This window comes from Microcebus murinus, chromosome 11, assembly GCF_040939455.1.
Source record: "Microcebus murinus isolate Inina chromosome 11, M.murinus_Inina_mat1.0, whole genome shotgun sequence".
In the NCBI taxonomy this organism is placed as follows: Eukaryota; Metazoa; Chordata; class Mammalia; order Primates; family Cheirogaleidae; genus Microcebus; species Microcebus murinus.
This window is the reverse complement of record NC_134114.1, coordinates 97,694,810-97,766,898: the sequence shown is the minus strand read 5'-3', so window position 1 is coordinate 97,766,898 and position 72,089 is coordinate 97,694,810. Positions and strand designations below refer to the sequence as shown.

General features: G+C 44.5%; 1 protein-coding gene across 2 annotated transcripts; it reads right to left on the bottom strand.

Moving 5' to 3' along the window:
- Positions 1–41,309: 41,309 nt before the first annotated feature.
- On the bottom strand, positions 41,310–71,687 carry PRRC1 (proline rich coiled-coil 1). Of its 2 annotated transcripts, XM_076008343.1 has the most exons (10): positions 71,543–71,687; positions 69,602–71,259; positions 66,624–66,746; positions 65,330–65,719; positions 62,742–62,902; positions 60,360–60,462; positions 56,529–56,692; positions 49,459–49,562; positions 46,956–47,058; positions 41,310–44,888 (listed from the first exon to the last, which is right to left on the bottom strand). In XM_076008343.1, the coding sequence occupies exons 3-10, from the start codon at positions 66,724–66,726 to the stop codon at positions 44,679–44,681; spliced, it is 1,338 nt and encodes a 445-aa protein (XP_075864458.1). In that variant the 5' UTR covers positions 66,727–66,746; positions 69,602–71,259; positions 71,543–71,687; the 3' UTR covers positions 41,310–44,678. The 2 variants fall into 2 exon arrangements, with proteins under 2 accessions (XP_075864458.1, XP_012595824.2); XM_012740370.2 differs by lacking the exon at positions 69,602–71,259.
- Positions 71,688–72,089: the final 402 nt, after the last annotated feature.

Sequence of the window (72,089 nt, the reverse complement as noted above, 5' to 3'; positions counted from 1 at the left end):
AAGCCGGGAGTAAGGACAAATTCTCTTTGTTGTTTTAAGCCACTGAGCTTTGGGGTACCACGTTACACAGTATTAGGTGACAGTAATAAGCTGCTACCTTCAACCTTAATTGAGGGGCCCCCTCGGCAAGGGGCCTTTCCGCGTTTTGCAGCATATCACCGAGTTCTCCTCCCGGCTCTCTCCACGCCCTCAGGACCGAGGGACTCGCTCAGGGGGCAGAGGGGCCCGGTGAGGGTCACAGCGCGTCCCTGGGCAGAGGGGCCCGGTGAGGGTCACAGCGCGTCCCTGGGCAGAGGGGCCCGGTGAGGGCTCACAGTGTGTCCGGGGCAGAGGGGCCAGGTGAGGGTCACAGCACGTCCCCGGGGCAGAGGGGCCAGGTGAGGGTCACAGCGCATCCCGGGGCAGAGGGGCCAGGTGAGGGTCACAGCGCGTCCCTGGGCAGAGGGGCCCGGTGAGGGTCACAGCGTGTCCCGGGGCAGAGTGGCCCGGTGAGGGCTCACAGTGTGTCCGGGGCAGAGGGGCCAGGTGAGGGTCACAGCACGTCCCTGGGCAGAGGGGCCCGGTGAGGGTCACAGCGTGTCCCGGGGCAGAGTGGCCCGGTGAGGGCTCACAGTGTGTCCGGGGCAGAGGGGCCAGGTGAGGGTCACAGCACGTCCCTGGGCAGAGGGGCCCGGTGAGGGTCACAGCGTGTCCCGGGGCAGAGTGGCCCGGTGAGGGCTCACAGTGTGTCCGGGGCAGAGGGGCCAGGTGAGGGTCACAGCGCGTCCCTGGGCAGAGGGGCCCGGTGAGGGCTCACAGTGTGTCCGGGGCAGAAGGGCCAGGTGAGGGTCACAGCACGTCCCCGGGGCAGAGGGGCCAGGTGAGGGTCACAGCGCATCCCGGGGCAGAGGGGCCCGGTGAGGGTCACAGTGCGTCCCTGGGCAGAGGGGCCTGGTGAGGGCTCACAGCGCATCCCGGGGCAGAGGGTCACAGCGCGTCCCTGGGCAGAGGGGCCCGGTGAGGGTCACAGCACATCCCGGGGCAGAGGGTCACAGCGTGTCCCTGGGCAGAGGGGCCTGGTGAGGGTCACAGCGCGTCCCTGGGCAGAGGGGCCCAGCGAGGGTCACAGTGCGTCCCTGGGCAGAGGGGCCAGGTGAGGGTCACAGTGCGTCCCGGGGCAGAGGGGCCAGGTGAGGGTCACAGTGCGTCCCTGGGCAGAGGGGCCAGGTGAGGGTCACAGTGCGTCCCTGGGCAGAGGGGCCTGGTGAGGGCTCACAGTGTGTCCGGGGGCAGAGGGGCCCGGTGACGGTCACAGTGCGTCCCGGGGCAGAGGGGCCAGGTGAGGGTCACAGTGTGTCCCGGGGCAGAGGGGCCTGGTGAGGGTGTCCCGGGGCAGAGGGGCCAGGTGAGGGTCACAGTGTGTCCCGGGGCAGAGGGGCCTGGTGAGGGCTCACAGTGTGTCCCGGGGCAGAGGGGCCCGGTGAGGGTCACAGTGTGTCCCGGGGGCAGAGGGGCCTGGTGAGGGCTCACAGTGTGTCCCAGGGCAGAGGGGCCTGGTGAGGGTGTCCCGGGGCAGAGGGGCCAGGTGAGGGTCACAGTGTATCCCGGGGCAGAGGGGCCTGGTGAGGGCTCACAGTGTGTCCCGGGGCAGAGGGGCCCGGTGAGGGTCACAGTGTGTCCCGGGGGCAGAGGGGCCCGGTGAGGGCTCACAGTGTGTCCCGGGGCAGAGGGGCCCGGTGAGGGTCACAGCGTGTCCCGGGGGCAGAGGGGCCAGGTGAGGGTCACAGCGCGTCCCGGGGCAGAGGGGCCAGGTGAGGGTCACAGCGCGTCCCGGGGCAGAGGGGCCCGGTGAGGGTCACAGCGCGTCCCGGGGCAGAAGGGACCGGTGAGGGCTCACTGCGTGTCTCTTTCCAGGCTTTGCCCTCAGCCTCAGAGAGCTCTGCCCAAGGCACACCCCTCCCGAGCAGAGCCCACATCCAATGACGGGTTGATGCAGGATACAAGGACACTTGTATCCTCCTTGTCTTAATTCAGGCCACACAGACAGACCATAGCTCCAGAGCCCTTGAGGAATGGGCTAAACCCTCAGTTGCACCTGGATCACCTCAGCTTCCTCCTGTGCTCAGCCTGGCTTCCCTTCCTCCCTGCAGGCGCCATTTCTCAGTGCTCGCCTCAATAACCTTCGCCTGCATACAAATCTCCATTTCAAAAAAAATTTACAGATAACCCGAACCAAGACCTCAATCAAAGGTTAATTGCCAATGGAAAAAAGTGGTAAATCCAGGCTCAGAGATACTGTAAGTCCCTGGTTTTCCCAGTAGACAACAATAATAATTAAAGATACATTGATGCTTGTAATGACATGGACAAAATTTCTAATCAACTGATTATCATCTGTAAACTGAGATGCTTTCCCTAGCAATCTTTATGGCATCTTTTACTTGTTCTGACATTTGCTGGATATGATCTCATTTGCCTAACCAAAACCTATTTTGGCATTGGGAAAGTGTGACTATATGATGTCTTGAAAGAGAGTATGTTAAAAATAAAGTCATTCTTAATGGATCTGCATCAGCAATCAAACACCTAAAACAAGATCCATTTCTAAATCATGGTCCTGGATTTGTGGCAGAATTTAAGGGGATAGCTGCTGTAACTATTAAAGAGAGAAAATTGTACAACAAAGCATATGATACTTGAAAGTGCCTAGTTCCATTTTTTCTGGAAGTGAATGGTTCTTCTCTTCTGTCATTCACTCGTCATCTTCCAGAGGATTCATTACTTCACAAGGTGTGAAAAGAAAGACAGAGTTCAGAGATCATTGCTAGAGGCTGATGATGTGCAGACAGCTCAGTGATTTAAACCACAGGGCAGTCTTACTTTTCTAACCAGGCGCTATCTTCTACTTCAGGCACTGTATAATTAACTGACGAAGACAAGCTTCAAGCCTTATCCCCTCACTTGTTTCTCCTGTGTCTGCAGGCTCTTCCGCATCTTAACATGAGCACAGATACCAGAGAAACTACTGATTTATCAACATTTTCAAAGTTCTGTTGAGGTCATCACATCCACATTAAAGACGATGGGAAAGTGAATAGGAACACGCATTTATTGGCTTCCCAGTAATCTGCAGAGTGTCATATGGAATTATTCTGTCCTACTTTATCAGATTGGGAAGCAAAATCAGGTATCATTCTTTTTAATACTCTAATTACGTTACTCCAAACCATCAATCCACTTGTCAAGGAAAGTATTTCTTTCATCCCTGGGGCCTACCTTCCCAAAAGAAGTTCCAAACTCAGAGGTATTTACTCAGACAAAGGGGTCGGTTTTGATGACCAGTCCTTGCAGGAGAGAAAATGGAACGTCCTCGTCCTCCTTGGTCAGCCGAGCAGCTGATGCTCTGCGCAGGAGTGGTTGCCACTGTCACTGTGCCGGTGCAGCCTGCACCTGCTGCGTGGGCGCAGCCATGCTGACCTGGCGGAGAGTCTCCCGGCTCGGGCGAGAGCAGCGCTGCTGTTAGATTGCTCGCTAAGATCGCTCGCAGCACCACAGCTCTCTAGAGACACCGCTGTCTACCCTACACGCAAACCCTGCCACCATCCCGCCTTGGCTCGTGATGCTGCGCTGGCTGGGTCACAGGTGTCCAGTCATGCAACACATGTTCTGCCCGAGCTGCGCCTCTGCTCACACGCCACTTTCTGCTGGGGCTGGCATTCTCCTTAGAAAATGAGTCCCCAAACTGCTCCACTAGTAGCATAGGCATAGGCCAACATCGGTGGCACTATTGACAGTCTGGCCTTCTCCAAGCCAAGGGAGAATCAACAACCCCCTGGATCTCTCTAACCCCCAGCCTCAGGGCCCTCTGATTTCCCGACCTAGCCCGGTTCTCAGCACCCTGTCCCATCCCACAGCCGCCATCCACAATCCAAGTACGGACCCGTTCTCCCAATACACATAGGCTTGATTGCTCACGACATGTCTACCACAGGCAGCAAGAGCCTTCAAATAATGTTGTTCCACAGGATTTCTCTGATTCAGCCTCCACCAGGTCAGCGGGAACTCTAGCACCTTTCCACTGGAAACACAGCTTGTCAACACAGCATTCTGGGAATGCTCGGACGCACCCTGCACGGGCCAGCCCTTCTCTCGGCATACACAGCCATCGCTGCTGCTCACCGCGACGCTGTTTCCTGGCCATCCCCAAAGCCCTGGCTCCAGCTGTAACCCACTGCCAGCCATCATTGACAATGGCCACTGGTGTCACCAAAAGTTCGCTACTTGTCCACAAGGCCGAATCAGTGAGAACAAAGAACGAGGACAAAAGGTATGAAGAAAAGGAAAGAGAAGTTTATTAAATTTGCTGCATCTCAAAGACTGCCATCCTGACTTAAGCAATAAAACCAGACTTTTCAAAAGGGGGTTTTCGGTGGCTGTGCTCGGATCCGTGTTCTGGCTTTGGGCTGTTGTTGTTTTACTATGATTAATGGTTTTGGTGTATCTCCGGTGACGAGGATCTCCAGGACCCTTGTGGACAGTTCTGCTGAGCCATCTCCTGTGGTTTAAGATACTAGAAAACAAACCACAAAGAACATGTTCTGCCCCTTTGACTACTGGCCTCAGGCAGGAGTGCAGGTTCTAATCCCCATAAAGGGTGGGGAGTTTAGAGAGACGACTTGGGAAACGCTCCGTTGCCCTCTTTCAGACCTGTTACACTGGAGGCACAGCACCTGGCCAGGGCACTGACACGTGACAAGGCCACAGGCCGTCCCAGCAAAATGCCTTCAAGGCGGGTGTGTCCACACTGGGGGAGCGGTCTTCCATCAAGGCCAATCTGAAGCCTGGGCTGCTGGCACTTCATTTTCAGGGGCTTGTAAGCTTTAGGCCCATCTCACTTCAGCCCCTCCCCTGGACCACCCTGCTGCCTCCTCAGAGCCCCTTTGTGTGTTTCATGCAGATGACTCACTCTGCTTTTAGGGCGCCTTTCTGCCTAGCAGGAGCCCTGGTCATTTGTGGAAACTGTCTGGCAGGCCCACCTGGCCCTCCAGGCATGCTCCTACACGCCTGAGTCCTGGGCAAGCACAGCTCAGCCTCCGCTGCGACCTCTGCTGTCAGCACGAGGCCCCATTTGCTTTGTCGATTCAGGGCCGGCGATGGCTGCGGGCACAGAACCCCGGAGAGGCGGAGATTACGCAGGTGCTGCCCGTGGGTGCTGAGCTGTCACCAGCAGGGCTGACCCATGCACTGAGGTTCAGTGGGGTCAATGAGAGTCACCAGGAGTGTCCCAGGGAACAGCAGGAGGGCTGTTTAGGGAATACAGCTCAGTTACAACGTTTTTATTTCTCTCCAGCTTCGTCACCAAATGTCCTTGCTTAGCCTTTAGGACCCACGCTTTCCTGCAGGCTGAATAGCACTGCGTTTGCTGTGTGAAGAGAGAGACCTCCAGGAGGGCAGGGCATGGATCTTACGACAGCCTCCTCTGAGGCCAAGGCATTTAGAGAATTGCAAGGTTCTTGGAGGAAAAAATTTCAACTCTCTAAATTCCATGAAAGGGAAACTGTCAGCTCTATTCCTAAGGAGTCAATTAATTAAAGTTAAGTCCCCACAAACTCTGCCAAATGCCAGCTCCAGATTAAAGGGCGTGAATGCGCATTTCTCTCTGACCCCTTGTCACCGGCTGAGCACCTGGCAGATTTGTGGAAAGCAGCCTGTGTGCTGATCTGACAGAAATGCGTATTAACTAGCAAGGAAGGAGATGGAGAGTTCAAGGACAATCTCAAGGCTTCAAGCTTGTGACTTCTTTTTTCATCTTGTACCACCAGGCTCCTCTTTTCAAAGTGTTCATCTTTTACCTTTTCATCTTCTTTTCATCTTTTACTTTTCGCCCACACATGTACTTCTTGAATGACTTCAATACTCTCTTCTCATGGGGTGCGTCTGGGACGAACAACTACTTTGAAGTCTGTCTGGTCTGGGTCTGTCAGTTAACAAAACCTTCCCCTCGAGAGGCGACAGAGCCGTGGCTGACCCTGGTGGAGAGCTCCCAGCGTAGGGCCGGCTCAGCGGGGGTCAGGGCAGACGGCCAGTCAAGGTGTCAGCTGTCTGCCCCTCGTGGGCTGAGGCGGGTGCCCGCCGTCTCTGTGTGCTTCCCGTGCTGCACAGCAATACCCGAGGCTCAGTTACTCATAAGGAAAAGAGGCTTATTCGGCCCACGATTCTGCGGACTGGAAAGTTCAAGACGGGGCTTCTGCATCTGGTGAGGGCCTCCGCTGCTTCCACACCAGCCGAGCGCGTGCGAGAGGGCATGGGGAGAGAGGAAGCAGGCGGGGTGCAGGGAGGGTTCAGGCTCGTTCCCAAACCAGCTCTCCTGGGAACTAACAAGGAAGAACTCCACCCTGCCCCAGCCAGGGAGGGCATTGATCTATTCATGAGGGATCCACCCCCAGGACCCAAAAACCTCACATTAGGTCCTACGTCCAACATCGGGGCTCAAAGTTCAACTGAGGTTTCAGGGGACAATATCCAAACCACAACACCCACTTGGATGAAAGACAGTTTGTCTTGAGTGGAGCGCCGGCCTGGTGGAGGCGCTCATACTATTATTTATCTGGGCATCCACTGTGCCAGACACTATGCTAAGCACTTTACAGACTTCTCAGAATCATTAAACAGAAGCAATCACTAGTCATCAGCATTCAGCCTCTTCCTTGGGCCCCAAAAGCCACACAATCTTAATGTGTGTTCAGGTCATAGAACCAGCTTATTAATTAACCAAGAAACCAGTTTTATTTTTTCTTTCTCTGCCTATAAACTCCCTTGCCCCATCTTAAAGAGTTCTATGGTTTCTAATGATGCTTAGGGAGTTCTATGGTTTCTAATGATGCTTAGGGAGTTCTATGGTTTCTAATAATGCTTAGGTGATAAAAGTTCTTTGGTCACCTTCAAACATTATTGAATCCAGTCTATCTGAAAAATTGTAGTCTATTCTAATAGTAGAGTAACAGAACTTCCAATTCATTGAAAGTTAAAGCAAGCACTTTTGCCCTACTATCTTGTTGGCTTCCAAGGAGAGTTCTCCCCCTTTGCTCTTTCAATTTTAGGCTGATCTGGCCACAGATTCCACCCTGGGGTAGGGCGTGCAGGGCACAAGGTCAAACTGTCTGAGCAATCACCGAAGCTCTTTTCCCTTGGCTTAAGGGATAACACTCTCCCCCCCTCCAGCAGCGAGACTTAGAGATAGAAAGAGAGGAGAAGAGAAATGCCACAGCACTCCAACCAGCCTCCAAAGAACATGTCTGTGAACCCTTGACTAGTTTCACGGAGCGTCTGCCATCTCCTTAGCATGCGCAGGGGTCTGACATCTTTGGCACCTTGTCTTTCATTCTCAGGCTGAGGGGTCCAGTGAGATGGCAGAGAATCTTCCGGACATTGAACCACACTCCAGTGAGGGTGCACATTCCCACTCACACCCTCTTCTTCCGCCATTCGCACCCTGTGAAAAGTTCTGCACTTTTCGAGAATCGAAGTTCCTGTGTTGCTGGGCTCTCGAGCAGCAAGAGCAAATCAGCACTCCCCTCCGGCTGTCTCGCACCATGCCTGGGTGCAAACCCCCACCTCGCGGGACAGGATTAGGTTGCATAGATTTTCACATTTTCAAGGCAATGAAACTTTTCTAGATTTTTTAATAGTCATCTCATCCTCCTCCCACCTCAACAATTTCTGGACTGTTATTGCAGAGAGACTGGAAATAATTTTATATTCATTTTAAAGAGTTTTGCAAATATTTGAAAGAATCTAGCATCTTCATTAAACCTGCTTTAAAAAAATCTCCTGTCCTCATCTAGCCACCTTGTCCAAACTTTAATTATGAATACGTAAGGCTTTTATTTTTCTCCCTTCAAAGTAAACATGAAACCCATATAATCAGGGAGAGATTTTCTCTGAGAATAGACATGGAAGTAATGTTTTCAACAAAATGTATTTTTTCCATTATTATCAATAATAAATATGTATTAATCCATCTTACAGTGGTTCCTTAAATGACCATGAGTTAAAGAATAATGATCAAGTTGTAGTTTGAATTCTTGGCACTTAATCCCAATAAATTTTAGCTAAATAATTTTAGCTAAATTTTATTTTTAAAAGAAAAAAATGCTTTGCATATTGTCAGTTGCTCATTGAAATTTCGTTGACTCTTCTCATTTATTTTCAGATTAATATCAGTCTGAGAGTCCAGTCTATGAATACGCACATAGACTTTTTCTAACTGTGCAATCACAATAATAACATTAGACATCGATGTATGTGCTAGACAGGCTATAAAGCCAAAGCCCTGGATGTATGACTAGGGACTGCTACTATCCTGACCAGAATCCTGTTTCAGTGAAATTAGCTGCCTCCCTTACTTCTACCTGGATAGATTTCACAGCAACTGTGAAGGTGCAGGAGTTGCCTTCACGACAGAGAAGCTCTTTATAAAATTCTAAGCTCCTCAAAGGCAGGAGTGGGTGCTATGTTAATTTCTTTTCAACGGGCTCTAGAGTAGTGTGCTGTGTATAATAGTTCCTGATACATGATGCCTATTTACAGAATATCATTTAGATGTGGTCACTTCTCTTTCTGAAAGCATGCTAAGAAGATGCTAGACCCTCCATGGAACTGATGAAGAGGCCACAGGTGTTTTCTTTGGAGCAGTTGGAGTGCCGTGGCGTGCCACACACATTCAGGCTTATGGCAGCTTTGCAGGACTGGGACTTCTCACCACTGAGGCCTCAGTGACAAAGTCCTCTCCTTAGAACCCAGTCCACCTCTCAATCACATTGTCCTCTGCAAGGCCATCAAAGGATTCATCGCCACTGAAAATGATCTTGTGAGTACAGTGAACACTATTCAGGTGATGGTCACATGTACAGCACTGATTCAAGCATTGCAAAAGCTATCCATGTAACAAAAACACTTGTACCCACTTCATATTTTGAAATAAAATTTTAAAAAAAGAAAATGATCTTGTCCATTTGTTGTTTCTTCACTTGTTTATTGTTTGCCTCCTCCACTGATGTTTAAACTCCAAGAAAACAGGGACCTTGACCTCATTTGTGGCTATATCTGGGACCTAGACCAAAGTCTGGCACATAGTAGACACTCGATAAATGAGGTTCCAGACACTGGCCAGAGGGACCTTGAACAAGCTGCTCTACCTAGGTCTTGGGTCTTCAAACACGTAATCAGAGAGCTCTTAGGTAATTGTTCAGGTTCCGTCTGACTGTAAAAGAACACTAGGCTTGAAAATATTAATATCCTTACATTAATATTAAATATTAACATGTATACATTTTGTCTTTTCCATAAATTCACAAATTCATATTTTATATATAGTGTACTTAAATATATTTAAATATTTATATATTATATACTATTTTACAGATAATATAAATATGGTTGATATTTATATTAAATATATTTAATATTTTATTTTAATAAACTAAAATTGTTGCTGAAAGTGGGAAGGAGCATATAGTTATTGGTCCCTATTATTGAATTTCAATTATAATATATACTCTTAGCCTAATGTCTCTGGTATCTGGGAATACTTTTAACATCCAATTAATTCCTTCTCATTAGTTGTTCTTGTTCCTTCAGTATTTTGCCACGGCTGCTCACTCTCTGTGGAGTCCCATTGCCAGGCTTCGTGGCGCAGCTCTGTGTGGCAGGCGGCGGCCGCGGCCGGGCTCAGGGGGTCCCGGAGAGACCACGGTGAGCGCGCTGGGCAGGGCTGGCACCAGAGGAGACGTTAGCAGTCCAGCCAGGATTGCGTACACTGCTAGAGGGACAGGCAGACCAGGGGAGGCATGGACAAGAACAGGTCCACAGACCCAAGGAGCAGCAGGAGGGAAAGACGTCCCCACCGATGCCCATGCCTGGGGGCTCCAAGAAAGACCCACGGCGTCAGTAGCAGCGAAAGCCACACCAGCCTCTGTCCCTGCGGCACCAGCGCAGAGCCCGGGACCGCGCAGCAGCCCGGGAAGCTCTTTGGGATTGATAATAATAGCCGCCAAGGGGACATGAGACTGGAAAGTCATCATCTCATCCCTCAGATAACACTGAAAAGTTTCTAAAATGTTTTATATAAAACTATGGCCGCGTGAAACAAGGTGGCCGTTCTCAGCATTCGGGGCCTTCCATTCTGTTAATCAGCATGTAAAACACTCGCTTCTAAGCGGCAGGAAACAGCCACAGGGGAGCTACTTTGGAGTGAGAGTTTTCTTTAGGCGCCTACTACCGTTTAGTGTCCATATATTTACTAGCAATAGTCAGCTTTCTACTTTCCAAAGATGATTTTTGCCTACATTTAATCTGTAGATAATCTGGATTAAGGAGTTCCAGCCTCTTAGTAATAATAGGTCACCCCCACCTGGTATGTGGCAGGTACAATATTAGGAAAACACAATTTCACCTTCTTCTCCCTGCCCCAGCTTCCTAAGGGAGGTTCGAAGTCGAGCTGAACTGCTGGACTCCTCGGCCTTTGTTTCCAGGACGGTAGCCGGCAGACTGAGGAAGCTGAGAATACTTGGAGACACTACGTTATTTACATAAGAAAAGGCTTGAGTTCTCAGAAAAAGAAAACTTTCTGAAGCAACAAGAGGAGAGGAGGACAAAGCCTGAGAATCAGGGGCAGTTAAGAGCCAGCCAGTGGGGCCTGGACAGGCAGCGCGCTGGGCAGCGACTGGCAGGCGCTGGTGGCAGCGTGGCCCCCAGGGGCAGAGCAGGCACAGCCCGCCAGGCTGCGCAGCTGCAGGCTGTGTGCGGTGACCCCTTCGAACAGCTGCACTAGAGACTCACATCGTGTTCCGAGGCTTGTGGAACAAAAGCAGAGTGCTCTTTTCTCATATGTGTGAGTGTGTGTCTGCGTGTGTGTGTATATTCTTTTAGAGACAGGGTCTCACTCTGTCACTCAGGCTGGAGTGCAGTGGCATAATCATAGCTCACTGCGACCTCAAACTCCTGGGCTCGAGCAGTCCTCTTGGCTCAGCCTCCTGAGTACCTGGGACTGCAGGCATGCGCCACCATGCCCAGCTAAATTTTGTGTTTTTTTGTAGAGACGTGGTCTCACTGTGTTGCCCAGGCTGGTCTCAAACTCCTGACCTCAAGCCATCTCTTGCAGCAGCCTCTCAAAGTGCTAGGACTGCAGGCTTGAGCCACCGCACCCAGCCCTTTCTCATATGTTACTGTCTTGGCCTAGACCATAAAGCAAGAGTATGATGGCCTGAAATATTTGAGTGGTATGTCAAAAGGTCGCATAATGAGGTCATAGCATTTGAGGCTCTACCCTCAAGAATGAAAAGTCACTGAAATGGCACAAAACCTGGCAGGAGCATTGAATCCACATCATGTGCTATGGCAGGCTCGCCCTGAGCTCCATGCTGTCCTTCTCCTGCTCCTCTCTCCCCAGGGGGACACCGGGGATCCTGCCAAGCATCACTGCGGTCACCAATGGGCCCTGCCACGCCTGCTGTCACCGCCACCACCTCACCCAGGCCCGCCCACACAGCTGGTAGGGGGAAATACCCCTAACATGCATGACTGTCTCTGGAATTGTGCATGATTCATTTTCTTCCTTAGATTTTTCTGTGTTTTCCAAATATGCTGTGATTAAACAAGTCACATTTATGTGACATAGGTATATATGTGGTTGTGGTATAATGAGAAATATGTTTGGTCTTTGTCTCTGGCACAGAGCTCCTAAAACCCCTGGTATTAACTGAGTCATAGGAGTGTCTTTTGTCACTCATAGCGAGCCCCTTTCCACAGCACCTGAGCTCATGCTATGCGGCGGCTCAGGGTGGTCCCCTGAGAGCCTCCCGGGGCTGGCCACCAGAAAGACCGGGAGATTATAGGGCTGGAACTTTCAGCGCTCCCCACAGACCTTGAAGAAGCTGGAGGTAAAGCTCTCTAAAAGTGTGGAACAACAAGAGGTGCTGAGTGCCGGGTAGCTGAGGGTGTGCTGGGAGGGTGTGCGCCCGGAGAGCACTTGAACCTGAGCCCAGCCCGTCCTTGCCCAATGCTTCTCTTCCCTCTGGTCATTCCTAGCGGTGTCCTTTATAATAACAACAAACGTAAGTGAAGTGTTTCCCTGAGTTCTCCGAGCCATCCTGACAGATTGCTGAACATGAGGTGAGGGGTGAGGGAACCCCAGTTAATTAGGGGGCCAGACCAGAGGCCTGGACTTGCAATTGGCATCTGAAAGGAGGACAGTCTTGGGAGACTGAGTCCATCACCTGTGGGATCAGGGCTAATTACAGATAGATGGTATCAGAATTGAATTAAATTGTAGGACACACAGCTGGAGTTTGGTGAGTTGGGGAATTGCCTGGTGTGGAAAACACGCACACATCTTGTGTCAGAGGCATTATGTGAGTGTGTAGAGACAGAGTGTGCTTCCCAAAGGCATAGTCCCTTAACATATACATTATGTGTTATTTTCTACGAAAAGAAGCCACCCATCTTCCTGATCATAACAGTGGCTAAACAACAGGCCAGGACATTTATAGTTGCTTATAGAATTAATGTCTCTGGACATTTCTGAAAAATGAAACCAATCACTTTGACTTTGGTAATTTGAAAGTCAGCCTTTTTGGAAGCATGAAATTAGAATGAATGGTCTATCAGGGTGTCTTCCTGCTCTCTAATAAGGGAATTCTACTTTTTTAGCTTTTTCCTTCCCAATCCATTTTTATAGTGCAGTTTACCAGATCTATGTCAAACAATACACACATTGACCATGTTCAGAAACCTGTAACGGTTCCGTTACCAGCTGAATTAAAGCCACACTCGGTCTTCAAGGTCTTTCATGAACCAGCCCACTTCTCCACTCAGACCTCACCACCATCAGCCCGGTGCAGGCCCAGTGTCACCCCTGCCCTGCCACAGATTCTGTCCCCAGTGCTCTGCACACACCGCCCCTCTGCCCCTGCTGGTCTGAAACCCTCCACCACCGCCCTTTCCCCACTGCCCTCGCCCACCAGACCCTTCGATGTCCAGCTCAGTCGTGTCCCCCCATGTGTCCTTCCCTGTTGGCGATATCCAGGCCACACCCAGAACTTCAGTCTTTCAGTTCCTTTGAATTTGCCGCTTTTACTGTTAGCAGCTGTTCATCTGTGCTCTGATACCCTTCTTACCCTTTCCTCATGATTCAGCCCTTTAGTGCATCAGCATACTCTAATGCTGCCACTTCGATGCCGCGATTGTAAGGGTGCACTCATGTGCTAGGCGCTCGCAGGAGGTGGCCTTGTGCAGCACCTTTCCGTAGGGAAGCTCACCTGGCTCAAATGGTCAGTCCATCCGGCCCCAGAGATCCATCTGCTTCACATTCCTAGTTTAATTACCTTGGAAGAGCTCTTACTAAGATTGTATAAAGACAACCAAAACAGATAACTTAAGAAGCAATGGTTTCATATTAGGAGCTGTGGAAGAAAATTATATTACTAGGCATTTAAGTGACGCATTGGAATTATACAAAATGCATGAAAAGTTGTTCTTTGGGACATTTATAGATGTCATACATGTACACAAAGAATGTTCAGTGGTCATATAAATTCAGCAAATGCTAGATTAAACAAATTCCCCTACTCTAGCACTTCTCAGAGTCTCCGCCATCTGCACTGGGACTCGCCCTGAGTGAGTGAGTGTATGTCTTATTTCTCCAACGAAGCTGACCCCAAGACCAGTTGTCTATATAGCAACTTCTGGGACTCACATTGCAAGGAACTCATTCTGATTGACACTGTGTGGTTCGGGTGTTAGCTTCCAGCACCTTCCTTACCAGGGCCTTGAGCAAGGGGAGGCTGAAGGCAATGCTCCTTCGCTGTTTCTCACTTTGTCTGGTCTTGTCTCCTGGTCGTGGGAAGGTCCTCTGCTCTTGTATTGGATGCATCACACTTTTCATCTTCAGTGTTGAGCCACATCACAAAGTGCAGGCAATTCTTAGCCTCTTTCTGCGTTTGCTCAGTGTGAGCTGCAGGTGGGAGAGGCAGCCTGTGTACTGGTCAGCACTGTGGCCGCTGGCCTCCCGTGCCTGGATTTCAGCTGTGGCCACACCGGTTGCCCATTCTGTGGACTGGAGACATTTCTCAAACTCTCGGTGCCTCGCCCATAAAATAGGAATAATTATAGAACATATCCCATAACATTTCATGAGAGATTAATAAATGTAAAGTGCTTATAGAGAATCTGGCCTCTAGTGTGTGCTGTTAGTGTGAATTACAGTACAGCCTCAATTCTATTTCTCTAACTACAGCTATAGCTGGAATGGTTAGCTATTAAGAAGACCCATGTAATCCTAAAACATCAGGAAGTCTGATTCTTGGCTTTTAAAAACTGCCTGCTGTAATTGCTTGAGAAAAATCTTTCTGTGCTTTGGTGGGAGAAAGAAAGAGGAGAAATAACAAGATGAACTAACTGCTTTTGGTGAAGAAGAGAGCAGTCTCTGAGCTGAGTGCTACCTCAAAGAGTTATTCCCTATTAATCTACCACAAGGTCAGCACACTTTTTCTGTCAAGGGCCAGATAGTAAATATTTTAGGCTGTGCATGATGTAAGGTTTTTGTCGTAGCTACTCAGCTCTGCCATTATGCAAAACCAATGATAAATAATATGCAAATGAATGGGCATGACTGTGTTCCAATAAAACTTTATTTACAAAAACAGGAAGTAAGCTAGATTTGACCTGCAGGCCTTGGTTTGTAGACCTCTCTTCTATTATTATCAACCTTGAATTTCCCATGCAATTAGAATAAAAGCACCAGGGTGACCCTGCCTGCCGAATGTGAGAAAGCTGACCTCTCTGGGAGCCGGTAGAGGTGAGAGAAGCCAGTCCAAGGAAAAGGGCACCAAACCCTGGGGAGTAGAGGTGAGAACACCACAGATAGCACCAGCACAGTCCTGGTGTGTTGTAAGCTTTTGGATCACCTTTGCTGAAGCCTGCCCTACCTCAAGACTTTCGTGATTATGTAAGCCAGTAAATGCCCATTATTTTTTAAACCAGATTGAGTAGGGTTTTTTGGTCACGTGCAAACCAAAGTCTTCTACTAATACAACATGGTTGTAGCTACATTAAATATAGCAATGAATACTTTATGGTAGATGCTCTCAATGTGCAATTTGTATTTTATATCTAGTTAAAACTTTTGCTGACTTACTCAGAAAAGGAAATTTAATAACCAAAGTCCATTCCAAAATGAATTTAGAGCCATTCATCTAAGCATTTCTAGGATAGTTTAGACATTTCTAAAGTGCTTAGGGACATTATCTTGCAAGAATCTATTATTCCTATTTTACTTATAAAGCTCTCTCATATTTTGGTTATATTACTTCCAGCTCTTCTGTTATTTTACATAATAAAAACAAGAATATTTACCCATCAATCTATAATCCCTCAAAGGTCTGACTCTAGTTAACAAGGACTAAGTACAAACAAGAGAAGCATTTGCATCACCTTCGTAAATCAATTCTCCTTGTAAGATTTCATTAATGTCTCAGAGTCAGTCTTAAACATAAAACTCCAGTGTGCTGGAGTTACTTCCTGTCTAGAGCACACAGGGTGGTACAGCGTGCTTAGGTAAAGGGTTCAGAATCCGCTTCAAAGTCCACCTAAAGATTCTAAATCTTGAACACTAGCAATGGTAAAGGCCTAACTCCAGCATTTAACCCAGGAACCAGGATGGTGCCTGTGAGGTCTCTGGGAAAAGGACAGGAACATGTTAGACAAGAGTCATGGTCCCTCACCCATGCGCTCACACATACCCTAGACACGCTGTGCTCACAGAGCCTCGCGGACGTGCCAGTCACATGGAGAATTTCATGCTAGAGCAGTCCTTGCGTTACATGTTAGTCCCCACACGCATCTGACCTCAGATGCCAGGCGGACATCGGCAGTGGGATTTTGTTCATGACATGAAATAGTTTCCTATCGGTGCTGTAACAGATGATCACAATTTTATCACAAGGCTGCCCACAGCCTCTGGCTCGTGGCTTCCTTCCCTCTCCAAAGCCAGGGATGGGAGATGGAGGCTTTCTCACATGGACTCACTCCAGTTTCTTCCCTCCCTCGAGCACTTGTCAGTCCCTGTGGCTGTCCTGGGCCCACCCGCACAGTGCAGTACGCTCTCGCCCTCTCACCGCACACCCGGCGCGCTCTCGCCCTCTCACCGCACACCGCGGCGCGCTGTCGCCCTCTCACCGCACACCGCGGCGGGCTCTCGCCCTCTCACCGCACGGCGCGGCGCGCTATCGCCCTCTCACCGCACAGTGCAGTACGCTCTCACCCTATCACCGCACGGCGCGGCGCGCTCTCACCCTCTCACCGCACACCCGGCGCGCTCTCGCCCTCTCACCGCACAGTGCAGTACGCTCTCACCCTCTCACCGCACACCGCGGCGCGCTCTCACCCTCTCACCGCACAGTGCAGTACGCTCTCGCCCTCTCACCGCACACCGCGGCGCGCTCTCGCCCTCTCACCGCACACCGCGGCGCGCTCTCGCCCTCTCACCGCACAGTGCAGTACGCTCTCGCCCTCTCACCACACACCGCGGCGCGCTCTCGCCCTCTCACCGCACAGTGCAGTACGCTCTCACCCTCTCACCGCACACCGCGGCGCTCTCTCGCCCTCTCACCACACACCGCGGCGCGCTCTCGCCCTCTCACCGCACTGCGCGGCGCGCTCTCGCCCTCTCACCGCACTGCGCGGCGCGCTCTCGCCCTCTCACCGCACTGCGCGGCGGCTCTCGCCCTCTCACCGCACTGCGCGGCGCGCTCTCAGCCTCTCACCGCACGGCGCGGCGCGCTCTCACCCTCTCACCGCACACCCGGCGCGCTCTCGCCCTCTCACCACACACCGCGGCGCGCTCTCGCCCTCTCACCGCACAGTGCAGTACGCTCTCACCCTCTCACCGCACACCGCGGCGCGCTCTCGCCCTCTCACCGCACAGTGCAGTACGCTCTCGCCCTCTCACCGCACGGCGCGGCGCGCTCTCGCCCTCTCACCACACACCGCGGCGCGCTCTCGCCCTCTCACCGCACAGTGCAGTACGCTCTCACCCTCTCACCGCACACCGCGGCGCTCTCTCGCCCTCTCACCACACACCGCGGCGCGCTCTCGCCCTCTCACCACACACCGCGGCGCGCTCTCGCCCTCTCACCACACGGCGCGCTCTCGCCCTCTCACCGCACGGCGCGCTCTCGCCCTCTCACCGCACAGTGCAGTACGCTCTCACCCTCTCACCACACAACGCGGCGCTCTCTCGCCCTCTCACCACACACCGCGGCGCGCTCTCGCCCTCTCACCACACGGCGCGCTCTCGCCCTCTCACCGCACACCGCGGCGCGCTCTCGCCCTCTCAACGCACAGTGCAGTACACTCTCGCCCTCTCACCGCACACCGCGGCGCGCTCTCGCCCTCTCAACGCACAGTGCAGTACTCTCTCACCATCTCACCACACACCGCGGCGCGCTCTCGCCCTCTCACCGCACAGTGCAGTACGCTCTCGCCCTCTCACCGCACTGCGCGGCGCGCTCTCGCCCTCTCACCGCACAGTACAGTACGCTCTCGCCCTCTCACTGCACACCGCGGCGCGCTCTCGATCTGTCACCGCACACCGCGGCGCGCTCTCGCCCTCTCACCGCACACCGCGGCGCGCTCTCGCCCTCTCACCGCACAGTGCAGTATGCTTTTGCCCTCTCACCGCACACCCGGCGCGCTCTCGCCCTCTCACCACACACCGCGGCGCGCTCTCGCCCTCTCACCGCACAGTGCAGTACGCTCTCGCCCTCTCACCACACACCGCGGCGCGCTCTCGCCCTCTCACCACACAGTGCAGTACGCTCTCGCCCTCTCACCACACACCGCGGCGCTCTCTCGCCCTCTCACCGCACGGCGCGCTCTCGCCCTCTCACCGCACGGCGCGCTCTCGCCCTCTCACCGCACACCGCGGCGCTCTCTCGCCCTCTCACCACACACCGCGGCGCGCTCTCGCCCTCTCACCGCACAGTGCAGTACGCTCTCGCCCTCTCGCCGCACTGCGCGGCGCGCTCTCGCCCTCTCTCCACACACCGCGGCGCGCTCTCGCCCTCTCACCGCACACCCGGCGCGCTCTCGCCCTCTCACCGCACAGTGCAGTACGCTCTCGCCCTCTCACCGCACACCGCGGCGCGCTCTCGCCCTCTCACCGCACACCGCGGCGCGCTCTCGCCCTCTCACCGCACAGTGCAGTACGCTCTCGCCCTCTCACCGCACACCGCGGCGCGCTCTCGCCCTCTCACCGCACACCGCGGCGCGCTCTCGCCCTCTCACCGCACACCGCGGCGCGCTCTCGCCCTCTCACCGCACACCGCGGCGCGCTCTCGCCCTCTCACCGCACACCGCGGCGCGCTCTCGCCCTCTCACCGCACACCGCGGCGCGCTCTCGCCCTCTCACCGCACACCGCGGCGCGCTCTCGCCCTCTCACCGCACACCGCGGCGCGCTCTCGCCCTCACACCGCGGCGCGCTCTCGCCCTCTCACCGCACACCGCGGCGCGCTCTCGCCCTCTCACCGCACACCGCGGCGCGCTCTCGCCCTCTCACCGCACGGCGCGCTCTCGCCCTCTCTCCAAACACCGCGGCGCGCTCTCGCCCTCTCACCGCACACCCGGCGCGCTCTAGCCCTCTCACCGCACAGTGCAGTACTCTCTCACCCTCTCACCACACACCGCGGCGCGCTCTCGCCCTCTCACCGACAGTGCAGTACGCTCTCGCCCTCTCACCGCACAGTGCAGTACGCTCTCGCCCTCTCACCGCACACCGCGGCGCGCTCTCGCCCTCTCACCGCACAGTGCAGTACGCTCTCACCCTCTCACCACACACCGCGGCGCTCTCGCCCTCTCACCGCACGGCACGCTCTCGCCCTCTCACCGCACGGCGCGCTCTCGCCCTCTCACCGCACAGTGCAGTACGCTCTCACCCTCTCACCGCACACCGCGGCGCTCTCTCGCCGTCTCACCACACACCGCGGCGCGCTCTCGCCCTCTCACCGCACAGTGCAGTACGCTCTTGCCCTCTCACCGCATTGCGCGGCGCGCTCACGCCCTCTCACCGCACGGCGCGCTCTCGCCCTCTCTCCACACACCGCGGCGCGCTCTCGCCCTCTCACCACACACCCGGCGCGCTCTCGCCCTCTCACCGCACACCGCGGCGCGCTCTCGCCCTCTCACCGCAAACCCGGCGCGCTCTAGCCCTCTCACCGCACACCGCGGCGCGCTCTCGCCCTCTCACCGCACAGTGCAGTACGCTCTCGCCCTCTCACCGCACACCGCGGCGCGCTCTCGCCCTCTAACCGCACTGCGCGGCGCGCTCTCGCCCTCTCACCGCACACCGCGGCGCGCTCTCGCCCTGTCACCGCACACCGCGGCGCGCTCTCGCCCTGTCACCGCACACCGCGGCGCGCTCTCGCCCTCTCACCGCACACCGCGGCGCGCTCTCTCCCTCTCACCGCACACCGCGGCGCGCTCTCGCCCTCTCACCGCACACCGCGGCGCGCTCTCGCCCTCTCACCGCACACCGCGGCGCGCTCTCGCCCTCTCACCGCACACCGCGGCGCGCTCTCGCCCTGTCACCGCACACAGCGGCGCTCTCTCGCCCTGTCACCGCACACCGCGGCGCGCTCTCGCCCTGTCACCGCACACCGCGGCGCGCTCTCGCCCTCTCACCGCACACCGCGGCGCGCTCTCGCCCTCTCACCGCACACCGCGGCGCGCTCTCGCCCTCTCACCGCACACCGCGGCGCGCTCTCGCCCTCTCACCGCACAGTGCAGTGCGCTCTCGCCCTCTCACTGCTCGGCGCGGCGCGCTCTCGCCCTATCACCGCACGGCGCGCTCTGGCCCTCTGACCGCACGGCGCGCTCTCGCCCTCTCACCGCACGGCGCGTTCTCGCCCTCTCACCGCACGGCGCTCTCGCCCTCTCACCGCACGGCGCGCTCTCGCCCTCTCACCGCACAGTGCAGTACGCTCTCGCCCTCTCACCGCACACCGCGGCGCTCTCGCCCTCTCACCGCACACCGCGGCGCGCTCTCGCCCTCTCACCGCACACCGCGGCGCGCTCTCGCCCTCTCACCGCACGGCGCGCTCTCGCCCTCTCACCGCACGGCGCGCTCTCGCCCTCTCACCGCACGGCGCGCTCTCGCCCTCTCACCGCACAGTGCAGTACGCTCTCACCCTCTCACCGCACACCGCGGCGCTCTCTCGCCCTCTCACCACACACCGCGGCGCGCTCTCGCCCTCTCACCGCACAGTGCAGTACGCTCTCGCCCTCTCGCCGCACTGCGCGGCGCGCTCTCGCCCTCTCTCCACACACCGCGGCGCGCTCTCGCGCTCTCACCGCACACCCGGCGCGCTCTAGCCCTCTCACCGCACACCGCGGCGCGCTCTCGGCCTCTCACCGCACAGTGCAGTACGCTCTCGCCCTCTCACCGCACACCGCGGCGCGCTCTCGCCCTCTCACCGCACAGTGCAGTACGCTCTCGCCCTCTCACCGCACACCGCGGCGCGCTCTCGGCCTCTCACCGCACAGTGCAGTACGCTCTCGCCCTCTCACCGCACACCGCGGCGCGCTCTCGGCCTCTCACCGCACAGTGCAGTACGCTCTCGCCCTCTCACCGCACTGCGCGGCGCGCTCTCGCCCTCTCACCGCACGGCGCGCTCTCGCCCTCTGTCCACACACCGCGGCGCGCTCTCGCCCTCTCACCGCACACCGCGGCGCGCTCTCGCCCTCTCACCGCACACCGCGGCGCGCTCTCGCCCTCTCACCGCACAGTGCAGTACGCTCTCGCCCTCTCACCGCACACCGCGGCGCGCTCTCGCCCTCTCACCGCACGGCGCGCTCTCGCCCTCTGTCCACACACCGCGGCGCGCTCTCGCCCTCTCACCGCACACCGCGGCGCGCTCTAGCCCTCTCACCGCACACCGTGGCGCGCTCTAGCCCTCTCACCGCACACCGCGGCGCGCTCTTGCCCTCTCACCGCACAGCGCGCTCTAGCCCTCTCACCGCACACCGCGGCGCGCTCTCGCCCTCTCACCGCACACCGGCGCGCTCTCGCCCTCTCACCGCGTGGCGCGGCGCGCTCTGACCAGCAACCCTGATTCCGTCTGCAGCCTCAATCCCCCTCTGCCACGGAAGGCCACGGATCCCGGGCATCAGGACGTGTGGACACCTTTGGAGGCCATCATTCTGCCTTCCTCTGCAAGGGAGATAAGAAAACATACAAGAAAGAAAGCATTTTGAATGGCAGATGCTGAGCAGAGCAACAGAGAAGCAAGCCAGAGACAGGGCATGAGGGGACGTTGCAGGCTTTGTCTGGGTTGGGCAGAAAAGGCCTCATGATAGGGGACACCTGAGTGAAGCCCGCGAGTAAGAGGAGCGAGCGCAGCGCCAGCCATCTCAGCGGCCTCCCCTCACAGGCGCCGCTGGAGGCCGAGGGCCGCTGAGCTGCCTGGCGCCCGCAGCGGGTGGGAGAAGGACGGACAAGGACAGAGGGGCGGTGAGTGTCAGGCTTCGCAGGAGACTGAAAAGGACATTGCACTTTACTCAGCATAAGGTGTAAGGCGTTTTCTTTTCAGTATGTTTGGAAGCATTTGGTGTTAAAGTGATTTGAAAAGAGTTAAGGTGGTAACCTAGAGTTCCCATGCACCTTTCCCCCGGCTTCCCCTGAAGGTAGTGTCTCGTGTAACCACGGCACACTTAGCAAAAGTGAGTAGTTAGCGCCGGTGCACAGCACCATAGGCTTTGTTCAGATTTCACTGTTTCCTCCAGTAACGCTCTTTCTCTGTCGCAGGACCTAATCCAGGATTTCATGCGGCACTTAACCCCATGTCTCTGTAGTTCCTCTGATCTCTGACAGTTCCTCATTCTTTTCCTCTTTTTCATGACCTTGACCCTTTTGAAGAGTATTGAGCAGGTATTTGCAGAGTATCCCTTAATATGAGTTTGTCTGGTGTTTTCCCACAGCCACACTGGGATAACAGGTTTGGGGGAGGATCATGCAAAGGGAACCGCCCTTCCCACCCACCCTACGACAGGGTACATCGGCTCGCTGTGGCTCACTACTGGTGCTGTGGACTGTGGTCGCTTGGTTAAGATGACGTCTGCCAGGTTTCTCCACCGTAAAGTTACTGTTTTCTTCCTTCCATGCTCTATTCATGAGATGTCAGTTATACTCACTTCTGCAAATCCAGCCCATGCTCAAAAGGAAGAGAATTAAAGTCCACCTTCTAGAATGAGAAGTATCAGATAATTTGTGAGCATATGTTATAATTGCCACAGTAATTAATAAGTATTTTTGAGGACATATTTTGAGGCTATGAAAAATTCTTGTTTCTCAACATTTTGCCCACTAATTTTAGCATCCATCAGTGGACCTTGAGTGTAGCCAGTGGTGTTCCAACGGTGACTTCCCATTGCTTCCATTCCTCCTGTGTTAAGTACTTGGAATTCTTTTCTAAGGAAGATTTGCCCCTTCTCTATTATTTATTTACTTATTTTAGTACAGAATCATGGATTAAAAGTCTGTTCTTTGGATTATGCTCCAATATTATTTTTTTTTCCAGCTGTTTTGGCTTTGGAGCACTTTTGGGTTGCCCTTGTGTCCATTTGACATGCTCCCGTTCGTTTGTCTTTTAGGTCTTATTTTTAGCATTCTGGTACTACAAGATGCTCCAGGCTCATCTCCTATTTTCCTTGCCTGAGCCTTAGATTCAGCCATTTCACCAAGGAGCCCTGGTTCCTTTTATTGAAACATAGTATTAAGAAACCAAGGTCAGGCCGGGCGCTGTGGCTTTTATTGAAACATAGTATTAAGAAACCAAGGTCAGGCCGGGCGCTGTGGCTCACGCCTGTAATCCTAGCTCTTGGGAGGCCGAGGCGGGCGGATTGCTCAAGGTCAGGAGTTCAAAACCAGCCTGAGCAAGAGCGAGACCCCGTCTCTACTATAAATAGAAAGAAATTAATTGGCCAACTGATATATATATAAAAAAAAAAATTAGCCGGGCATGGTGGCGCATGCCTGTAGTCCCAGCTACCTGGGAGGCTGAGGCAGAAGGATCACTCGAGCCCAGGAGTTTGAGGTTGCTGTGAGCTAGGCTGACGCCACGGCACTCACTCTAGCCTGGGCAACAAAGTGAGACTCTGTCTCAAAAAAAAAAAAAAAAGAAACCAAGGTCTGGGTACAAGTCACTGGAGAGATTTGAACAGAAGAGAGATACACTCTGATTTAGGTTTGGTTTTTTTTTCAGATTTATTGAGATATTTTCACTTATAAAATGTACCCATTTGAAGTTTATATTTCAATTCAATGCTAGTATAGTCACAGAGTTGTGTGCAAATATTGCCACAATTTAGAACATTTTGATCACCAATTATGAGTTTATATCACATTTATCAGTTGATGGACATAACATGTTATTTCTACCTTTGTTTGTTTTTTTTGATACTTTTATTAATTGAAATGAAAATCATACACTACAGAATTCACCCTTTTAGTGTATGCAGTCTAATGGTTTTAGTGTGTTCAAAGTACTGTGCAAAGATCACCCCTAATTCCAGAATATGTTCATCACCCCAAAATAAATCCCGTTATCAGCCATTCCTAATGTCCTCCTTTTTCTTCCCTTGGCAACTACTGATCTACACTTTATTTCTATGGCTTTACTTACTCTGGACATTTCATATAAATGGAATTATATACTATATCGCCATTTTTGTTTGGCTTTTTTAACTTAACATAATGCTTTCAAGGTTCATCCATATTATAGCATGACTCAGTACTCATTCTTTTTTTCCCTAACTTTATTGAGGTATAATTGACAAATAAAAAATCGTATATATTTAAGGTGTGCAGTGTGATGCTTTGATATACATATATCAAAACTGCACATATACAATGTGCAATGATTACTGCAATCAAGCTAATTAATATGTACATCACTTCACATGGTTACCTTTTTTTCTTCATGATGGGAAGACTTAAGATCTACTCTCTTAGCAAATTTCAAATATACATCATTATTAACTATAGTCACCAAACTGTTTACCATACTGAACTTATTCACCTTATAACTGAAAGTCTGTACCTTTTTACCAACATCTCCCCATTTCCCCACCCTCTGACCCCTGGTAATCACCTTTCTCTTCTGTTTCTATGAGTTTGACTTTTTAAGATTCCACATATAAATGAGATCATACAATATTTGTCTTTCTGTGTCTGGCTTATTTAATGTATCATAGTCTTTTGGGTCCATCCATGTTGTCATAAATGGCAGGATTTCCTTCTTCTTTAAGGCTGAATAATATTCCATTGTGTATGTGTATTTGTGTGTACATGGATATGCATGTCATGTCACTAATTAGCATTCTTTTATTTCAGCTTAAAGAACTCCCTTTAACATTTCTAATAAGGCAAGTCTAGTGGTAATGAACTTCCTTGGATTTTGTTTGTATGGAAAAGCTATTGCTCCTTCATTTATGGAAGGAAACTTTGCTAAGTCAAGTATCCTTGATTGGCATTTGTTTTTTTCTTTTCAGCACTTTGAATACATCCTTCCACTCTCTTCTGGCCTATATGGTTTCTGCTGAGAAATCTGCTGATGGGTTTATATGGGTTCCTTTGTATGAAATAAGCCTCTTTCCTCCTGCTGCTTCTAAAATTCTTTGTCTTTCATTTTTAACGGTTTGATTGTAGTGTCTTGGTGAGCTCTTCTTAGGGTTGAAAGTTACTGGAGACTTTTAAACTTCATGTATCTGTATGTTTATGTTTCCCCAGATTTGGGAGTTTCCAGACACTATTTCTTTAAATAAGCTTTCTGCCCCTTCTTCACCTACTCTCTTTCACCTTCCCAAACCTGGGATGGAACTGTTAGCTCTCTTGACAACGGCACATAAATTCTGTAGGCTTTCTACGTTCCTTTTCATTCCTTTTCTTTTTTCTCTTCGGACTGGATATTTCCAAACAGCCTGTCTGCGAGCTCTCCGGGAGCGCCGTGGCGCGGCTCCGGCGTGGCCGCCCGCGGTCGCAGCGCCTCCCCCGCGGCTTCCCGCCCGGCGCCCGGCGGGCTGCGCCTGGGACACGCAGGCCTCGGGCGGCACTCTCCCTCGCTCCCCGGAGAGATCGCGCCTCCCTTGGCCCTGTGGGCTGCCTTGAGAGACATGTGATATGGTAAAACCTGTCCCTCTTCCCTGCAAGGCACCTGCTCTTGGTCTCTGCTTGAGTGGTGTGCCCAAACTGCTCCGCTGGACGCCCACCGGCAGTACTTGTCAAAATCCATGCTTCCGCAGGGAGATGATGGCAGAAAATTCCCATTTCACCACCTTGCTGACATCATTTCTTATTTACATTTTTAAGGGATCAGTCTCAATGATGGGTTTTCAATAGCTATATGGAGATGATTGTTGTAATAATTCAGACTCTTTGACTTTAATCTAGAAAAATTTTCAGTGACATAATCACTATGCATTTCCTCAGGTTGCCTTTTCGTAAACCTCCACACAGACCACAGCTGTTCTTTATTATCAAACTTTTGTTGAGCTCATTGCATCCCTGGCACTGTGCTATCTGCTGCACATGCAGATATGAAAAAGAATTTTCCTTCTTGGATGTCACAGTTTAATATAACAGGTGCAACACAGTGTGATAAGCACTGGAGTAAAGATTTGTAAAAGGAAAAATGTTAGTGCAAAAGAGGAAATAACTATTTTTATCTGAAGACAGAGAAAGCAGGACATAATGTTAAGAGTACAGTTTTGGAGTCATATTTATAAGGTCAAAATCTTGTTCTGCCACAGATTAGCTAATGATTCAGAATCTTTGAGCCTCAATTCTCTTACCTGCAGGCGATGACAGCACCCACTAGGGTAGAGACTATGTTTCACGCACCACATGGTTTCATTTCATCCCAAGCACAAGGAAACTACATTTCCTGGTTCTCCTGAAACTAGAAGAGACCATGTATTAGACTTGGGGCCAATAGAATTGGGGGAAATAGTGAGATATCACTTAGAGTCTTGGCCCCTGAAACATCTGTGTGATCCTCTGCACACTCTCTCCTAGAGCAAAAGACTCCAGGATAACAGAGACACGTCATGAAAGGACCCAGTGCTCAGCTGCTTAAAGACAAGCTGCCCAAGACAGCTGCCCAGGCAGGAACATGTGCATGAGACGCTGCACCAGACAAGAAATAAATGGTCTCCTTGCAATTCTGATACTGCTTATTCCAACAGTTGGCCTGTCCCAATTAATCTACCACTGCTAAGGTTGCCGGGACACTTACGTGAGTTAAACAGTCCATAACAGTCCAGAGCCATTATTATGTCTATCACCGCCATGACAGAGGGAACGCATTATGGAGTTGGGACCTGAGGGGATTTGCTGGGTGGATGGAAGGTAACAGGAGTCAACTTTGAGAAGAGGGAAAAATGAAAAGTAAAGAAAAGAAGAGAGAGAAAGTGATAGTGTAAAAAAAAAATCTCTTTTAATCAAGAAAACAATCTAAAGTGGTCACAGTAAGAGCTGCCCAGTAGGGCGGAGCAGCTGCCCTGCCCGCAGTGCCTGGTGGCATCTGCCAGGCTGGCCGGTATCTCCGCCCCGTCTGTCCCAGATCCAGACGAGGAAACAAGAGGACTGACTTTTCCATTCGCTTTAACCCGAGGGAAAGCTTCTTCCTGGACGATTGTTTCTGCTACTTGGAATGTATTTCTTTTCCCACCTTCGGGTCACAAGAACAGTCATAATGGACTGTAGGAAATGAAAGAGAGCAGAGAGCTCCACAAAGGAGAGGCCAACCAAACAAAGGACAGAAACCTTCTTTGTCTCTTTGGGTTGTGAAGGAACAAAGGACAAATGTGTGGAATAGGGACAGAAAAGCTGCAAAGGACACTTTAATGCCCCTTCTGAGCAACAGGCATTTCCCTGGGCGGAGGGGTCCAACCTGCGGCCATGCAGTAGTTTCTGTCTGTGCGCAGCCAGCCGGCTGGCCTGGAGACCGAGGCGCGGTGACCTTCTCGCCACGGGCCCAGCACTGGCTGAGAGGCCGCGTGGAGAAGAGGCCTGGAGCTTAAAAGGCAACTACTGTGTATCTCTGTTAAACTGACTCAAGTTGGCTTAGCCAGAGAGCAATTGTCCCGGGCCCCTGTAGATGTTGTTGAGCTTTGGGGGTGGCTAAGTTACAGCCTTTGCTAATGAGATGAAAAGTGACCACCTCCACAACTGGAAATTGACTAGCTAACCAGACCGAATCAACCTTATTTATTATGGAAATCTTATCAAACAAAAAACCACTAATGGAAAAAAATATAGTAATAGGTGATTCCAGGCAAAGGGATCACCAGGGACTGAAAAACAAGAAACAACTAAAACAAAGAAAAGTAGGTTTGAAAAAATAAAAATTAGATGCATGTGAAATTTGTGAAACCTTTACAGTGAAATAGTCCAGCTCCAAAAATTCTTCTGTTCAAGTCCTCCCCTGTCACCTGCTGGCCTTGGTATTTTCCCAGATTTACTATCTACCAGTAAGCATTTGGAAGCAATGCTTCCTGCTGAAGGAACCACTTTAACCAAACCTGACTACAATACAAGCTTCTAAAAAAGCTTGTGTGTATAAATGAAAGTGCATTAGCCCATCGTGCCCTTTTCCTGGAAAGGAAATCATGTCTACTTACGTGTATCTGTAAATCAAAACCTACTTGTCTACGGTTCTTGCAGACCTGATGAAACAAGCCCAGGCTGGCTTGGTTTGAATGAGGGCTGAGCACACAAAGAGACCTATTCACACCTCTGGATTTCAAGAGAATCATATGGTCCAACCAAGGTCAACAAGATGATTGCAGCCTGATTTCAAGGTTAGTTTTTAAAGGTACATTTCACAACTAATGCTGGAAGTGTTTTTTCCCTCCTTTAAAACCAACACTCAGAGATAAGAAAACAAGCATAAGAGGAAATGTCAAATCTGATTGGTGGTAATATTACATTAAGATATGCAATTTGTATTATCTAGTGAATTGGCTGTAAAGTCTTTTTAAAAAGCCTCCTCCTCGAGCCCAGGAGTTTGGGGTTGCAGTGAACTATGATCACACCGCTGCACTCCAGCCTGGGTGAGACCCTGTCTCTGGAAAAAAAAAAAAAAAGCAAGCAAACAAACAACAACAAAAAAAGCCTCCTATACTATGGGACAAGATGAACAATGGCCTGCCTGAGACTGAGTTCCTCTGGGCTCTGTGGGGAAGGTGGCAAGAAAGTGAGGGGCAGAATTCACTGTGGAAGGACACTGCCTTACTGTGCAGAAAAACGCCTCCCAGGTAGTCTCCAGGAACTGCCCTCAGAAGAGTAGATGCAAAGAGCCTCGAGTGCGGCGACAGCTCCCAGTCTTGCTTCCCGGGTGACTAATCTTTCCTGGTTATGTGATGAGGTCCTAGGACCAGGGTCTTAAGACAATTGCTTCTCTTTTGGAAAGAAATTATCTTAGTCAGATACGGAAATTCCAGATTCCAGGTGCCTGGGGAAAGAAAGAGGGCCAAAACACAGGCATGACGGAGAGTCGGGGAGACCCGATTCTGAGGCCTTTCTATTTTCTTTGCTTCAAAGCTACAAACCACTGTATTATTTTCTGTGCCAACAACAGTGCAAATGAAAAGGGCCATGCTAAATCAAGGAGTGTCTTCTGTGTTCCAGGATTCTCGGGGCCTTTTCACAAGGCCGTGTTTGTCAGCGATCTCTCAGAGAAGGCCTCTCCTCGTGCCCGGCGTGTCTGCCGGCGGCGGGAGCCAGGGCGCTGTGCGGCCGGACACCCTCTGCCACACGCTGGTCTTGCGGTCAGATTTTCAACGCAATTTTTTCAGGGTTTGCAAGTGAATTCATCCACCAAGCTTCCCCCTTCTGCAAAGAAGCCGTGTGGCGGGGTGCCTGAAGGGAGGTGACAGGCTGAGAGAGGGAAGGAGAGGACTGGGGTGCCCGGGGTAGATCTAACCTCTCGCAGCCTCAGGCTTCCAATCTGAGGTCTAGGGACGCCGATGCGGCCTCCCGGTGCGGCCTCCCGGCGCGGCCTCCCGGCGCGGCCTCCCGGTGCCGCCTCCCGGTTTGGCCTCCCGGTGCCGCCTCCTGGCTCCTGGTGCTGCCTCCCGGTGCCGCCTCCCGGCGCGGCCTCCCGGTGCGGCCTCCCAGTGCCGCCTCCCGGTGCCGCCTCCCGGTGCCGCCTGCCCCCGGGCGCTGCCTTCCAGAGCCTCGGAGACCACGGGGCGTGTGGGCGGTGGAGGCTGCGTGGGCAGTGGTCACTGTCGCCCGTTAACCTGTCACCGCTTAGAATAAGGAGCGTGATTTATTGAAACCTTAAAACCTGTACCCCATAATATGCCGAAATAAAAAAAAAGAGAGAGAGAATAAGGAGCGTGGCCTTGGGAAACTTTGAAATCTAGAGCAGCCCTATTTCTTTCTATACACAGGAATAAAGGTTCTACTCTGCCAGATTGTTGAGATGCTACAAACCCCAGCGTGTGCCAGGCACTGGCGACCTTTCAACGCGTGAAGTGGGACAGTTTTCCTGCGCCCGGCCTCGCGCAGCCCGCGCCCTTCCACTCGCGCCCGCGCCCCGTCCACTCCCGCCCGCGCCCCTTCCACTCGCGCCCGCGCCCCGTCCACTCCCGCCCGCGCCCCTTCCACTCGCGCCCGCGCCCCTTCCACTCCCGCCCGCGCCCCTTCCACTCCCGCCCGCGCCCCTTCCACTCGCGCCCGCGCCCCGTCCACTCCCGCCCGCGCCCCTTCCACTCCCGCCCGCGCCCCTTCCACTCCCGCCCGCGCCCCTTCCACTCGCGCCCGCGCCCCTTCCACTCCCGCCCGCGCCCCTTCCACTCGCGCCCGCGCCCCTTCCACTCGCGCCCGCGCCCCTTCCACTCGCGCCCGCGCCACTCCCGCCCGCGCCCCTTCCACTCCCGCCCGCGCCCCTTCCACTCCCGCCCGCGCCCCTTCCACTCCCGCCCGCGCCCCTTCCACTCGCGCCCGCGCCCCTTCCACTCGCGCCCGCGCCCCGTCCACTCCCGCCCGCGCCCCGTCCACTCCCGCCCGCGCCCCTTCCACTCGCGCCCGCGCCCCTTCCACTCCCGCCCGCGCCCCTTCCACTCCCGCCCGCGCCCCTTCCACTCCCGCCCGCGCCCCTTCCACTCGCGCCCGCGCCCCTTCCACTCCCGCCCGCGCCCCTTCCACTCCCGCCCGCGCCCCTTCCACTCGCGCCCGCGCCCCTTCCACTCCCGCCCGCGCCCCTTCCACTCCCGCCCGCGCCCCTTCCACTCGCGCCCGCGCCCCGTCCACTCCCGCCCGCGCCCCTTCCACTCCCGCCCGCGCCCCTTCCACTCCCGCCCGCGCCCCTTCCACTCGCGCCCGCGCCCCTTCCACTCCCGCCCGCGCCCCTTCCACTCGCACCCGCGCCCCTTCCACTCGCGCCCGCGCCCCTTCCACTCCCGCCCGCGCCCCGTCCACTCCCGCCCGCGCCCCTTCCACTCGCGCCCGCGCCCCTTCCACTCGCGCCCGCGCCCCTTCCACTCCCGCCCGCGCCCCTTCCACTCCCGCCCGCGCCCCTTCCACTCCCGCCCGCGCCCCTTCCACTCGCGCCCGCGCCCCTTCCACTCGCGCCCGCGCCCCTTCCACTCCCGCCCGCGCCCCTTCCACTCGCGCCCGCGCCCCTTCCACTCGCGCCCGCGCCCCTTCCACTCCCGCCCGCGCCCCGTCCACTCCCGCCCGCGCCCCTTCCACTCGCGCCCGCGCCCGAGGCGCGACGGCAGGTTCCAAGGGCAACGGCAGTCACTCTCCTCACTCCTTCCTTTACCTTCTGTTAACATTCGGGCTGATGCCTTTCTCCTGGGTGGGAAAAGCTCGTCATCGGGACGCACAGTGCGGTGAGCAGCCGTTGGGCCAGCGCCCATTTATTCTCAGGGTGCCCGTTACAGAGCACACCCGGGCTGGGCCCTGCCCGGCGCGCTCCACGGCCGCGCGCTGCGCCCTGTCCGCGGGCACCAGCCACGGCCGACGCGGTGCTGGGCGTGTCGGTGGACAGAGTGTCCGGCTCTGTGCCGCACAGAGAACCTGCCAGCACGCTGCAGAGCCGAATGTTCTAGGTGAGTGTTCATTCGTTTTCTCTCCAAAGCGGAACTACGGACCGGGCGGACCGCAGAGGCGAGGAACCGCGGCCGCTGTCGCCTGCGGGAGCGCGAGCGCGCCGGCCCGGGCTGCGGCCCCGACGCGAAGCCTGCGGAAACCGGCGTCCGGCGGCTTCCTGCGGCACGTGCCCGCGTGCACTCCCGTGCAGGGCACGTGAACTAAGGGTCTAAGCAGTTTTTCTTTCTAAAATTCCAATAGACTCTAACTTGTAGGTTTTATAGAGACATGCATATACTCTACATTGAGTGCTGTATTTTATCTTGTGATTTTGCCATGCAGCGAAGACTTCCTATGGATAGCAACCAAGTGCGTTTGTTGCACGTGAAATAAAACCACGTGAAAAGTTCATATAATGTTTTACACATTGCCCAGCACGTGGTGAGGGCCAGATAACAGGCAGCATGGTTAATGCAGTTATATAATCTCGTGGAAACATTTATTCTTTGTATCTCCCACTTACTAGAGTTCTGAATTTAAATCAAACTCAGATTTAGCATGCTCCTTCAGTAGCAGAAATGGAAGAAGAAGAGACGGGCAGTGGGAAGCCGCCTATCACAAGCCATCTCCGTCGGACCTTCCGCTGTTTGGGGCGCTCGGGGCGGGGGCTTCGCTATTTGACGTGCACCTGCTGCCCTCTAGTGACAGGGTGCGCGGCCTCGGCCGTGCGCGGTCTCATTAAAGGGAGAGATCCGCTCTTCTCAGCCAAGCCTGCCCCGGTTCACAGGAAGGGGAGAGGAAAGGGGAAGCTGGGAGGCAAGGGGGCGTGGGCCTTGGCAGTCTCAGCAGGCGTCCCTGGGTTTGCAACATAAGGGTCCTTAAATGCCTTTGAAGTTTCAGTTTTCTTTTAGAGAAAAGACACTTCCCTGCGTGAGAGCTGAGTTCTTGAAGGCCACCCCGGGCAAATCAGACCGACTGCCGGCACGCACAGGTCCTCTCCATGTGGGGCACCGGGGCGAGCAGGCAGCGCCCACCGGCTCCGCGGCGCCCGGCCAGATGGCATGCGGGCCGCGGGAGGGCGCAGGCCTCTCCAGGCCGGCAGAAGACCGACACCGCAGACACGCCGCCGTCCAGCGCCTTTCCTGCCGTCCAGTCCGTTCCTCGGCTGCGGCCCACTCTGTGGACGAGGCCGCCAGCCCCAGGGCAGAGGCCACACTGCCGTTCTCGACTTCTCCTCTCGAGCTGCGGCACCTGCCGAGCGGCACCTTCCGTCCCCAGCCCTGGGCACCACCGCCCAACGCCAGGTGGCGACTATTTCCCGCGGAGACGACTTCTGCGTCCTCCGAGTTCAGTCCCTGTCCCCGGCCATGCTCCTACTGCTACCGCCGCTATGAGCGCCCCGCCCCGCATCCTTTGTCACCTGGCGACCTTACAGAAAAGCGCGGGAACGTGAAATGACCCCGCCCCATTTCTTGGGCCCGTCCTCGTTGCGCAGACACGGAACGCGCAGTTCCCGAGCGCGCCGCGCCCGCATCCAGCCGGGGTGCCGCAGGCGCTGCCCTCCATCGGAGAGCCCCGGCCATCTCGCAAGACCGTCAGACGTCGCCTCCGGGCGGCGTCCCCTGGCTCCCGATGGCTCCACCCGCGACCCGGCCCGACACGTCTGGTGGTGCTGCGGAGTCTCGTTACCGCGTGTCTGTCTCCGCCTTGACCTCCTGCAGGGCACAACTCCAGGCTTCCTTTCGTATGCCCCGGAGTCGGGTGGCATGTGGCAGCACACGTGCACACACCCGCGCTGCGTGCACCTCCCTGTGAGTGTGGGTGCAAGTCTATAAAATGTGCGATCTAAGATGTGTGTGTGATCTTGAAGGCCAGCTTCATTTTATCAGCATCTCACTAGTCAGAATGCACTTGGCGGCAGTGTGGAAGGAGCGTGAAACTCAGCATCTGACAAGGACAAGGTTTGAGTCTTCATACCGCCTCTTACACCTGTGCCTGTGGGTGAGTAATGAACCTTTTTGAGCTTCATTTCCCACTTGCAAAATGGAGATAGTAGTACCTTCCATGCGAAGCGAAGACAGATGAGGTAGCGGATGTAAGGCGCCTGGGAGCGCCTGGAGTGTGTGGGCACTCCTCAAATGGAGATTTTTCTAGCTCACCAGGTATCATCTGTCCATCTGATGCCCATCCGGTATCACCTGCTCTCGATCTGTCTCAAACATAATGCTGTCACCGTCCGGACTCCACATCTGTGGATTTGACCAACCATAAATCAAAACTGTACTTAGGCCTATAATGGTTCTGTCTTTACTGAACATGTACAGACTTTTTTTTTAAGAACTGCATTTATTTATTTTAGACATCCAGAATTTCTCACATTCTTGATAAATCCTTATGGGTCATTCATGAGTACAGACTTTTTTCTTGTCATTATTTCCTACACAATGCAGTATTTACATATCATTTACATCATATTAGGTATTATAATTAACCTACAGGGATTTAAAGTGTATGGAGGATGCGCTTAGGTTATATGCAAATACTAGGTCATTTTATAAAAGGGACTTAAGCATCCTCGGATTTTGGTATCCAGAGGGGATCCTGGAACTGATCCCTCATGGACACCACGGGACGACTGTATACATATGTATATGGTGAAGTGGATTTGAGCTTCCTGCAGGAACAGTGGAAACTCAGGAAATCCAGCTGTCTCTCTGACCTCATGCTGAATAGATCCATACTTTCCACCATGATTCCTTACACATTTTCACTTATATTTGGGATAGACTGATTGTTTTTTAATTAATGAACACTTATTCAAGGATCAGTTATTACTTCATGGAAAGATTTGTCTACCATTTCTTAGTTTCATGCCTAGAAGCAGGGAGAAAGTGTGTTTTTACTACTAGGTAATTTAGTCATTTTTCCCCTCTTACCTCATATATATATATATATATATATATATATATATATATATATATATATATATATACTAGGGCCAAGTCAGCTGAAAAAATAAAATCGTACAAGCAAAGCACCACTTCATCATATTCCCTGAAACTCCTGCTGGCAGCACACATTTCATATACCCCAAATGGAGTGTTCTGAAAGAGACAGATGGATTTCAGCTCCCTCTAATTTACTGTCCTTTTTTCCATCATACCAGGTCATAAAACATTGCCTGGGTGGCTAGCTGTCTCACCATCCCGAGGCTGAAGCAAGCAACAAGGGAATGAAGGAGACATTAGTTGCCAACTCCCTGCTGACAAGAATACTTGCCTGCACTGTTTTAGTGCATTTAACATCAGCAAAAGAAATGGGAAAAAGACCTGGCTTGCCAACAAACCATTACACAAATCTAAAAACGCGGTGTTAAGTTTTGCTCCTAAGTGCTCTTTCCATGACTAGCCCTATTAATTGGTGCTATGGCTTCAAAACTATTTCAGTTTTTATGTTACAAAAGAGACTTACGAATCCAATTAGCTGTGTTTATTAGAAATCCTTTAACTTTCTTCTACTCGTTTAAACAAAGTAGTGATCGGGGGAAAGTTAGAGGAAGAATTTTAGGCTATTGCATTAGGATCTTATTTTTCACCAAGCGTTTGGATGTGTCCTGGACAAACCAACTCTGCAAAGGCAAAAGGAAACATGGTTTCACTCTTTGGGAGAAAGCACAAATAAAACAGCACAATTATAGGGAAATAAGAAGGAATAATGGGTTACCTAAGTGACAGACAACTGAAATTAATTCTAATCTCAATATCTAGAATATATCAAATGCAATATCAGCAATAACCAGATCTTGAGTTCAGTTGGTATAAACCCACCCCTTGAGGCCAACCACATAAAACCACCAAAAAAACCCTCTCATTTTAAAGCTCTCTGAGGTATCAACATGCAGATTTGTACAGTCTTTTACATTCCAACAGGTCACATCTGGGAGTCCAAAGGCTGAATCCCAATCCTCTATCATTTTCTTTGGTCAGGGTTTAAGCACTAGGCAGTTTCACCTAAAAAGCCAGATACCTGGATTCTCTTGGAAAAAAGTCAGATGATCTGGCCATACCCAAGTCCACAATCCCACATGGCAACAATTGGCCGAGACTGAGCGCACCTGTTCCCGGAAGGTGGGTGATGCCTCCTCAGGGTGGTCTCCTTCCCCTTTCAGCTCACTTGTTTCTATTGCTTTCCTGAACTAAGGGCGTTTGACTTTGTCTGTAGGGATTTACAAAGTAGTGATTAGATTCTAATGGTTATGAGTAAGACAACTAGCAAGTTCAGCCTGTTCTGCTACAGGTCATGTTTTTGAAACAGTTGGCTTAAAAAAATTGATACGTGGGTGAATGCTGTCTGTGTAACCTAGAAGTCTTATTGGTTCATGTAACTAAGTAGTGGCACCTGAATGCAAAAATCACAAACAGGTGAGCATGGGAAGCCTGCAGTACTACACCTGTCACCCTGGCTAAAATGAACTTCCTGCTCTGTCTGAAAGTGCTCATTGGACAGTGTTCCCTGATCTTTCTGTATTTTGTCATTTTTCCGTAACTCGGCATCCTTAACCCTTTATTACTGCCCTCCTTTTCCATCAATCTGCCTTCAGCATTCTTTTTCGTTAAGGTAAAAACCTCTATTACTGTTGCATTTATTTATTAGGAATGTAACATTTTTAAAATTGTGCTAATATTCCAATTAAGCTTGTTATCACTTTTGTGAGTGCCTGGTTTCAAAATTACATACTTTTTGATTGATCTGTCCCTAATGGTATCTTTTCCCATAGCTTCTGTTATCTCTAGAACACAATTCTACAGGAAGTAGGGGGTTTTCAGGAACACACATGCCAAATTATAACAGAATATATAGTATAGTCAAAACTATTCTTGAAAAATTTCCTAAGAAGGACCCAGAGCGGAGATTGAACTGTCTCATGGTAAGCCCAACAGAGATAAGTCTCCAGCATAATTATAATTATTTTTTAGAGACAAGGTGTTGCTGTGTCGCTCAGGCTGGAGTGTAGAGGCACAAATTCCTGGGCTCAAACAATCCTCTCACCTCAGCCTCCCAAGCAGCAAGGACCACAGGCATGTGACACCATGCCCACCAGGCTAACTTAAAAACAAATGTTTGTAGAGATGAGGATCTTGTTATGTTACCCAGGTTGGTCTTAAACGCCTGGCCTAGAAGGGATCCTCCCACCTCAGCCTCCCAAAGTGCTGGGACTGCAGGCAGTCGCCACTGCACTTGGCCAGTTCTCTAGCATTAAAATAGATAATATTAGTTGGCTAGCATTTAGGGGCTACATTTCATGAAAAATGCCTATTTTTAAACATCAGAAATACTTCTGAAATAATCAGTGTGGGAAGATGTTCATAACAGACGGACCCACAGGAACTATTTGTATTGCTTCGTTTATTTCTCCCGACAGTCTGTGCCTGTGGTATCAGCACCTCTATTTTACTTACAAAAAAAGTGAGGCTCAAAGGGATGGAAAACTTGCTTGAAATTTCTCTGCTCCCGAGTGGTGAGCACAAGTTTCAAATCCAGGGTCTAACCTTGAGCTCTTCCATCCTCCAATAGTTTCCTGTCAGAAGTTTACCAGCTCTATTGGACTGTCTTCTTTAACAGTTTAAAACCCCATTCTATATCAATATATAAGTGAACAGTCCTTTAAAGTCAGACTTCCATATAGTATTTTTTAAAGCACTTTTATTAAAACAAAACATCCACTAACAGTCATGCTGCATGGTACATAAAGAATACGGCCTATGGGGCACTGTGGCTCACGCCTGTAATCCTAGCTCTTGGGAGGCCGAGGCGGGCGGATTGCTCAAGGTCAGGAGTTCAAAACCAGCCTGAGCAAGAGCGAGACCCCGTCTCTACTATAAATAGAAAGAAATTAATTGGCCAACTGATATATATATATAAAAATTAGCCGGGCATGGTGGCGCATGCCTGTAGTCCCAGCTACCCGGGAGGCTGAGGCAGAAGGATCACTCGAGCCCAGGAGTTTGAGGTTGCTGTGAGCTAGGACGCCACGGCACTCACTCTAGCCTGGGCAACAAAGCGAGACTCTGTCTCAAAAAAAAAAAAAAAAAAAAGAATACGGCCTATGAGGTCAAACAGACTTGAGTTCCTTTATTCAGAACATACTTATTATAGTTGTCATTGTGCTAGGTACCAGGGTACAGTGGTGTACATGACAATCATGGTGCTGGTGCTCAGGGGGCTTATATTCTAGTGGTGTAACTTTTTAAAAAAATGTATGAAACAAAAATATTATCACCTATTTTTCAGGGATATAATAAGAATTTGCAATTAGGCATATAGTAAGGCCCTGCACATAGAAACAATTTGGCTATTAGTAGCTATTATTGAATTGGTAACATGGTAATACTAATTACGCAGAAGCAGAAGAGGGAAGTGGATTTTAGGATCCGTGGCAACCTTCCCACTGAAAACAAATCAAAAAGCCAAACAAAATATCCTAAGAAAGACCTCTGTTTGAAATCACCAAAAAGCTACCAAATAAGTGAGAATTTATGGGACCAAAATCCAGGAGAGAAGAGAGAACAAGAGGCAAAATAAGCCTGGCACCATTTGCCCTCCCTGAATATTGTGAGATATGACAGCAGTGGCTGGGATGGCAAGAAATTGCAGAGATTTTGACAGATTCACAGGACTTTGGAGACAGAAACTAGAGTGCAGGGCCTGCTAACGGTTTCAAGGTTTCAGGTACAAATCAAAAGAAAGAGTAAACTGAAAATAAAGAAGTCCAGTCCTCAAAAGGACTGAAAACACCTTAAATTATTTTGATGTCTAATTAAGCTGATATGCTCCTAACCTAGTTGATTGTCTGAAGCAAAACTGCATCCTTTTTGAAGAAAGATAAAGTCAGAGTCTCAAATTATTTCAAAAGCTTTTATATGCAATCTCTGGCCCTCAATCAAAGATTATCCAGCCATTACAAGAAGACAAGTTTTCACCAGAAACCAAGAGAAAAAAACAGACAATAGAAACTGGTCTACAGGAGATTCAGAAGATACAGTTATCAGACACGGGCTTTACAATAACCAAAATGAATATTTTCAAGAAATTAAAATACCAAATGGAGAACTTCACCAAAGAATGGAAACTATAAAAAGAATCACATGGAAATTCTACAACTAAAAAGTAGAATAGTAAGAACTTAATAGATGAGTTCAATAGAGTAGACACAGGTAAAGAGAAAACTAGTGAAATGGAAGATAAATTGAAAAAAATTACAATCAAAAGGATAGAAACAGAAAAAAGACATGGGACATAGTGAAAATATCTAACATATGTATAATTATAGTCTCAAAAGACAGATGATGCAGAATTTGGCAGTAGCAAATTCTAAGCACATCATAATATTACTGCTGAAATCTAAAGGCAAAGAGAAAATTGTAAAAGCAGCCAGAGAAAAGAGGTCTACCACCTTCAAAGCAACAATAAGACTGATAATTGGCTTATCAACAGAAATAACAGAAGTTAGAGGATATTGGTATGTTATCTTAAAAGTACTGAAAGAAAATAAATCTCAAAGTATTAATAGAATTCTACATCCAGTGAAAACATCCTTTAAAAATGAATGTAAAATAAAGACATTTTCAACAAAATAAGAAAGAGAATGTTCATCCACAACAAAGAACAATTATAGATCCACAATAAAGGACAGTATAAAGGAGTTTTCTGTAGGGTGAAGGAAAAAAATAACAGAAGGAAGGTCAGAAATACAGAAATAGAGAACAATGGACAGGGTAAAATGTAAGTATATATAAATCAATGTTGACTCTATAAACAAAATCAATAATGAATACTAAGATTTTTTTAGAATTTTTCAAAAAGAGAAAAAACAGAGGTGGTAGAAGGATGTCAATTCAGTTAAAATGCTCAATAAATTTAAGGAGAGTCTTTTCAATAAATGATGTCAGGACAACTGATATCCTGGATGGGAAATCTTTTAACCCGTATTTCATGCCATTCATGTACACATAAAATAATTCCAGAATGTCAATCTCAAATGTGAGAACTAAAACATAACAGAAATTTTTAGAAGTTAACATAGAATGTGTTCAAAAACTTGGAATAAGTTTTTTTTTTTTTTAAACAGGACATGAACTCCCCTAAGAGAGCAATACTACCTGTATTATAACTTAAAACTTTTGTCCATTGAAAGATACTACTAAAGGAGTGAAAAGACAAACAGGAGATATCTACAACTCATAGTACCTAAATATACAAAGAACTTCTAAAAATCAGTTAAGAAATAGAGAAAACTCAGTAAGAAAAATGGGCAGGAGACCTGATACCTCACAAAGGAGATCCAGATGGCAAATACATGAAAAGGTGCTCAACTTTAATGTCAGAGAAAGGCAAGTTAAAACCACAATAAAATTAAAAAAGACTTAAAGTACCAAATGTTGACGAGAATGTAGAGCAAGTAGAAATAATCTAAATTAGTGGTGGGAGGGTAAATTTAGGTATGATCACTTGGAAAACATTGTGGCAATATCCACTAACACTGAGTATATGCATGCTTCATGACCCAGCAATTCCAGTTTTATCTGTATTTCCAACAGAAATACTATATATATATGTACCAAAAGAATTATACAAGATGTCCAGAGCTGCAGTATTACAGTAAAGGAAAAAACAAACCAAAAAACTGGAAACAGCCCAACTGTCCAGCAGCAAAAGAGATGAATAAATTGTGGTATATTCAGACAATACTATATAGCAAACCAAATGAACAAATATTGCTATATACAACAACAAAAATGATTTACACAAATATAATGCTGAAGAAAAGAAGTCAGGGACAAAAAATGTATCCCATTTATATAAAATTGATCCCATTGATACAAAATTCAACAACTGATGAAACTATCTATGGTGTTAGAATTCAGGACAGTGGTTACTTCTGGAGAGAAGGTAGGGGACCGGGATCTCAGGAGGCCTAAGGAGTGCTCAGGGGAGTCTGGTCTATCTTTTAAACAGAGCAGTGGTTACATGACTGTATCCATGTTGCAATAATTTGTGATTTATGTTCTTTTCTGTATGTGTATGTCAATAATAAAATTATTGTAAAAGTATCTTAAAAGGTATAATGTTAGTAACTTGCTTGAAGAGTAGGTTAACAATAAGAAATTTTCTTCAAATATGTTTCTGATGTCACTATATAACACTTATGGCTTTTATCCTAAAAATTATACTCAAAAGTAAGCCTAGTTTATGGTTTCTCAAATTTGGAAGAAGAATAACCAAATATTACAAACTTATTTTCATATGAACTCCTTGGTATTTACCTTAAAGTGTTAAAAACTTAGTCTACACAAAAACCTGCACACAGATGTTTATAGCAGCTTTATTCATAATTGCCACAATTTGAATACAACCAAGATATCCTTTAATAGATGGATAAGTAATCTCTAGTACATACAGACAATATAATATTATTCACCACTAAAAAGAAATGAGCTATCAAGTCATGAAAAGACATAGAATAACCTTAAATACATATTAGTAAGTAAAAAAAGCCAATCTGAGGAGGCTACATACTATGTAATTACAACTATATGACATTTTGAAAAAGGCAAAAATATGGAGACAGTATAAAGATTAGTGGTTGCCAGAGACTGGGGTGTGGGTGTATGTGGTTTGAACAGGCAAAGCATGGAGAATTTTTAGGGCAGCAAAAATATTCTATGATATTATAATGATGGATACACATCATCATACACTTACCCAAACCCACAGAATGCACAACGCCAAGAGTGAACCCTAATGTAAACTATGGACTTAAATGTAGATTCATCACACACACACACACAAAAACAAGACACTTACAGAGGTCAAGGGAAATAAATCCAGTAATCAAGAGATACTATCATGAACATGAATGTAGGCCTCAACTTCCTGATTATTATGTATCTTGCCTCCAACATTATCCTCTCCCCTAAACACTCTTTGACCTTAAAGTTAGCAACTTTGGTGTATTTGAATGTTACAGTTCCACCAGAAAGATGGTGCTTGAAGTTGCTATTCTATAAGAATTCCTGGCATCCAATAACCAATTTAGACAAAGAGGGAACACAGGTCCTTCTAATATAATATTAATATAAATTAGTATTTTTTAAAAAATCACCATACACCTTTGGGAAATAAGTCAAAGTATTATTTATTTAAGACGTATTTACATACTTACAAAATTGAGTTTTATCCATCATCTTGTAGAATATCATAAAATGAACACCATATCCTGGGAGTAAAAATCCCCATTTCTTAATTTATATACAATCCAACAACTTTTAGAACAGAATATTATCAATTTGGCTTCACAAATCACAAAGTTCTGTTTATAATCTTTTTCCAGCCAAGGAACAGAATTAATTCAACAGCATATTAAAGTACTTTTAGTTGACCCTGAGCAATTACTAATTTGCATAATTTTGCATATATATGATACTTTCATGTGTCCCCTTACATATACTATCATTTTGTCCATATTCATCCATCTCAATTTTTTAGTTCATTAACCCTCAAGAGAAAGAGGAAGAAAGAATGGTAAAATAATAAAGACAAGAGAATAAGAAAAGGAAACTACTAGCATTGCCTAAAGCTTTTCCAACTTCCAAAGCCTGTGGCACAGTTTATGTCTAGGGTTGCCTCAAAATCTTAATAAAATGAAACAGGGCAGGCATGGTGGCTCATGCCTACAGTCCCAGCATTTTGAAAAGCCGAGGTGGGAGGATCATTTGAGGCCAGGAGTTTGAAACCAGCCTAGGCAACACAGCGAGAGTCCATCTCTACAAAACATTAAAAAATTAGCCAGGCATCATCTTGCACATCTGTAGTTCCAGCTACTCAGGAGGCGGAGGTGCAAGGATCACTTCAGCCCAAGAGATCGAGGCTGCAGTGACCTATGATCACATCACTGTACTCCAGGCTGTGAAACAAGAGTGAGAATCCATCTCAAAAAATAAGATAAAAAAACAACAAAAGGAAGATCTTGAAGTGAATAATCTCAGCACCTTCAATAACCTGGAAATCTTCGGAACAGATGTCACAAAACAACCACAACAGTGGTGAAGAACTGTATTAAAGATGGGTTTTCCTAAGAAGCTGAAGGAAGGAAAAAAGCAAATAGCACCTCCCAACCCCTCCCCACCAAATGCTAGTGTGGAAGTTACAAGAAAATGGGCAGGAAGAGAAAAGAACACAGGGGCTGGGTGATTGGGAAAGGGAACTGTGGCCTTAGAATGATGATCAGCATTTCTTATGCCCAAAGTCCACCACTAAGACTGCCTGGCTAAGCTGCCATGGTGTTTCAGAGATAATGAGTTACTTTTCTTGCCCTTTGTACAACAGGGAAAGCTAAGGATGACTAACCAAACAAGAGGTTGGACAAGCTGAGCATGTGGAGTCAGTCATGCTCTGAAGCCCTTCAAAGAGAACTCTGGGGCAAAAAAAGAATCAGAAAAGCCAGACCAGACCATGTATTTCTCTCTTCCATCTGCCCTTCTCTAATCCTCCTTACCTACTCACACTGTTCCAAAGAACAAGAGGCTTACCAGGTCACCAGGTGCAGGAAAATTATTTGGTTTCAACCAACCCATGGAATAACTGCCTGCTGCAGCTATTTGGGGATTTTAGGAAAATTGTCATGTAATGAGATATCAGTATTTGCGATTAGAACAGCCCTCAATGACATCAAATAAAATATTTGAGACATGGGAAAATAAAAAAAAAAAGAAAAACTCTCAGATATTTTCAGGATCTGTAAAATTTCCCTTTTATAAGAGGGAAAGTAGCAGAAATATTTTGAATACAGGCATACTTTCTTTCAGTCTGTAATGAAATCCTGTGTTTTTGTCACACCAGGCCAGTGTAATGATAAAATACTGTTAGAAAAGGACAGCTTTTTAAAATAAAGGATAGAGACAAATGGTAGAAAAAGGCTTCTCTTGCTTATGAAGGGGAAAAAAGCATTCTGTCTTTTTATCCCTGGACAAAAGTGCAACTTGTCACATCTCTTTTCTACCTCTCATTACTTTTAATGACATAAAAGTCTGAATTTCACTAAATAATCTTCCACAGTGTTTGGAAATTAACATGTATCATAGTTTCAAAATTAATATTTAATTTGTCTCATCCTCAGGTAAAAATAGCAGAAACCAAATAATTACTTGAAATAACATTAATATAAAAGCAAGCCTTATGTATAAAGGCAGTGCAGGATAAAAGCTTCCATACCTTTCATAAAACTGCCAGAAAGTATGCTAATTCTTTTATATCGAAAGAACTGTATAGAAGAGTAAATAAAAATTAAATTACATTTATATAAGAAACTATCTTCAAAAATTTACCTGAACTTGCATATATAAAGTTCAATGGTAAAAGGAAAGAACACTTATTTAACTTTCATTTATATAAATCCAAAAATGGTAAAATATATTATTTGAAGGGGAAAAAGCTTTCACTAAATACAAACATAACAGACTAGATAAACAAGACTGAATATAAAATAGTTTCTTGGAAAACATCCATAAAAAGTAAAGGCAGAAGGGCACAAAGTTAGAAAAGCAAGGCTAACTAAATAAGAAGTAACTTTAATTAAAGTAAGAGGCATACCATCCCATAAGCAACAAAGTCACGCCCTCTCAGAAATTCCTCTGCCAGAGTTTGGAGAATTTGAGTAGAAGCAGAAACAATGGCTGCTGTCAGAGTTTATTCTTGGAAGCATTGAACAATATTATACAAAAATAACACAAATACTTCTGATTTAAAATATACTTCAATCATTTGCCCCTTTGTTGTCATATAGCAATGAAAAAATAAAATGTATTACCCTAATGTTCATAGAACAAATCTGTGAAATGACACAAATTATTTTTAAAAAAGAACAAAGTATAACTTTCCAGATTATCTTTGTATACAATGACCAAAAAAGAAAATGATCAATTTGTTAATTTGGCCCATTTTGTTAAAACATGCATAGAAATGTGCAACGTCTCCCCACGAGTAGATGTCTGAAGGCAAACTGGCGAGCACACTGCTCGACATCACACCTGAGGTCATGTGCACATACAAAAGCTTCAGAGACTAACAGGTAAAAGAGATTAGGCAAAAAGAAATTATGCATTTAAAGAACACTCAATAAACATATTCTTTAACTAGGTCTTTTTTAAAAAACAAAATAATCAGGAACCTATCATTAAGTTAAATGTCTCTACACATGAATTGCCACCTTGTAAATTTAGTATATTAAACTATGCTATAAATGTATTTGCATATTTTCTTTTCTGAGAACTATAATATTTGAAATAATAAAGAATATTTGAAATAAAGGATCATTACTTTTCATCTACTAGAATGACATTATGCCTTTCTAAAAAAAGAAAACTCGCAGCCTACAGGAAAATTATAAAAATTGCTGGATTCACTGAAGCAATTCGATTTAAGAAGGTAAACCTCTTATTTAACATCAAGCTAAAAGTGAAAGAAAGTCTCAGCATCCCCAATAAGTCTCCGTCACATGGCCCTGGGTGGCAGGCGCTGTTTGTACATGCCTGCCATTGCCTTGGCTGCACCGTAGATCATCTGCCGACGAGACATGCCAGTGAAGGCCATGTGCCAATCAGTCCGGCTGACATGCAGTAAACTCTTTTCCAGGACTTCGCCCACTGTCACCGAAAGCCCTGACCACCTCAGATTGTAGTCCTGGGGAGTTAGACTTTGAGCCTATAGAGAAACGAAATAGATTATTACGTTTAATACATAAAAAAAACCTCATTGGAACGAGCTATAAGTGGCATTTCAAACTCACTCAGATTACTTTTAATATAGACTATAACAAACCCTGAGAAACACAGCGATGCTGCCAACTGTACGAAGTTACAAAGCTACAAAAAAATCAAAATGACATTGCACACATCTACTTTGTTTAAAATAGCCCCACTAAGCTCATTTTGTTGTATAATCCAAGTCTTAAATCTAACAACTCCGTCTAGTGACAGAGTTAGGAGTTAGAGGGCTTAAGATCTAATTCTATATTAACTGTCACTTCAGGTTAGTAATAAGATTAGTGCTAAAATTAGTGCTAGAGTTATCTTTTCATAGTAATAAAATTCCAACCAGAGAGAGAGAAACTGCATATTAAGGCTTCAACCCATTCAAGAAAGGGTTGCTCAATTAATTTGTAGAAAGTATGGCTGGAAATGTGATTAAGATGTCAGTAAGTATCAAACAAATAATATCCAGTCCAGGAAAGTATAAACCATTGTTACATCATTCATACTTGACCCAACCTATATCTGTTCCCACTCAAATCACTTACTCACCTACACAAGAATGAGAGAGGAATAACCTCATTGCTTGACATCTACGAGTGATGGGCTTTTCAGTTTAGGGTGTCAGGTATAGACAGAGGAGTATATCCATATGCACAATGGATCTGTACAGTGATTCCCAAATATGCTGTGTATTACAATCATCTGAGGAACTTTGTTGTTGTTGCAAGAGAAACAGTACAGTATTATATAAAGTAGCTTCTGAGTAAACCTGACGCAAGCAGCCAAGAATTTGGGAAACCCTGCTCTAAGTATTCTCTTCCAAAATGTATACTACACTATCAGTATTTCACTGTTTCAAAGAAGAGAAACAGGAAATAAATTACTAAGGTCCTCAGAAACACTACTAAACTGTGCTTCTTACGGTCACCCGGCTAGCTCAGTCGGTATAGCACCAAGACTCTTAAACTGTGCTTGTCAAAAGTGTGACTTACATAACAAATCCCCTGAAGAGTCTGTAAAATGTAGATCCTGATTCAATAGTCTGGGTTAAGGGCCTAAGAGTCTGCATTTTTAACAAGTTCCCAGGTGATGCCTTTTTTTTTTTTTTTTTTTTAAAGAGACAAGGTCTTGTCCAAGCTGCAGTGCAGTGGCATGATCATAGCTCACTGTAGCCTCAAACTCCTGGGCTCAAGCAATCCTCCCACTTCAGCTTCTCGAGTAGCTGGGACTACAAATACATGCCACCACACCTGATTAATATCGTTAAAAATTTTTTGTAGAGATGGAGTCTTGCTGTGTTACCCAGGCTGGACTCATACTCCTGGCCTTAAGTGATCCTCTTGCCTCAGCCTCCCAAAGTGCTGGGATTACAGGCATGAATCATCATGCCTGGCCTCCAATGTAAATACATACATATATATCATTTTGTTTATGAAAGGATTAGACAATGCTTCTATAAAAATATACAGGAATAAGAATTATCAATTATACTTACATTCTTCTGGAAATTATGTGGATAGGTATACTATTAAGTCCATTTTTCAGTAAATAAACCTAGACATGTACCTGTCACCTAAGGTTTCTAATATTGACTTGTTACTAAAGGTGAACTAAAGAAGAAGAGCAAAGAAAAGGGAAACGGAGATAATACAGGAAATAAAATGTGAGATAAAGAAGACAGTAAATGAAAGTTGGACATAAAACAAGCAGAAGAGGTAAATCTTTTTCGGATCTCAAAGTAGAGAACATAATCATAAAAACAAATAAAAAATAAAGAAAATAATGATTAGCCATGTAATGTATTACCTTTCAAAGGCCGTTGGAAAACAAAAGTAGGGCGGGACTAAAAGAAATGGAAGAGCCAGGAAATTAAAAAGCAAAGACATACACTAAGAAAAGACAGAAGCAAAATCAAGAACATGTTTCTAACAAAAAAAATCTAACATAAATTTTTATTTTGAAAACAATACAGTAAGTTTCTCTGAAGCATAATGAAGATGCAAAGAAGAAAACCAACCTGCTGTACGAATTCCAAAGGCACTGGAGTTGCTTGTGTGAATGCTTCTAGATGAATGCCATGGACAGGGTCTTCGACCACCAAACAGCCAATGTCGAACCATCTATAATGGAATTATGAGTTTTAAATTATGTATATGCTAAATAAATGTTACAGTGACTAGACAAAAAGAAAAACAGGTACTATTATTCAAATAAAACATGAGATGTTTCAAAAAAGAAACATCTTTTTTCTAATCAATTCTCAAGAGGACAATCCATAAAAACAACAGATAAAAAAACTACTCTATTGGCTTAATTCTAAAGGGAAAAAAAGAATGGGGAATAACAACAAAGAAAAAATAATTTAAAATTACTTATGAAAAGTTTTGCTTCTTGCTAAGATGGGGGAGAATAACAGAAGTAGGGGTACTCAAATAAACAAAAGATACATTTATACTCATTTGAATATGCAAATAACCTATAATGAATAATCTTTTTCAAATGTCAATTGCTAAAATATGGGAAATTTTATGTTGTCAACTCTATCATCAATATGTAACCAACTAGCAAAGTTACTAGCAAATTAAAAAATAACCTCATTGAGAGGAAATAAGAACAACAGATACTCTTCTCATTGTGAATAAATACTTTTAATCACAATTTCTGAGGTGTCTATAATGAGCCATTCTTTGAAAAGAACCTCATAAAATCAAGGAAACTTTATTCTATTAAAGACACTTATAGATTATAAAAAGTCATACATTTTTAAATTGACTTAAGCAAAGGCAACTGTAGTGCCCCCAGAATTTTAGCTAACCAAAATCATGACTCAGATACTAGAATTAGTAGATGAGGATTTTAAAATAACTATGACTCATATATATTCAAGAGAAGAGAAACAAAGATAATCTAAATAGATGAAAAGATAAAGAGATTCAATAGATAAACTGAACCAACACAAAAAAATGGTAAAAATTCAATATTTGGGTATATCAGCAGGGTGGACACAATAGAAGGCAGGATTAGTGAACCTGAAGACAGGTGAATAGAAAATGTCCAGACTGAAGAAAAGGGGGGTGAGGGGGACTGACAATGTGGGAAATGTAAGACTGCCAAAAGGTGAATGAGCATGTAATTCAGGTTCTATACACAGAACCATCTATAATGGAATTGTAGATTCCAAACAAGATTGACTGCAAAAAACAAGATTAGTAATGATTTGGAGTTTAAAATATATGCAGAATTAAGATACTTGAGAGCAACACTACAAAAGTATACAAGGAATGAATAGTATTAAAAGGGGATCTAGTGTTATCACAAGTCATAATTTTTATTGTAATATAATACACCAAAAAGGCATATTATAACAATAATATAAGGTAACCATTTAATAAATAGTAAAAGGTTAATTGAAAAAATGAAATAATAATCACTGGATGGTTTCTTACTGCTTACACAGAAAGTTCAACTTTCTCAATCTAGAATCCAGAGCTCTTCAGTCTTTTCCCATGCCACTTACCCAACAAACCTTCAGCCAAGCTGATATAATGACTGACCCCAGAATACATTTTAATTATAATGCCTTCAAATCTTTCCTCTACCCAGAATGTCCCACTTACTTTGTTCCACTTATCCAAGTTTTACCTCCTCTCCAAAATCCAACTCAAGCCCTAATCATTTGTGAATTTCACCTGACACCACCTCCACCATGAGTTATCGCCATTGAAATTTTATACATTTCCTGTTGCAAAAAATTACATAACTTTTGATACCACTATTTAAAACTGTTCTTCTGCATACCGTATATATCTTCTCTTCCCAACTAGCCTATAATATGCCTTTAAAGTTGGAAGATATTTTTTGCAAATTATAGCCACAAAGTGTGAAGCACATTGTTATACAATATTGAATAAACAAACAAAAAAGAAAAAAGAAAAACAACAAAACCAAATGCAATTACAAAAGAAAGTACATTTCAACCAAGTTATTTTAATAAAAATAAATTCAGCATATAAAAAAATTTTTCCATAAAAAAGTTATTAAAAATACAAAGCCTTCAAAAAAACAATGATGAATTGTGCTGTCTAGCGGCTTTTCTAAACTAAATACGTGAGAAACAGGGCTCAGTAGAAACTGAAACCTAGTGATTGCTAGCAAGCCTTCTTGCTCATACCTTCTATTATTTTGAATAACTGTCAATGATTGTGTTTCCTAGGCATGGTCAACTAAATCCAAGCCAATAAACCATTGTATCATATTTAGTGCTATTATATTAAGTGATTAATAGCACAATCTTAGAGAACAGATATTACTACCTCCAATTGATAATTAAAAGAGAGAAACAAGGATAGAAATGTCAGCTAGGCTATGCAGAACACATAGCTAGTTAAGTGATACAGACAGCATCAGAACATACATTTTCTCTTTGGTTCTAAAACAGGAGACAAGTTTTGCTAGGTTCGGTGTGAACTCTCAGAGCTAACTGTATTTTGATTCTAAGAGAAGCACAATAAACTTCTTACTTGTCAGGCAGCAATTCTGCAATGAAGTTTTCTACAGACACAGCTGTCTGTTTTTCATGGATTACTCCAGTTCTACGCAAACTATCTATCCGTTCCTGGGCACCCTAAACAGTAACAGCAGAGGTTAGAAACGATTTCAAATTATTTAATATTAAACATACTAATTTATGATTATACAAGTAATACATGCATACATTTATACACACATATATACTCACTTTAAATGTTCAAATAATATAAAAGTATACAGAGTAAAAAATGACAAAGTACAATCATGATTACTCAGGATTAACAATTTGGGGTACACCTTCTAAATTATTCCCATATGCATTATTATGTTGGCTGCTACTGTAAAATGAATTACTTTTATATTTTTCTAATTGGTTATTACTAATACAAGAAAACCATCTATTTTATAATGTTGATCTGGCAAGAGGCCATCTTACTGAATAAAAATCTTTTATCAGTCCTAGTAATTTTAGTTGATTCCTGAATTTAGGTAGGCAATCATATCAATAGTAAATGTTTTCTCTTTGTTTTGATTTCCTTTAAATATACATGTACCAAAATGACCAGTTACTTAAAACAAAAAGCTGCAAATGTATACATTATACCAAAGGCTTATTCAATTTACTATAATTTATCCCATTTATGAAGCAAAACTGAGGGGCTAAGAACACTGCACAGATAAATCAAAATCATGAATACTTATAATAGAAAACTAAAAGCTGGATTAGTAAAGACAAAATTGCTGTTTATTACTTTTATCTGAATCATTTCATAAACAGTGATCATGAATGATATGGTGAACATGTATTCAAAAAGCAAGATAAAAAATCTTTCTATTTTTGAACAAAAGTAGCTATGAATAATACACCTATTTTCATTAAGGACAGGAGAACTAAATAGAACATATGAGATTAAGTGGTCAATTATTATTTAAATGAAAATTAAGAAGGCTAGGACACTTCTAGAGAAAACAATTTATTTCAGCAACTGACATAAAGGAGAGGAAGTGACAGCTGTAACAAGAATGGGTAAGACAATTTAGGACACTAGCTTGTCAAGATGAAGGATGAATGATGACAATGTAAACTACAACATCACAACTCTGTATATTTTTACTCACTCTTCTATTTCTAGGGCCTAGCATGGTGTTCAATCTAATAGGTGTTCCATAAGAACTTACACATGAAAAAGTGAAGAAAGGAAAAAATATGTGAATGGTAAGAATACAAACAGTGTAAATATGGCATCACCAAATCTAGTAATACTGAAATGAAGAGGCAGCTGTTGGTTTTGAAGGAAATACAACAGATAAGAACGTAGTTCTTTATACTAGATATTATAAATTTTCCCAATTCACTTCTCCCAGGAGGTAGCTATGGCTAAATTTTGATTTTGAAAAAGCTTAAATAAATGTTAATTCAGTAACTATTAGGGGATTAGTGGGATATTTAGAGATTCTTCCTTAAGCCTCTGACAGTGGTGTCTTAGCTATGCGCTCCCATAAAATATTCCTAGATTTTATGTTTCCAGGGAACAGAGACTAAGTTTATTCATTTTTTATTATCCTACAGTACGGGGCTTTATAATTACAGAATTCATGAAATATTTAAATAAAATGAACCAGTACCGGCAAGAGATAGGATAATGAAATACCATGTTTCCCAAAAATAAGACAGGGTCTTATATTTATTTTTCCTCAAGAAGACACCCTAAGGGCTTATTTTCAGGGGATGTTCTATTTTTTTTAAGTACAGTACAATCTACATTTGTTCAAATATAGTTAAGTCATCTTCTTCTGGAACATCATCATAACTCTCCAAACCCCGAATCCCATTCTGAATGTCTTACGACTCTATTTCCTTTAGAACCATTGGCCCCAATCTCTCATGTCGAGCAATAGAGCTCTCATGGGGCAGATGAGAAGGGCTGCTCCTCTTCTTAACCGCTCCCCCACGAAATGCATGGGTTGTGCAGATACACTGCATAGCCACGCCCGTCACTAGGTCTTATTTTCGGGGTAGGGCTTATATTGCGCAAATGCTTAGAAATCCTGCTAGAGCTTATTTTATGGGTAGGTCTTATTTTCGGGGAAACACGGTAGGTAAACAAGTTTAATTCTTTGTTCATGGAATCCAGTAGAAAATAAAGAGGGGGTTATATCTGGTCTCTCTTCCTCTGACCACCACATTAATTAAATGTGGCCTCTTTTGCAGTTACAAACACAGACACTTTAATATTAGTCCCTACCAATGTTCTGAGAATAGAATTTTATTTTTATCAATGTAGGTGATTAAGAATTAGGCAGATTAGAGGCCATATAGAAACAATAATTTCAGAACTGAAGTATAATACATAAAGGCCCCTGTACTCTAATAGCAACTTGGTTTAGATGTATAATTAGCATTTTATACATCTTCATAAGTGTTCACAGATATTATTTTTGCTGAATATAAATAAGCTGTATAACACAGTGGTCATAACTACAACTGTTCAATAAAATTAATACTTGGCATAAAAGAAGTTTCAGAAGCTTCCTCACTTTAATTTTGACTGAACTGATTTATCTCCTTAAATAATTTCATATATTTAAAAGACAACTTAAGTTTGGTTTAGAAAAGCCATTCACTTCAAATAAAATCTGGTGGGGGGAAAAGGGGCTAAATTTGTTATTCTAAAATTCTACCTTATTTTTCTTCTCATTACCTCCCTCTACTGTTTGTGAAAAAAATGAAAATCTGACACATTTGCAAATCATTCTATGGAAGGTTTCAATCAGGGGTCATCAAACTTTTTAAACAGGGGGCCAGCTCACTGTCCCTCAGACCGTTGGAGGCCATTGGAGAGTGTGGCGCACATTCCACACATGCGCACTGTGGGCTGGGGACTAGTTGGCTGCTAAGCAGGACAAGCGGTGGCAGCAAAAACACCCAGCGGGCGGGATAAATGTCCTCGGCAGGCCACATGTGACCCGTGGGCCGTAGTTTGAGGACGCCTGGTTTCAACGAATTTTAGTTTTGAGCTTGTATTAAAATTGTGGCAAAAGAACCCATATGTAGAAATTTGAAAGGCAAAAAGTGATAGTAAAAATAAATTTGTGAAATACTAATAAAAATAATAAACTGATCTACCAATAATGTCCATCAAGTAAGGGTTTCCTTGAAGAAAAAATCCCTATCAGCCTTTCAAGTTCAATACCAACTGCTTTTAAATATCTTCTGTGTAATGTTATCTAATGTAACAAAATAAGGCCCATGTTTTAAAAACCATAATGAAAAAGTAGGCTCGCCACACAGTCAATTATAAAAATTCATTTTCATTTATACTGCTAAAATTTTTATACTTTTCCCTTCTCTTCACAATTAATATACATATTATTTTCTTAAATATGTTACATATTTGCCACCCTTCCTCATGTTCTCAATGACAAAATCATACTTCAGGACTTAGCCATCATGTTTCTGAATAACTGAAACCTTAGCACCAATGAATTGTTGCTCTAATTGCCAGTCTTCACCATCTTTGTTCAAAGTTTTACCTTGAAACCTAAAGCCATAAATTCTAATAGCTAATATAACAATTTTGAGTTCTAACCCTTCAGATTTAAATAACCTTTATTATAAAATTAAATAAATTCCTTTGCCACTTTTTTTAAAAAGGTAATACACTATTATAAACCTCCATATCACATTTATATAATGTTTCACAATTTACAAAAAGTCCTTGCTTTAGTCTCTAATTTCAATGAAATGTACTCACCATTTTCTTTGTCCAATAACCTATTTCTATCCTAGGATTTTCTTCAGGTTACCCTCTGGAACTAAATCTTAAAGTCTTCCTTCCCAGATCTATAAACTTTTTCCAACTTCTAAACACTCATGAAATCTTGAAAGTGCAACCTCCATCTAGGTATATAACTTATTCTAGTCTAAATCACCCATATAAACGCTTATGATTTATCCTATGTATAACTGGTTTATTGTACAATTATTCTTTTTATGTATTTATTTTACCCACTTACTATACTTGTTTTCAAGATTAGACTGATTTCAACCCCTATCAGTTAGCTTTGCTATATTTTATAAAGACCAAACCACTACCACTATACAAAGCTTTACTGGACAATACACTGACACAAATTCAAGGGAAACGCACCAGAGAGTAGAAATATTCCAAAGTGCATTTAAGAATAGACCACTATGGCCGGGCGCTGTGGCTCACGCCTGTAATCCTAGCTCTTGGGAGGCCGAGGCGGGCGGATTGCTCAAGGTCAGGAGTTCGAAACCAGCCTGAGCAAGAGCGAGACCCCGTCTCTACTATAAATAGAAAGAAATTAATTGGCCAACTGATATATATATATAAAAAATTAGCCGGGCATAGTGGCGCATGCCTGTAGTCCCAGCTACTCGGGAGGCTGAGGCAGAAGGATCACTGGAGCCCAGGAGTTTGAGGTTGCTGTGAGCTAGGCTGACGCCACGGCACTCACTCTAGCCTGGACAACAAAGCGAGACTCTGTCTCAAAAAAAAAAAAAAAAAAAAAAAGAATAGACCACTATGAAAAGTGAAAAGGCAGGAAATGTGTAATTTGATTCAGATTAAATAATATATACATTTAGATATAAATTAACTGTTGCCTAACAGCCCCCAGTTCAGAAAAGTGGCTTTAGAGGGTGTGTATAAAAGAGTTTCATATTCTATTTAAATAAAGTACTAACTATAACTTTAAAAACACCTCAAACTTATACAACACTATCTAGTAGAATTAAAAATAAACTAGTGTTGCCTGGCACAGTAGCTCACGCCTATAATCCCAATGACAGAAGGCTGGGGTGGGCAGATGGCTTGAGACCAGGAATTAAGATAAGCGGGGACAACATAGTGAGACCCCATCTCTAAAAACAAAAATTAGAGCCAGCTGTGGTGGCATGTAACTATAGTTCTAGCTACTCGGGAGACTGAGGCAGGACGATCCCTCCAGCCCAGGAGTTCGAGGCTGTAGTGAGTTATGAATGTGTCACTGTGCTCTAGCCTGGATAACAGAACAAGACCCATCTCTTTTAAAAAAAAAAAAAAAATACCTAGTGTTAACGTGGGCTTATGTTTAGTGACTAATCATAATCAACGCAATAGACTTTTCCCCCAATAAAATATGCTATGCCAGTGCCAATTACCACATTCTTATGCTTTACAAGTATTAAATGAGTGAATACAGGCAAAGTGTTTATGTGCCTGGCTCAAAGGATGCTCTCAATAAATGCAAGCTATTACAAGATCCTTTAAATAAAATGACAGAATGTCATATATGAGAATACATGCCTTTCTCCTTAAACATAAATACCGTTGACCTGCATTATCTCTGGATTCCATAACTGTGAATTTGACTACTTGCTAAAATTTACTTGTAACTTCAAAATTAGACATGTGCAGAGCTATGAGAAATCTGAGTTGCCTGATGCACATATCCCCAGCTGAGAGCGAACAAGGGAGTGCTTGGCCTTTGATCAGCCAGCGTAAGGTAAACAAGTACCCTTTCTGAGGTCTATTTAGTGCCACTTTTTTGTATTTCTGTGCTTGTTCTCAATGATTTTGCTGTTTGAAATGATGCCCAAGTGCAGTGCTGACGTACTGTCTAGTGTTCCTAAGCACAAGATGACTGTGTCGTGCCATATGGAGAAAACAGGCTTCATTCAAATATGAGTTATTGTGCTGTTAGGCTATGACAGTTCAATACTAATGAATCAAAGATGTGCGTGTACAGATGTAATTAAACAGAAACAGACATAAAGCACAGTTACATATTGACAGACTGGGAAAATGTTTTGACCAGAGGCCCACAGGCATCTAACCTAGTATCTCCCCTGGGAGCAATGGTTTGGTATTCACTATTCAATGTCTGTAGCAACCTTACAGAACATAACTGTAGTGAAAAATGAGAACTATCTTGCAAACAAGATTTCTTGATTGATCTGAGGTAGATATTCTGAAGTTCCTCACCTAAGAAAACAGAAGGATAGAACTGCTATCAATTAAGATGGAAAAGACTGGGGACAGGGACAGGTTTGGAGGAAAGAAAAGCAGTTTTGTTCTATACATATTAAGTTTGAGATATTTAAGTAAAGTTGTCAAAAAGGCAACCTGTATATAAATCATGAGTTTACAAGAAGTCTCAGGCAGAGATATAAACTTGGCACTGTCAGCAGAGATGATATTTAAAGCCATAGATAGTATGACATTATTAAGGGAGCAAACAGAAAAAGAAGATGAGAAGAGAAGGTGACCATTAGGAGGCTGGAGAGAAGAGGAGAAACCAGCAAAGGAAGCACAGAAGGAGTGAGCTGTCAGTGAAGGAGGAAAAAGGCAAAAGTGAGTGAGGGAAATAAGATGGAGAGCACTAGTACCCTTGAGAGCACACTCAAGAGTGGTGGGGGACAGTCTGCCTAGGATGGGTTTAAGAGAACCCAAAGAGGGGAATTCCAGAAGAGTGTTAGCAACTCTTTGGAGTTTTGCTGCAAAAGGAAGAAAAATAAGGTAGTAAGTGATAAAGGAAGTGAGGTCAAAGAAATTTGGGGGGTTTCCTTTAGATTGTGTTTGTTTTTTAAGGTGGGAGAGATGTTTGTATGCTAATGAACTGTTCATTTGTTCCTGCATGATTGTACGTTGGTAACAATACAATAGAGAGCGCAAAAAAAAAAAAAAAAAAGTATGAAAGAGAGGGCAGAATTCCTGGAAACTTTAACATTTTAAGTATTATTAATGGTCATAATATGGTTTATGGGATTCAAAGGTTATTGTAATTTCAGTAATTGATCTGAATGTTAATACTGGATTAATAAGCTCTCTTTTAAGGCTACTCTCTTTATGTGCTCTCTGAATATGTTTTCTTCCCTCCCATCTTAGATTTCTTTAAATTAAAACTCCACTATATCTTCATAATACTACAGAGTTGTCTAACTAAAAGCAAACCTGATCATTATTTCAGTGTGTAAAAAACCTATCAGCTCCACAGAGACTACAGATTATCAGAATTATGAAAAATATTCTGAAAAAAGTATCTTGTTACTCACTTTCAATCCAGCTGCATAGCCCACTGGTTGTGGGGCAATATTGGACTGTCCAGCTTCCCCTACAACCACAGCTAAACCAAAGACCTCCTGGAAGGCATCTCGGACAGCAGCAACTTTTACTTCTTTATTTGAGGTCACTACGATATCCAATTCACCTCCAGATTCTACAAAGACCAAAAGAAAAATTCAATTCCAAATAAAAATCATGAAATTCTCATAATTATTATCATACAAAGTGCTAACATTTATGTAATTATTGCCAACCTCATAAAACCATGCAAGATATAGATCATTACCTTTTTATATGGTTGAAGAAACTGAGGCTGACAGCCTTGCCCAAGATGACATAGCTATAGCAGTAACATTAGGACTCAAACCCAGTTCTGTCAAACTCTGAAATCCTCTTTTTCACCACTGTTTGATACAGCGAGACACATTTCATCCTCTAGTCTAACAGCATCTTATTCCAACAAGTGCCTAGATCCAAACTACCAGTTTTTCCTGAGTTTTAAAAATAGTAATTGAATGCATTATCTGGGGAAGTCTTACACGCAAGCAGAGGATGGAACATGCCACTTTCTGAAGGCTCTGAGTATCGTATCTGCCATGAGAGCACATGTTCCCATGCCAGAATACATTAGTAGCTCTCCCTGAAAACTGCAATCAAATGACTTTGGAAGATGCTGCACAGCCTATTCCTTTCTTGGAAATCCACAATGCGCATAAACACATCAAAGACTATGTGAAATCCAACGATTAAAAATCATGGCTAACCTAGTACTTTCTATACTTAATCTGCTCATGAAATACATTTTCAGCATCTAATAATGGCTCCTAAAGTGTTTCCTAGTATCAAATTGTGAAATGATGATTTAGCAGAAAAGACCACAGCTTGTCTCTTATACCACTCTAGTATAATAATTTACCCAAGTATCATTTTCTAATTAAACTTTGGATAGACACATTTATTGCATTTTTAAAGTTACAAATCAAAATGGTTTTTCTGCTGTTGGTTAATAAGGATAGACATTCATTATACACAAACTTCTAATACCATGTGATGCCAGTTTCTAGTCCTTCAGTTATGGAGCAATCATAAAAACCAAATATCTGGTTTGTGAAGCATAATTTACACATTTAAGATACTCTAGCTTTGGAAAATGAAAATGAAGACTCTTATTGATAATAATTTGTCAGAGTTCTATCGAAGTTATGCACTAAACAAGGACTACCACGAAATATGCTTTTTACCTAGAAAATCGTTTAAATGTGGGGGTCATCAAGTTTTTTATTTTATAGCTCCATCATTAAAAAAAGAGCATACACCACAAATAAAGAACATATATCAAATAGTTATTTCTCAATTATATGTGTATTACCATCCTAATACAACATGTAAGCACATATAAAAGCTAATATAACATATATAAAACTTGAAATTTAAAAAGGTTAAGAGTAATATGAAATAAAAATATTTTTCAATTTTATAAACCTATGCACTATTATTTCTAGACAGAACAATTCAACCAAGTATTGAGTTTCATTACTTATAGAAATCATAACCTAACATTTTGTGATATGGTGAATTCAAAACTCCTGTTCTACGCACAGCATATTTTAATACTTGCCTTTAATGGCTATGACTGATAAAAGAGATTTCTCATGAATGTCATTTGTAACATGAAATACTTTACCACAGGAACAAGGCTATTTTTCCCTATGAAATACCTTGTGGAAAAATTGAAGGTATTTTCCAAATATTTGGTTTTCTATCATGGATTCCTTTTCCTCATTGACATTATTTACTGGTAATATCAGAAGATGCTAGAACCTAAAAGCAATGAGTCACACAGAAGAAAAGAATATACTTTTTTCTTATTTTCCTCCTCCACATGGGACATATCTCTCGACCCTAGCTAAGTACTATTCCATTAAGGTTCAGCTCAAAGTGGCTTTTCAGTTTGTGAAGAGGAGTCCTGCCTTTAATGATGATAAAGGGAGAACTAATTAAGCCTGTGGAAAGTTAAACTGTGTTAAAATACATTTCTAATAGTTCTTGTGCTTTCTTGATATATTTGAAATTGCTCATCAAGTGATTTCTAGAATATTTGTGTAAAAATACTGTAAGTTTTACTTTGAGTTGTATTAGATCAGAATGGTGTTGCTTTTGCTGTCAGTAAAATGTCAGTTTTTTCACATTCGCTTTAGTGTTTTTTAAAGGTAACTGATTCCGTTTATGTTATTATAAGTTATGAAATTTCATTTCTGTATCTTTCTTTTTTACCCTTTGGTCATATGTGTTTTTCTTGATGTCACAGAGACTACTGGCTTGAGAAACTAACTGCCTTGAGTTTGAGTCCTGCCTTTTCATTTATTAGCTTCATTACCTTGGAGAAGTCACTGAGTTTGTTTCTTTGTAGAAAAATACCTGCCATATCACAGAGCTTGCTGTAAGGATAAAATAATAGCTGTTGCAGTGTGACATAGTATGCCCATTAAAACAGCAAGAGCTCCAAAAACATTCATTCCTTTCCTTCCTTCACCCAAATAGTACTTGTGAACAAAATATGTATGATTAAGTATGTCAAACTTGATTATTATACATATATGGAATCAATATATATGATAGAGTTCAATTTCCGAATCCTTCAGGCAATTACAAATACAAGTAACAATTCAGCTGATTTAATTCCTGAATCAATTTTCTAATACAAGGAAAGCAAAGTGGCCAAGTATAAAAAAACTGAACATGCTTTCCAGTCTATCTCCATTAAGCTATGTGTTCTAGGATAATAACTTACATCTCTCTGAACCCAGGTTCCTTACCCAAAACTTGAGGAAAATATCTAACTTGCTGAGCTCTTGTGAGAATTAGTGCATGGCAGAAACATTCAATAAATGGCACTTAATCATCACTATGTCTTGTCCTTTGACACTGTTTACTAGACAGTAAACTACCAACACAGTCAAGACTCATGAAAACTATTGGCTTTTTGTTGCCACAAAAAAATTCTTTTCAGGTACCTGCTACATAATTCTGGCTTATAAATTATCTTCTATGGCAGTGGTCCCCAATCTTTTTGGCACCAGGGATCGGTTTCATGGAAGATAATTCTTCCACAGACCAGGGAGAGGGGGTTACGGCGGAGCTCTGTGTCTGGTCCCTAACAGGCCACGGACCAGTACCAGTCTGCAGCCTGGAGACTGGGGACTGCAGTTCTATAGGATTACTAATAACTGGCCACTGATAGTAGTAAGTGATACTTTTTTACATATTGGATATGTATATGTAAATAGCAGACAGTATCTCTATGTCAACTATCTGGAAGATTCTTCATAATGAAGGTTCAAAGGTAGTTAAACTAGCTTTCCCAACAAACCTAGTAATCAGATATTATTAACGCCTAGATTATTTCCCTCCAAAAATATTATTGCTGAGTTAAGCATAAACACATTTAGGGAAAATAGAAAACTGGAGAAATGTCAAAACCAAGCATGAACAAATAATCACTTCAAATGTCAATAGTGGAATACAGTAACAGTCATATAAAGCAAAGCTAACCTATATTTAAAATTAAAGTATAATAATAATTCATAGTTTGTACTCCTCCAACATTCATTCTGCAGTTTTCAAAATCTATTAATGATAACTAACAAAAAGATGAATTAATAACACTAAAAACTAAGTTTGACAATCAACTTAATGTAAGCATGTAACAGAAATTTCTGCTAACAGAATCAATGGAAATGAACTGAGAATTATAATTAGTAGCTGGCATTGATACATACTTTAAAAAATAAGGCAGATATTGGTCTAACTCATGTACATACTGATATATGGAGCCATGCCAGGGTCCAGCGTTGTAATCATGCTTTCTACTGAATGTTTTGTCTTATCAAGCACAGATTTCACCATAGGATTCCCAGCTACTCCCTGCATAAAACAAATTAATATATAAATACTTACTCTAGGCAAACAACACCATGATCTAAGAAGGAAACTTTTAAAAAAAATTTCCAATGGATCCCAGACCACTATTTTTGTAAAATATAAGAAAAACAAGGTCAAAACAATGTCAAATTGCTATCAAGTTTCTAAATGATACCCTTAATTTCTCTTCCTATTGCATCACAGATTCATAGCAAACCAGCAGCAGTCTATAGACCACATTTTGAGTACCACTGGCCTGGAAAGTATGATGTGCTATAGATATATATATACACACATATATGTGTAGTTATTTCAGTTATAAATATAATATATATTGTTTCAGTTCTACTTATTTACTTATATAAAAAATTAGGCAAAACTTGTCCCTCAGAGTCTCAAAGACTATAATCAGATGTCTCCATGCCCATACTTTTTTCCCTAATTAAAAAAATATAAAAAGAGTAAACACACCTTGTATCTGGTCTGGGTGTTTACTTTAATATACAGTATTTTGCTATGTTCCACTAGTTTCTTCTTTTTCCTACTTTCTGTCTCTCCAATTGTTCATTCCCAAGCTCTCCCTTTTTAGCCAGATCTATTCCTCTGGATTCTTAGTACTTCACCATTAGACATAAGGAACCAAGTCTCAGTATTTCCTCCTTGTGTAGCACTTCTCCCAGAGTACAAGACACTCAAGAGAGCAGAGCCTCCTGAGACGGCATCTCACTAACAGGTATGATTTCCCCTCTTCCAATCTACCATTAAACTAAGGTGATTCCGGAAAAGAAGAGTTTATAATTTTGAAATTTAAGATTGAAGACTAACCTTATGCTGAATATCACAAGAGTTATTACTATTTACAAGCCCTGTAGAGTTGAACTGGTTATTACAATTTGCAACAGACATCCTGACACATGCTCTTAACAAAGCAAAGTTCCTATTTTAAAAGTACACAGTGATATAAAAAAGCTAGCTAAGAAAAACGCCATATTCCTGAAACATGAAACATGCTATAATCAGTTAAGTATCTACCAATTTAAAATGTTTAACATATATAATAAAATTGAAAATAAACCTTCAGAAAAATCCTGACAGGAATTTGGCAGAATGCTTTCAAAATTCATTGAGAAAAATAAATGGGAAAGACCAGCAAAGAAAATTTTTGAAGAAAAGAGAAATCTGCAAATTTATGCTACTAAATACTGATATACCTTCTGAATGCAGAGACTTGAACTGCTCTATCTATCTTACTCATCACTGAATGCTCCCCAACCCCACCTCAGCACAGAGCAGGTTTTCAATACATATTAGTATAATAAATGAACATAGAGTTACAATAATTAAAACAGTGTGCTACTATTGCAAGGACAGGCAGAGAGCAGTAGAACAAAATACAGAGCCCAGAAACTGACTTTAACATACAATTTAGTAACTAAGATAAAGGGGACCCATCAAACCACTGGGATAGGACATTATAACACTCCATTAAGTAGTTAGAAAATAATTAAGTTTGACCTCTACCTCACGTATTTTAGTAAAGTAAATATCTACTATATTAAACTGTTAAGTATAAAAATGAAATGGCTGGGTGCGGTGGCTCGCACCTATAATCCTAGCACTCTGGGAGGCCGAGGTGGGTGGATTGTTTGAGCTCAAGAGCTCGAGACCAGCCTGAGCAAAAGCGAGACCCTGTCTCTACTTAATAAATAAATAAATAAATAAATAAATAAATAAATAAATAAATAAATAAATAAATAAATAAAATGAAACAATAAAATAACTACAAAAATCATTAAAAAAATATTTATCATATATTGTGGTAGGAAAAAATCGTTTATAGCATAAAAACAAAAACAAATATTGCAAAGAAAAAGAGACTGATAGAAATGACTCCTGGGCCAGGCACAGTGGCTCACACCTATAATCCTAGCACTCTGGGAAGTCGAAGCAGGAAGACTGCTCAAGGACAGGACTTTGAGACCAGAATAATTTATGGCAGATGTTCATGATATATGTATGCTAAGTAAAGACAAACAGAAAACACAAAATAGTATCCACATATCACAGCCACAATTTGATTTTTATTAAAAGAGTAGATACAGATACATATATATGCATAGACAACACATTGAGAGCAACTACAGACAACTGGTAATAACACATAAAAAGGGTTTTTATTTTCCCCTTATGCTATTTCATATTTTCAAAATTTTCCCTAGTAAACATCTATTAGTTTTATAATTAGAAAATTAAACATGATTTTTAAAATAAATACTACTAACCTTAATAAAACCCCAGATTCCACCAGCAGATGCTTCATCCTGACCTCTACTAATCCGAGGATCTTCCTGCTCCTCTGGGAAAGTAATGGCCGATGTGGTTCCAGTTTCCTGAGCCAGAGATGCCAAACTGGCTTGCTGCGTAATAGGAGTTGGTAAAAGACCTAGTCAATGGAAAAAATTTTAATATGTATAATTTAATCCATATACTTTTTCCTATATAAAGATGACACAACAGATGAAATGAGTAGCTGAAACAGGTTTAATAATATAATTATATGCTCAAGTATTTCAAGATTGAGTTATAAACTCAAAGAACAACCCAAACCTAAAATGCAAATTAAACAATTCCAAAAGAGAAATTTCTTTCCCTTTACGTAGGGTTACACCAAGTATCCTGAAAATGGACAAAAAATATATATCAAAAAGATTTTCAGGTTTGTCCCATTTAGCACTTCAATATGGACTTTCTAGTTCTAGTCTCTTTAATCCATAAAAATAAATGAACACTTAAGCCCCTCACATAAAAAGTATGTAACAATTACCACACATATTCCACATACTTAATTTTAATTCAAAAAGAAAATTCACATGTATGTAGGCATGGGTATTAATACTCATCCTCTGTAATATATTTTATTTGTAAAGGTAGATTGTTGGATAACAAAAGATAATAACAAAAATCCAACAAAAATTGGATAACAAAAATCTCAAGAAAGTTGCTTCTTTTCCCTAAAATGAGAAACAACAGGTAGAAGATAAACAACAAGCATGAAATTTTGATAACTGGTTTGCAACAAGCACTCCACAGAAGCAAAAAAGTAGATGTTATGGACCTAGAAAAGGAAATGACCCAATATCACAAACTTTTAGCACACATGAGCTTTTATTTGATTCTTAATTTTTCCCTGACTAAAAAGAAAAAGACTACTCCTTGGACCAGTCAGTCTTAATCATTTTTGAAGTAAAGCTTTAAAAAACTTTCAGACTTTACCTTGACATTTCTCCATAGATGCACAAATGTAAAGACAAAATCTTAGAATTTTTTTCTGACATCCATATACCAATCATATACTAAGTTATAGGTCATATAAAAATCATATAGATCATATAAAAATCATATAGGTCATAAAAATCATACTATCACACTGGCTTTATTTTAATAATTTAAATGGCAAAAACATGAGACTAGGTTGCAGGGGAGTAGTATTTGAAGCAGGCCCATGAAGAGATTAGCTATTTCTCCCCACGGAGCCAAGTCCCTAAGATAGAGGTTGCCACAGAGGATAAGGAAATTGATAGGCAACAGAGAGAAATAAAAGAATACACAGAGACTAAGGTATAATTTATAGTTTTATATATATAAAAAGATCAGATATAACACAGTGGGGAGTAACTAGGGGACTGGTGTATCTCCACAAATGCCAGCAATATGGTTAGATTCATACAGGTTTTTATAATCACAGACATCAATTACCAGTTGTCAGGGTAACATATTTGCATATTAGGGAATGTAGTTGCTATGGGATACAGGTAGTGGGTTAGGGTCAATAGTCCTCTCAAGGGGCTTCTAATCTATCTAGGTGAACAAACAGGTATGAAGTCTTTCAGGGGCTAACTTCTAAGTTCTAAGAGGTAGTTGTCAAATAACAGAGGTAAAACAAAAGAAGTATAGTGACTCAATATTTACTTGATTAGTTATGGCAGACTTAAAGGTAAACAGACAGGAGACAGCAGGAAGCCCATCTCTCTAAAACAGGTTGTTTATAACCACTGAGGCGCATCTCTGAGCAAAGGCCACTCACTGTCTCCGGCTCCCATCCTGTGGGCCATATTTGCCTTGCCTTGTCTTTCAAGACACAGGGAAGCTCACAAATTTTGAGATACCAGGAAGCCTTCCTGGAAAACATCCCTAGAGATGGAGATTTGAGAACTCTCCCATGATAGCAGCCTCTAATAAGTGAACCATTGAGTCCACACATTCCTTCAGAGCAAAACCCTGCAAATTCCTGTTTCTGTCTTTAATATAATAATATTGGGTTATACAATAGAATAATGATCTTATGAGCCACAATGTCATTAATTCCTCAATCACAATTTCTCAACAATAGGTAACTCTGGAAATCAAAGAAATGAGTTAAGAGTAGAACATTTATGCAGATAAACAGGAAACCCCCAGACATCGATGGAAAGAAGGTAAAATGGTACACCTGCTTTGGAAAACAGTTCGGCAAAGAGTTACCCTGTAAATTAGCAATTCCATATCCAAGAGAAATGAAAATATGTCCATACAAAAACTTGTACCCAAATGTTCACAGCAGCATTATCTAAATAGCCCAAAAGGGGAAACCACCCAACATCAACTGATGAATTGAACAAAAGGTGGTATATATCCATCGATAGAACATCATTCAGCCATGAAATGGAATGAAGTACTAAAAACACTATGTGTGTTGAAAATATTATTCTAAGTAAAAGATGCCTGTCACAAAAGACCACATATTTTATATTTCAATAAAGACATTATTTTTAAAAAGAATAAAACATTAACTATAGCCATGCATTTCAAAGTATTAACAAAAGAGAATTACCTGTTCCTGAAGGTGCAGAAAATGATGGCATCAGAGGTGTCTGGGGAGCTCTTCCTGCATGTCCCCTTGTAATGTCATAATTTGAACCAACAGAAAATCCTGATATAGGAGGACCAGGAAGAGGTGCAGACAAAAGAGCACTTGGGGCAGAAGTTGAAGGTGGGAAGTGGGATGAAGGAGGATTACTTAAGGCAGCAGCAGCTGACGGAGAAACAGAGGGTGGTACAGAAGTAGCAAGTGGTGGGACAGAAGGAACTGGAGCAGGAGGCACAAAGGGTAACGGTCCCGAAGGCCTCACGGGGGGCAGGGCCGGCTGAGGGGTAGAGTATGCGTGTGGCGGCAAGGACTCCACAGAAGACACATTTGGAGAAGAAAAAGAACTGGTTGTAGCTAGAAAAAAGTTGAGGAAACAAATATACAAAATTAGAAATGTTTTCAAAATTTCTCATTACTTTCTTCTTACAAAATTTTTAAATTTAACACAATATACCCCAAGAATTATTTTAAAATGTGTAATTTTAAAAATACAACAAATATGAATGAGTGCCAATGACTTTCAAATCCCATGAGTAAAAAAAGCAGATACATGAAATTAATTCATGGCATTGTTCATCTTTGTTCTTTGCTTGTTTGTTCTGAGATGTTTCTAAGAAAATAAAGCCATTTTTCATACCCGGTTTTAGCATAAAATCCTACACAATAAAGACTCAAAACGATTAACACACTACCACACTAGAAAAAAAAATTTTTTCCTTGGAGCCATGGTGTTTTATTACGAAAATAAAATTAAAACTTCGAAAACAAAACAATCCTTTCTAATTTAATGAAAAACTTGTTATTTTTTAATGTTTTCTGTGAGTTATATGCACCTTGAAAAATAGTTCCTGTGGCTTCCAAGGTGAAGAGACGTGAGTTACATATGCTCCACAAGGCCCCGAGCTCAAAACTAGCGTGAGTTAAATACAACTCACATGGTAGTTAATGTGTTAAAGTCTATAACAGAAAGAAATCTTTTTTATTTAAAGAAAACATCCATGTTTTGTTTTAATAGACTTTTGTTCTTTATATTCATAATGATGATAAACCATCTTTCTATATGATGACAAAAATATCCCAAAAAGCATGTTATAGCTTTGTCTAGTCTTTGTGGTGATTAAAGGCAATATTTCTCTTCATCCTGAAAAAAATAAGAGAAGTTTAAATATATGCATTCTTTTTTTAACTGGCTTTGAGAAAAGAGAATAGCATCTCCACTACTCTCAAAACACGCTAGATGTTAGACAATTACATGCACCTAATGGAAGTGGGGTAGAAGACATAGCAGCAGCAGCCAGTCCTGCAGGATTTGGTGGGGGAGTCCCAGGTGGGGTTGTCTCTATTCCACTCTCTTCCATCATTTTTCTTCAATAATGGTATACTGTAGAAATATAAAATTATAATATTACACAGTAAGCAAAAGTATACTTTTAAAGCTTGCACAGTCAGAGAAAAATTAAAAGAATAATCAAGAGACAGCTGTTGGCCTTTACTATTTATAATGCAACACTTATTTCCAGATGAAGGATTTGTCAATATTCCTAAGAAAACAGTCTATGAGAATTTATTTTATTTTATTTTTTTGAGACAGAGTCTCACTCTGTTACCCAGGCAAGTACCATGGCATCAGCCTAGCTCACAGCAACCTCAAACTCCAGGGCTCAAGCACTCCTCCTGCCTCAGCCTCCTGAGTAGCTGGGACTACAGGAATGCGCCACCATGCCTGGCTAATTTTTTCTATGTATTTTTTTTAGTTGTCCAGCTAATTTTTCTATTTTCAGTGGAGACGGGGTCTGACTCTTGCTCAGGCTGGTCAAGAGCTCCTGAGCTCAAACGATCCTCCCACCTCAGCCTCCCAGAGTGCTAGGATTATAGGCTGAGCCACCACGTCCAGCCTATGAGAATATTTAATACCAAACAATCTGACATTTCCATTAATACTTTATAATCGGGAAGTAATTTTATGTTAACCATATAATTAATGATCTGATATATTTCAAATAGTAAATTACTAATTTGATTTCTGCCACATAAATGGATCTTAGTTATGTCTAGATTTCAGTCACTAGTACATTTAAAATAAAAATATTTAATGTATTTTTTGAAACTCTTCCTCTTCTCTCATAAAGAATTTTGGTCAGCTACTCCTGTTAACATTAAAAAAAATTAAAATGTGCTTGACTTGATAAATGTATTAATATTCAATTTCCCTAGTTCATATTTTAAAGCATGCCCAGTAACCACTAAATTACCTCTTAGGCTTTAAAAAGTTAACTATAGTGAAAATGTCACCATACATCAGGGTGCTAACAGATGACAAAGAATTATAAAATATGGGGAAACTTCCTCAAAAATTACAAATTTTCAATTCCATTTCAAGTATAAGACCAACTTTAAATATACCTAATTTGTTTCCAGTGATTTTACTCATTTAACAATCATTCAGTAAAGATCAACTATACTGGTACCTGTGGGAATATAATGATTAGCAAAAACAAACAGGATACTAATAATCTAGTATAGGAAACAATCAAATAATAATACCAATATACAGTGAATTGTAGCCTGAATTATGTGCTCTAAGGTAAGAACACAGTTCTGTTTGACAGGAACATGATTTTGACTTGGATGGAAGTCGGTCAGGAAAGGTTTCCCCAAAGAAGTCACAGATAAGCTGAGATCTGTAAGATAAGAACTTAATTAGGCAAGGAAAAGGGGGAAAGGAAGGCAGCTTCCAGAAAAAGTGAATATACTGCAGGTATAAAGGTCCTGTAAGCTGGAAGGAACAAGACACATTCAAGAAAACCCCTGCGGCTAGGAACAGAAAAGAAGAATGTGGGCTGAAGAGACAGCAGAAGTCCAGAAAGTGTTGAGTCTTTTAAGCCAGGTTAAGGAACTGGGTTTTTTTAAGAACAGAATATCATTATAAAGCATTCAAGCAGGAAGTAGCATATTTGTCTTTTATTTTAACTTTTCTGAAGAAATTTTAGATTCACAAGAAGATGCAAAAATAGTAGAGTTCTTGAGTACCTCAAACACAGCTTCTCTCAATAACAGCATCTTACATAATGATAATACAATGATCAAACCCATAAATTTCACATTGGTACAATACCATTGACTATGAACCTTACTTGAATTTCACCTGTTTTTTACATGCTCTTGTGTGTGCAGTTCTACGAAGTTTCATCATATGCACAGACTCGTATAACCACCACAACTAAGATACAGAACTATTCCATCACTCCAAAGAAACTCCCTCATGCTACTCCTTTGTCACACCCTCTCACCAACCACAAGCCCTGGCAACCACTGATCTGTTCTCTATCATTTTCTCATTCCATGAATGCTACACAAATAGAATCATACAGCAACCTTTTCAAATTGGCTTTTTTTACTTAGCATAATGCTCTTGACATTTATCCAGGTTGCTGCATGTATCAATAGTTGGTTCTTTTTTCTTGATGAATAATATTCCATTGTACAGCAGTGCCACAGTTTATCCATTTACCTATTGAAGAACATTTAGCCTGACTCTAGATTATTAGCAACTTTATATTTATTTTTTTGAAAAGATTCCTTCAACCAAAGTATGTAGACTGGCCCCTAAGACAGACAGAGCAGATGCAGTGTGAACATTAAGGAAGATACAGAAGTAGTTCAAATAGAAAGTGATAGCAACCTAGCCTAGTGATTCATTAAGGGAACGGGGCTGATTATGCCCCCCAGGGGTCAATGGGCAACGCATAGAAATATTTTTGGTTGTCACACTAAGGGGGTACTACTTGGCATCTAGTAGGTAGAGGCTAGGAATACTGATCCTTAAATGCACACTATACACACAAGAATTAACTGACCCCAAAATGTCAATAGTGCCAAGGCTGACAAACTGTGACCTAGATTAAGGTGATGGCAGTGGAGATAGAGAAGAGCAAATAGATTCAAGAAATGTTTAGATGGTAAAACTCAGTGACTGACTAGATATGGAAGTGGGTAAGGGGAGAGGCATGACTTGCACAATTGGATAGATGGTGGTGCCATATGCTAAGACAGGGAACACTGCAAGAGGTCAAAGTGTGTGTTTGATGTTTTCTTTGGGGGGGAAGGGGGAGGAGATCATGAAGTGTTTAGTCTTTGACATGCTAAGTTTAAGCTCCTTGAAACATCTAAGTAGAGACAATGATTTGGTCTAGAGTTTAGAAATGACATAAATGTGGGTGTCATCAGTGTACTTACTGGTAGTCTCTAAAGTCATGTTCTGAGATGAGATTATCTAAGAAGAGAACACCTAGAGAAAAGAGAATATGATTTAATCCTTGCTTTAGTCAGGAAGAAGACAAGCGTATAGAGGATGAGAGATGAGCAGAAAGATACTAAGACAACTGGGAGACAGTGTGTCTAAAAGCCAAAGAATGCTTCAAGGTATGAAAGGGCAACCATATTAAATGCTGCAGAGAAGCCAAATAGGATACTATCTGAAAAGTTCAATGGACTTGCTAAACCAGAGACGAACTCAGTGAGCGTAGGTTCTATGGAAGGAGTGGGGATAGAAGTTTGAACTGGACTGAGGAGTAGGAGGTAATACTAATATGCACAACACTTTCAAAAGTCTGGCTGTGAATGTAAAGGAAAGATCTACCGCACTACTAAGAGGACAGGGGCTCCAGGGAGGCTAAATCCTTTCATTCAGTATCTATACATCAAAGGTACATAATCTAAGACAGAAATGCCCCTCTAAGGATCTTACCACTCCCCAACAAAACTATCTCTTTTCTTCATCTTTTTTTTTGCAGGTCATTCATCTTCCTACTGCTTTCTTATCCTTACTAGTGTAAATCATATATAAAGAGAATCCCTAACATTAACAAATGTATTAGCAAAGGAACTTGTACAATGACTACAAAGCCATACATGTAATAAACAATGGATTTATTTCAGTCTTTCAAAGCTTTACTATTTGAGAATTGGTGTAATGACAATATTGGGGTAAATTTTGCATGCATAAACACAAAACCTACTGCTTAAAAAACAAAACCTATTATAATAAAACATCATTGTAGTATCAGAGTAGTGTAAAGGTTTGGGGTCTCAAGTCTTGGCACAAAAAGTAATATTAATGTATCAACATTTTTTGAAAAGTTACAGAAATGGCTTGGAAAATTAAATCCTTAGTCTCTCCCCAGGCCCTGCTCTTCTAGTTTGCTTGTGCCTTGGTTTTCCTGTTTTTGTTTTTTAAAATAGATGACTATTTGTAAGGCCATAAGAAAAGAAATGGAATAGTGAGTGGAGTTTTGATAAACTTTAAAGCATTAGAAGTTATTGTTCATGTACTGGTGTCACAAAATTGCCTCTATTGCAGACAGTGAGCGCTAGCTAGATAGAGCTCAGTCTGAGTTCTGTTTCTGCATTCTCAGCTCTGATCCCAAAATAAAATTCCATAAATGTTGACTAAATTAAGTAGTGGCTGCACAGGCTAAAGACTGGAATGCCAGAATGTGTCATGATTGCATAAATATACGTGTTGTCCTCAAAATAACTACCCTGAATGACAAAAACTCTACTGGATATAAATTCTGCCAATCCAAGAAATGAGCTATCCTGCGAGTTTGCCTGAAGCCAGTCCCGAGACCGAACAAAGAGGCAAGAGAGTGCAAAACCTCTCTGGAGCAGCGCTAAGTACCGATGGGAGGACCTCAGGGAAAATAATCCTTCCATGGCCCGTCGCGCTTCGGTCACCCTAGAGGCTCCAGGGCCTCAACGGCCTCCCCCGGCTCTGCCACGTCTCCACACCGGACTGGGCTGGACTAAGGTCCGTAGGCGTTTGCCACCAGTCTCGTTCCCAGGGGCCAGCGAACTGGAAGTGGGGCTGGATGGCCGGGCTCCGGCCTCGGTCCCTGGACAGGAGCAAAGCGCCGGGATGAGACCCTCGACACGCACGCACCCTGCAATCCCTGCGGGGACTGCTCGCCTCGCCACGCGCCCCCTGCCTGCTGCACCCCGCAGGCTTCCACAGCCCGCGCCCGCCCCGCGCGACCAGGGAGCCGGAAAACCTCCCCTGCACCCGGGGGCGCCGGCCGGCCCGCCCACCTGCCAGCCCTGCGCCCCGGGGCCCGCGGCGGCACCGCATGCCACGCCGCCGCCCTCACGCACCCGCGTCGCCGCCCGGCTGACGCTCACCTGGGGCACCGGGAGAGTGCCTGCGCGGCAGCTGCGAAGCGGGACAGGGGGCCGGGGCGCAGAGCTACGGCTGGCGCGGAGAAGACAAGGAAGACGCGGCCAGCCGCTCACCTCCACGCGTCCCCGCCTCCAAGATGGCCGCCGGCGGCGCTTGAGCCGGCGGCTGCCACGTCGGCGCGCCGCCCCGCCCCGCGCATCGCCATGCCACGCCCGCCCGCGCATCGCCACGCCCCTCCACACCCCGCCCCGCCCCCGGCGCATCGCCACGCCCCTCCACGCCACGCCCCCTCTCCGTGTACCAGAGCAGGGCGCCGGGAGAGAAGGAAGATGGAGTGCTTGGGTCCGAGGCGCCTCCCGACCGCCTGCTCTGCTCTGTCCATCCCTTCTAGAAGCGCTCTCCAGTGCGGCTGGGCTCCTTTGCACTCTGCAGCCCTCGCTCGCGAGAATGACGCCCTCGTTACCAGGTGTCGCTCGCTCACCCGGCGCCACAGCCGCCCACAGGATGGACTTGAGTCAGCCAAGTCAGCCAGCCCAGTCCACAGCTCCA

Excerpts from the sequence above, each read along its gene's own strand:
- PRRC1 (XM_076008343.1), bottom strand. The coding sequence starts at position 66,726 with ATGATGGAAGAGAGTGGAATAGAGACAACCCCACCTGGGACTCCCCCA. Across the intron at positions 62,903-65,329 it reads TTCTGCACCTTCAGGAACAG|GTCTTTTACCAACTCCTATT; the intron begins GTAATTCTCTTT and ends TCCATTGACTAG. Across the intron at positions 49,563-56,528 it reads GCTATGCAGCTGGATTGAAA|GGTGCCCAGGAACGGATAGA; the intron begins GTGAGTAACAAG and ends GTTACTGTTTAG.